Raw genomic sequence first — 72,089 nt, 5'->3', positions numbered from 1 at the left:
GGTCTCCCATACTGTCAAAGGTCTAGCTGGGGTAGAGTTTGTCAATTGTGTCCTCAATCAGCATGTAGAGTTCCCAATGTAGAAGTGTGCAATAAGCTGTTAGGAAATGATCCAGGGCTGGTGATGGAAATTAGTGTATGGAAACACTTTGTATCTAGTGATCATAATGCCATGAGATTTAAAGTAAATATGGAAAAAGAGAAGTCAGGACCACGGGTTGAGATTGTAAATTGGAGAAAGGTCAATTTTAATGGTATCAGAAAGGATCTGACAAGTGCGGTTTGTGACAGGCTGTTTTCTGGCAAAGGAGTACTTGGTAAGTGGGAATTCTTCAGAAGTGCAATCTTGAATGTGCAGAGTTTGTGTGTGCCTGCCAAATTAAAAGTTGAAAGGTCACTGGTGCAGGGGTCCCTGATTTTCAAGAGATATTGAGGCCCCGGATATTTTGTTCCTCTAAATGCCTCAGACTTTTGGGTGCAACCAAGAAACATTAATGGTTACAAATCATAATTCAATGTCCTGAGGATATCTCATTTTTTTTTAGTTGTCTTCTGTAAGTTTTAAAAATCTTTGCAATAGTTTTTGTTCTATTATTTGCCCTCTCTGGCTTTTATGTTGGCTTTGGCTTCTCATTTCAGCCATGGTTGTGTCCTCCTGCCTTTACAATGCTTCCATTTCTTTGGGATGTATCTATCACTCAGCTCCCAAATTGCTCCCAGAAACTCCAGCCATTGCTGCTCCATTGTCATTCCTGCCAGTTTCCCCTGACAATCAAATGTGCCCAGCTTCTCTGTCATAGGGACATGGAGAAGTTCCATGGAACAGGCCATTCGGCCCATTTAGACAATGCCAAAAATATTTAAACTCTAATGCAATGTCCTACACTGGGACCACAGCCCTCCATACCCCTACCATCCAGGTACCTATCCAAACTTCTCTTAAATGGTGAAATCGAGCTGGCATGAATCACTTGTGCTGGCATCTCATTCCACACTGTCACGAGCATTTCAGTGAAGAGTTTTTCCACATGTTCCCCTTGACTTTTCACCTTCCTCACTTACCCATGATCTCCGGTTGTTGTCCCACCCAACCTCAGTGGAAAAAGCCTGCTGCGTTTACCCTATCTCTACCTTCATAATTGTGTATACTTCCAACAAATCCTCAGAGCAATGTATAATTTCCTTGTTTATGTTTAGAGCGTTTTTTACGTGTAGAAGATGATGAGGGGTATTGATCATGTGGATAGCCAGAGGCTTTTTCCCAGTGCTGAAATGGCTAACGCGATGGGGCACAGTGTTAAGGTGCTTGAAAATATGTACCAATGGGATGTCAGGGGTAAGTTTTGCACACAGAGAGTAGTGGATGCATGGAATGCACGGCCAGCAGCGGTGGTAGAGGCAGATACAATAGCGTCTTTTAAGAGACTCGGATAGGTACATGGAGCTTAGAAAAATAGAGGGCTATGATTTAGGGAAATTTCAGGCAATTTCTAGAGTAGGTATGAGGATTGGCAGAACATTGTGGGCCGAAGGGCCTACAATATGTTGTAGATTTCTCATTCCTATGTTAAACAGCAAAACAACATTGGCGGTTCTCCAATCCTCTGGTACCTCCCCCTATCACCAAGGATGATTTAATTATCTCTGCTAGGGGCCCCGACAATTTCTGCACTTACCTCCTGTAGAGACCGAGGGAGCACCTTGTCATGCCCTGGAGATTTATCCACCCTAATCTGCCTCATGATAGCAAACATCTCCTCTTTTAATCTGTACAGGGTCCATGATGTTAATGCTGTTGCCCACACTTCCATAGACTCTGTGTCCATCTCCTGGGTAAATAGAGATGATCTTCCCCATCTGCATTGGTTCCAAACATGGATTACCATTCTGGCCTTCCAGAGGACCAACTTTGTCCCTTGCAATACTTATACTCTTAATCTATCTCTCGAATCACTTAGGATTATCCTTCATCTTTCCTGTGAGGGCAACCTCATGCCTTCTTTCAGCCATCCTGATTTACTTCTTCTTTGTTCTCTTGCATTTATTCTTCATAAGAACCTACCCGCTATCCCTATTATGTAACTCCATTTTGTGCTCAATACCAATGTCTCAATATCTCTTGGAAACCAAGGTTCCCTATAGTTTCTATCTTTACCTTTTATTCTGACAAGCACATACCCGCTTTGTACTTACAAAATATTGCTTTGAAGGCCTCAATTTACGAAGTACACCTTTGCCATAAAGCAGCCTGTCCCAGTCCACAGTTGCCAGATCCTAGTGTCATAATTCAGATCCATATCCTGAACACATCCACCTTTCCTACGATGCTCCTTGTATTGAAATATACAGGGCTCAGCATATTCACTGCACCATGCTCAACTTTTTCATTCCTGACTTTGTCTGAGGTCTGAACAACATCTGTTTCCACAACCCCTCCATTATCTGTTCTGTTATCCAGGCTCCTATTCCCCCTGCAATTTCAGTTTAAACACCACCCTACCCCCAACTCCCACCATACAACTCTTGTCACCCCTTTGGCTTTCATCTCCCAGATCAATAAAAAGGAGGTGCATTCCAGGTACAGGTAAATAGGAACAAATGGGGTACTTATGAAGTACAGGAAATTCACGTGAACACTTATGAAAGAAATAAAAGAAGGCATGAGGTTGCCCCCCAGCAGACAAGATTTAGGACACTCCTCAGGGATTCTGCAGACATGTTAAGAGCAAAAAGATTGCAAGGGGAAAATTAATCCTCTGGAAGATCAGAATGATAATCCATATGAGGAGACCAAGTAGATGGGGGAGATAGTTTTTTTGCATCCATATTTACACAGGAGTTGGACACAGTCTATAGAAGTGAGGCAAAGCAGCATCGACTTCATGGACCCTGTACAGATTAGAGAGGTGGAGGTGTTTGCTGTCTTAAGGCAAATTACCATGGATAAATCCCCAGGGTCTGATAAGTTGTTCCCTGGGACCCTGCGGAAGACAAGTGCAGAAATTGTCAGGGCCCAAGCACAAATATTTAAATCATCTTCAGTGTCAGGTGAGGTACCGGAGGACTGGGGGACAGCCAATGTTGTTCCACTGTTCAAGAAAGTCTCTAAAAATAAACTAAGAAATTATATGGTGGTGAGCTTGACATCAGTAGAAGGAAAGTTATTGGAACGTATGTGCAGGAACCGGATATATAAGTATTTGGATAGATGTGGACTGATTAAAGATAGACAGCATGGCTTTGTGCACGGTAGGTCATGTCTAACAAATCTTATAGAATCTCTCGAGGAAGTTATCAGGAAAGTGGATGAAGACAAGGCAGTGGATGTTGTCTGCATGGACTTTAGCAAGGCACTTGACAAAGTCTCATATGGGAGGTTGCTCAAGAAGGTTCAGTCACTCAGCATTCAAGATGAGATAGTAAATTGGATGAGACACTGTCTTTGGGAGAAGCCACACTGTGGTAGCAGTTGGTTGTCTCTCTGACTGGAAGCCTGTGACTAGTGGTGTGCAATAGGGATCAGTTGGATCTGTTGTTGTTTGTCATCTATATCAGTAATCTGGATGATAGTGTGGTTAACTGGATCAGCAAAGTTGTGGATGACACCAAGATTGGTGGTGTAGTGGACAACGAGGAAGACTATCATGGCTTGCACTGCTATCTGGACCAGCTGAGAAAATGGTTTGAGAAATGGAAAATGGAATTTAATGCAGACAAGTGTGAGTATTGCACTTTGGTATGATCTACTAAGGGAGGTCTTTCACAGTGACTGGCCGGGCACGGAGGAATGTTGTAGTAGAAAGGGACCTGTGAATACAAGTCCTTAATTCACTGAAAGTGGTATCACAGTTAGATAGGGATGGAAAGAAGGATTTCAGCCCATTGGCCTTCATGAACCAAAGTACTGACAACAATAGATGGATGTTATGTTGATTTATAGAAGACATCGGTGAGGCTGAATTTGGAGTATTGTGTGCGGTTTTGGTCACCTACCTGCAGGAAAGATGTAAAAGAGGTTGAAAGAGTTCAGAGGAAATTCACAAGGATGTTGCCAGGTCTGTAGGACTTGGGTTATAAAAAAAGATTGAACAGGTCAGGACTTTATTCCTTGGAATGTAGAAGATTGAGGGGAGATTTGATTGTGATGGAGGGGCATAGATAGGGTAAATGCAAGCTGGCTTTCTCCACTGAGATTGGGTGGGACTACAACCAGAGACCATGGGTTAAGGGTGAAAGGTGAAACATTAAGGGGAACATGAGGGGAAACTTCTTCACACAGATGGTTATCCAGGTGTGGAATGAGCAGCCAGCACAGGTGGTGCATGCGAGCATGATTTCAACATTTAAGAGGTTTGTATGGGTACCTGGATGGTAGAGGAATGGCAGTAGACAGTTTAAATTGTTCAACGCAAACTAGGTGGCCCAAAGGGTCTATGTTGTAACTTTCTATGACTGTGACAAGAACCTGAAATATTACAAAAAATCACCCTAAGTACTTTTAACAGCTGTGCAGACCAACCATTCATCTCGGCAGGAAGTTTTTATATGGCGTTAAAACTGTGGCGCTTTAAGTTAATAATACATAAAAGAAAATCCCAGCTGCACGTCTTGAAAGACTATTTGCGTGATAATGTTTCAGTTACTGTGGGGCCAGGCACTCATGCAGCTCAGTAGGAACAGGGAATAATACCAATGGAGAGAGTCAAACTGAGCCAAGGCATGAATTGGAGATGGCAGAAATGCCCCATTCTTATAGAGACAGGAAGAGCGTCAGGGAATTGATGGTCATTCCAGATACCAGCATTGTGCCCAGACAGAAGATGATTTCTCTGTCCAACTTGGGTTCAACCTCACTGTAACAGTGTGATACCAGATCAAACCGTGGCAACTCAAGTAATCTCATCTGAAATGTTGTCCTGCACCCATTGATGGAATTTGTAAATCTTTTTACAGGTTAAAAATGAGAAGGAATTTGCTCCAGGATTCTCAAACGCGGCATGCCAGTTTTGCTGCCTCTGTCTAGGTACTTAAGAAGTTGAGCAAGGGATTCAAACAACCATCCTTCTTGCTCAGACAGTGGGAATGGATTCACTCGGTCATCTCAATTGAAGGTACATCAGCAGGTTCACACTGGCCAAGGCCATTCATCTGTTCTGTGTGTGAGAAAGGATTCAGTCGGTCTTCCCACCTGTGGACACACCAGTCAGTTCACACTGGGCAAAGGCTTGTCATATGCTGAATTTCTGGGAAAGAAATTCACTCAGTCATCTGACCTAGTGGCTCACCAGTGAGTTCACACCGGGGAGTGGATGTTCAGCTGCTCAGACTCTGGGAAGGGATTCACTTGGTCATCTAACATAATGGCTCACCAGTGAGTTCACACCAGGGAGCAGCCGTTCACCTGCTCGGACTGTGGGAAGGGATTCACTTTGTCATTTAAGCTACTGACACACCAGTCAGTTCACACAGGAGAGAAGCCGTTCACCTGCTCAGTCTGTGGGAAGGGATTCACTCGGTCATACAACCTGCAGAGTCATCAGCGAGTTCACACAGGGGACAAGCCGTACACCTGCTCAGAATGTGGGAAGAGATTCACTCAGTCATTCTACCTACAGAGACACCTGCAAATTCACACTGGGGAGAAGCTGTTCACCTGCTCAGTCTGTGAGAAGAGATTCACTCACCCTTTCACCCTACAAAGACACCAGCGAGTTCACACTGGGGAGAAGCCATTTACCTGCTCAGTCTGTGAGAAGAGATTTACTCACTGTTTCACCCTACAAAGACACCAGCGAGTTCACATTGGGGAGAAGCCGTTCACCTGCTCAGTCTGTGGGAAGAGATTCACTGATTCATCCACCCTACAGAGTCACCATCGAGTTCACACTGGGGAGAAGCCGTTCACCTGCTCAGAATGTGGGAAGGGATTCACTCAGTCATCCAACCTACAGAGTCATCAGCGAGTTCACACTGGGGAGAAGCCATTTACCTGCTCAGAATGTGGGAAGGGATTCACTCAGTTACACAACCTACAGAGTCATCAGCGAGTTCACACTGGGGAGAAGCCGTTCACATGCCCAGACTGTGGGAAGGGATTCACTCGGTCATCCCAACTATTGTCACACCGGTCAGTTCACACTGGAGAGAAGCCATTCTCCTGCTCAGAATGTGGGAAGGGATTCACTCAGTCATCCCAACTACTGGCACACCAGTCAGTTCACATTGGAGAAAGGCCATTCTCCTGCTCAGTCTGTGGGAAGGGATTCACTCAGTCATCCCACCTACAGAGTCATCACCGAATTCACACAGGGGAGAGGCCATTCACCTGCTCAGTCTGTGGGAAGAGATTCACTGCGTCATCCCAACTGAAGGTACATCAGCGGGTTCACACTGGGGAGAAGCCGTTCACCTGCTCAGTCTGTGGGAAGGGATTCTCTCAGTCATCCCAACTACAGACTCATCAGCGAGTTCATACTGGGGAGAGGCCATTCACCTGCTCAGTCTGTGGGAAGAGGTTCACTCAGTCATCCCAACTACAGAATCATCAGCGAGTTCACACTGGGGAGAAGCCGTTCACCTGCTCAGAATGTGGGAAACGATTCACTCAGTCATCCCAACTACTGGCACATCAGTCAGTTCACAGTGGGGAGTGGTCTTTCACCTGCTCAGAATGTGGGAAGGGATTCACTCAGTCATCCCAACTACTAGCACACCAGTCAGTTCACACTGGAGAGTGGCCACTCACCTGCTCAGACTGTGGGAAGGGATTCACTCGGTCATCCAACCTACTGGCACACCAGTCAGTTCACACAGGGGAGAGGCCATTCAGCTGCTCAGAATGTGGGAAAGGATTCACTCATTTATCCAAGCTACTGGCACACCAGTCAGTTCACACCGGGGACAGGCCATTCACGTGCTCGGTCTGTGAGAAGAGATTCACTCAGTCATCCTACCTACAGAGACATCTGCGAGTTCACACTGGGGAGAAGCCATTCAACTGCTCAGAATGTGGGAAGAGATTCACTCACTCTTCCACCCTACAGAGACATCAGCAGGTTCACACCGGGAAGAAGCCATTCACCTGCTCAGAATGTGGGAAAGGATTCACTCAGTCATCCCAACTACTGGCACACCAGTCAGTTCACAATGGGGAGTGGCCGTTGTTATGAATCCCTGGGTTTCCTTTGCTGTGGACTGTCATCTTAAGAGAGAGAGAGAGAGAGAGATATTAAGGCGAATCAGTCTGACTTATGGCTTGTTTACATCGCTCGCAGCTTGTTTAGTTTTAACCAAGGACACAGACACTCAGAGTCAGACAGAGATGAAGGAGAAAAAAATGGAAGGATCGACATAAGGGAACTGGTGGCCAAGGGTCACTGTTTAGAACTTTCCAATGCCCACAAGGGTGGGTTAATTATCGATTCAGCGAATGTTGAATGTGTGGTTGTCACCTCGTTTGATCCATAGGAGTGGATCGGATTTGGGGTATCCTGTGAAGACCACACCCTTGCCTAGGTGTGGTGTGGTAATTCACTTGAAGACGATACGCCTTGTGACAAGTCACTTTTGGAGATAATTCGTATGTCGATTTGGAACGATGACGGATAAAATCTACAGCGGCTGTTCTCCACTTTTACCACCATGAACCTGTGGAATTCGACATAATTGCCTTCTCTCGATATTTACCCTGGATTACAAATATCTCTCTCTCATCATCCATTCTGTGGATGAACAGAACTTTCATACTTTACCATCTCAAGACTCTTAAGCCTTGTTTCCCCAGAGCTCAATAGTTTGGGAGTTATATTTACACACATATATACACGTAACACTGTTAACTATTGTTATCTTGCTTAAGTTACTATATTATAAGTCAATACTAATAAAGATAGTGGTTTTCACCTTAAAACCAGACTCCAGGTGTAGTCTATTGTTGCTGGTTCATTTCTAAAGCGTTACAATTCGTAACAAAATTGGGGCCTGCATCCAGGATATGAACAAATTTGGTGGTGTATTGATTGATTAATTATCAGTTTCATTGGGGAAATCTGTTTAGATTTATTTGTGTGTGGAAAATCAGCAGCAATGGATGTTGATAGATTTCTGGAACCGCCAACATCTGAGGCATTAGAGGACGTCAGTAGCATTGAGTTGTTGAGTACTGCTAAAAGGTTCAAACTTGTTCCGGTGAAATCAACAATGAGGAGGGCACAGATGCAGAGGACAATAGCTGAGCATTATGTATCTGAGTGTGTGTTTAAACCGGAGGAGTTGGAGGTGTTTCATGAAAGTAAACCTAGTGAGCTTGAGCTCCCGTACAAGTTAGAAAAGTTAAAGATGGAGGCTGCGGAAAGGCAGAGGCAGTTTGAGGCTAGAGAAGCAGGAAAACAGAGGGAGGAAGCAGAAAGACAGAGGCTGTTTGAGCTGGAAAAGATAGAGAGATTGCTGCAAAGGGGTCTAGTGTTAGACTCTAGTGATAAGTTTGAGGCCAGTCAGGAAGTTAAATTGGTACAGTACCTCCATTTGACGAGGCAGAGGTTGATAAATACTTTCAGCATTTTGAGAGGGTTGCTCAGAGTTTAAAGTGGCTAAAAGAGGGTTGGCCTATTCTCTCACAAAGTGTAATTAAGGAGAAGGCTCAGCAACCCTATTCTGCTTTGACAGTTGATGAAGCAGCTGATTGTGACATTGTGAATGAGGCTGTGCTCAGAGCTTACGAGTTGGTCCCAGAAGCATACAGGCAAAATTTAGACATTTGAGGAAATCTGTAAACCACACTTATATATAGAATTTGCTTATGAGAAGTTTGTGTGTTTTGACCGCTGGTGCACATCTAAAAATGTAAATGATGATTTTAACAGCTTGAAAGAGTTGGTTTTAATTGAAGAATTCAAAAGGTGCATCCCTGATGACATAAAGACATACTTAGATGAAAAGGATGCTGCCACTTTGCAGGAGTCTGCTAGATTAGCAGATGAGTTTTCTTTAACTCATAAGGTTAAATTTACCCTGAGTAAAAGCTTCCAAAACAGTATCAGGGATAACCAGGGTAAACTGGAAATTAAAGCTGGGACTAGTGACAAGAGTAAGGATGAAGGGAAGCAGTTGAAGGAGAAATATTGTGGTCTTACTATTTACTTGCTACTATTGTAAGAAGGCTGGTCATATGATGCTAATTGTTCCATCCTGAAGAAGAAAAAGGAAAAGGAGGCAGCCCCAAATGCCTGTGATCAGCAAGTTGAAGCACTGATAAATCCGCAGGGTTCTGAACATTCTCTTGAGGCTCAGTTAAGGACTGAGAGGTCTGACCGAGTTGAGAGGGATTCGATCGTTTTATGTCAGATGGGTTTGTATTAGTGAAGGAAGGGTCAGCCCTGGTACCAGTGAAAATTCTTTGAGATACTGGGGCTTCTCAGTCACTTATATTAGACAGCGTTCTAAAGTTTGGTGATGAGACTGACATTGGTGAGGTAAATCTTATTAAGGGTATTGGGGGCAGCATGGTTTCTGTGCCATTGCACAGGGTAACTTTACAGTCAGGGTTGGTTTCGGGACCTGTTAAGATCGGATTATGCTCCAGTTTACCAGTGGAAGATGTTACAAACGTTTGTACTTTGCTGTTAGGGAATGACCGGGCAGATGGTAAAGTTGTTCCTGCAGTGGAGTTGACAACTAAGCCAACCAGTGATGACCCACAGTTGGATTTTAACATTTATCCTTCCTGCGCAGTAACTCGAAGTATGGCTAAAAAGTCTGCTAATGGAGACGGTTCTGTGCAGCATGATTCTGGTACCTATGACAGCCAAAATCGGGATCAGGTTATGATGACTTGTAAGGGTCTTTTCTGTCTTCATTCTTTCAACAGGATTCAGGTACTAAGTCTGATGAGAAATATTTATCCCTGTCTAGGAAGGAGTTTATAGCAGAACAGAATTGAGACCCTGAGACTGAACCTTTAAAAAAAACAGCTGTCTCAGATGATGCGAATAAGAAAGTGCCAGTAGGGTATTATCTCAAGGATGGAGTGTTAATGAGGAAGTGGAGGCCACCTGCTATACCTGCGAGTGACGAATGGGCAATTGTTCACCAAGTTGTAGTCCCTAAAGTTTATAGGACTGAAATTTTAACTTTCCCCCACAGTATGCCCTTAGGTGGCCATTGAGAACCTAGAACAGTTCAGGCCCTATGGCCCACAATGTTGTGCCGACCCTTAAACCCTGCCTCCCATATAACCCCCCACCTTAAATTCCTCCATATACCTGTCTAGTAGTCTCTTAAACATCACTAGTGTACCTGCCTCCACCACTGACTCAGGCAGAGCATTCCACGCACCAACCACTCTCTGAGTAAAAAACCTTCCTCTAATATCCCCCTTGAACTTCCCACCCCTAACCTTAAAGCCATGTCCTCTTGTATTGAGCAGTGGTGCCCTGGGGAAGAGGCGCTGGCTGTCCACTCTATCGATTCCTCTTAATATCTTGTATATTTTGGAGTGAATAAAACTGTAAACAGGATTATGAAAGATTTTGACTGGCCTAATTTGAGGAAAGATGTTGTGACCTTTTGCAGAACCTGTCACACTTATCAATTTGTGGGTAAACCTAATCAGGTCACCCCAGTGGCCCCACTCCGGCCTATACCTGCATTTGGTGAACCCTTTTCCAAAGTTATAGTGGATTGTGTTGGCCCATTGCCAAAGACTAAAGCTGCCCATCAGTGTTTGCTAACTATTATGTGCACTGCATCCAGATTCCCAGAGGCAATAACTCTCAGAAATATTAAAGCTAAAACTGTGGCGAAGACTCTGAACAGGTTTTTTACTTTATTTGGTTTACCTAAAGAAATCCAGTCTGATCAAGGAAGTGATATTACATCTGGATTGTTTCAGCAGGTCGTTTATGAACTCGGAGCTAAAGAAATTACATCGTCTGCATACCACCCAGAATCACAAGGGGCTTTAGAAAGATTTTATTCTACCCTCTAAACAATGATTAAGACATACCGTATTGAAAATGGAAAAGAATGGGATGAAGGAATACATTTGCTTTTGTTTGCAGTAAGAGCGTCAGTACAGGAGTCACTGGGTTTTAGTCCATTTGAAATTGCATTTGGTCATAGAATGAGGGGTCCTTTGAATTTGATAAAGGAACAGTGGATTGATGGGTATGTACATGTTAACTTGTTGGACTTGTTTTGAGTTTCAAAAATAAACTACAGCAAGCCTGTAGTCTAGCAAGACAAAACTTAAAGATTTCTCAAAACAAAATGAAGTGTTGGTTTAATAAGTGGACTTGTGAAAGAAAATGTTAGGGTGGGGGATAAGGTGCTTCCCTATTTCCAATGTTGACAAATCCACTTCAGGCAAAATTCAATGGACCATATGAAATAGTCTCTCAAATTAATGAGGTAAATTATGTTATTAAAACACCCAACCAATGTAAACCAACATAGGTGGTACACATAAATATGATAAAGCCTTATTTTGACAAGCAGGCACCATCTGTGAGTGTTGTTGTCAAAACATATGAATCTGGCAACCCTGAGAATGAAACAATTGACTCGTCTGAGACTTTTCACAAGCCAAACATGGTCCCAGTTAGGGTAATGAACTTGGTTGTTCTGGAAAACATTGATAACAAGTTGGCTCATCTGCAGCCAAAGCAGCAGCAACAGCTGAAGGAATTAATTCTGAAGTCCTGATGTTCCCAAGGAAACCATGGTGGCAGTACATGACCTAGATATTGGTCAAGCCAAACTGATTAAACAATGCCCATATCACATGAACGTAGAAAAGTGTAAATTGGCTGAGCAAGAAATTGAATATATGCTGAAAAATTATATTATTAGGCCTTCAACATCAAATTGGAGCTCACCCTGCGTTATTGTGCCCAAACCTGATGGTAGTGTTAAATTTTTCACTGATTATAGGAAGGTAAATGCAGTAACAAAAACAGATGCCAATCCTATCCTTCGGGTGATGATTACATCGATAAGATTGGAAAAGCTAAATTTCTTACAAAGGTTGATCTGTTGAAAGGATATTGGCATGTTCCATTGACGGACAGAGGTAGAGAAATTTCTGCATTTGTGACATCTTCTGGGTGGTATGAATACAATGTTTTGCCGTTTGGAATGAAAAATGCTCCAGGAACATTCCAGAGAATGATTGATTCTGTAATTTGAGGGTTAGAACACACAGGTGCCTATATTAATGACTTAGTCATAGGGAGTGACACTTGGGAAGAGCATATCTCTGCAGTAGAAAAGCTGTTTGACAGGCTTTCCCAGGCCAACCTTACAGTTAACTTTAGCTGAGAGTGAATTTGGCCATGCCACTGTGACCTACCTTGGCTATGTAGTAGGTCAAGTCAAGTTGGCACCTGTTTAGGCAATTTCTGAAGTTCCTATTCCAACTGATAAGAAGGCTCTTAGGAGGTTTCTGGGAATGGTTGGATAATATCGTAAGTTTTGTAAGAACTTTGCTGATATTGCTCTTACTCTGACTAATCTCCTGAAGAAGGGCGAAAAGTTTGTTTGGACTGAGCCTTGTCAGGATGCATTTGATCGATTGAAAGTTATTATTTGAGATGAGGCCAATCAATGTAGTGTCTTCAGCAAATGTATTTAGCAGATTGGAGCTGTGGGTGGTGACACAAGTCATGGGTGCACAGAGAGTAAAGGAGGGGGCCAAGGAGACAACCCTGTGGGGTATGTGTACTGAGGGTCAGAGAGACAGAGGTGAGGGAGCCCACTCTTACCACCTGCCGGCGATCTGACAGGAAGTCCAGGATCCAGCTACACAAGGCAGGGTGAAGGCCGAGGTCTCTGAGCTTCTTGTCGATACTTCACACCTTCTTATGGCTACTGCTCTGCCCATGACTGCAAGGAACTGCAGAGAACTTTGGAGAGCAGAGAACATCAGAGAAACAAGCCTCCCCTCCATGGACTCTTCCTACACTTCCCCTGCGTCGGAAAAGCCGGCCATGTACTCAAAGATCCTCACAACCCGGACATTCTTGCTGCAAACCCGCTCCCCCATCAGGGAAGAGATACAAAAGCCTTAGAGCGCGTACCACCAGGCTCAAGGACGGCTTCCTGTCTGCGGTTATAAGCCAAATGAGTGATAAAATGGACTCAACCCTACAATGTAAATCAATGCATGACCCTGCACCATGTCTATCTGCACTGCACTTTCTCTGCAGCCATAATGCTTTCTTACAGTTATTGTTTTGTCGTATATCAGCTCAATGTACTGTCGTAATGTATCGATCTGTGTGGATGGTACGTCAGGCAAGATTTTCACTGTAGCTCAGTTTGTGATGATAATAAACAAATTCCCCATTTTAATTGTGTGGAAATATTAGATAGACTGAGCTTCTGCTTTGGAGCCAGAAAAGGAAACTTAACTGTTGTCATTTCTGAGGAATGCAAATAAATAGAAAAGGCTTCAATCTCTCATTGCGATCTGCAGTAACTGGGATCAGGTGACCGGTGGTGGGTCTCCCAGAACAATTATCAGAATCAGGTTTAATAGCACCGGCATTTGTCATGAAATTCATTGTCTCTGCAGCAGCAATAGAACCTCATTCTTAACAATAGATTTTAACAATTGTGATTTAAAATAAGAATATACATATTAAATAGTTCAATTATATAAGTAGTACAAAATAAAACTTTTAAAAAATGTAATAAACTAGTTTAATTGTGTGAAACTATTTGACGGACTGGGTTGTTGCTTTGGAAATTCTGGAGTGAAGCTGAAGTTAACTGTACTAAACTATAACTAAACTTATGAGAAGCTCAGATAAATACAAAAGGCTAAATTCTCCTATTAATGGGTCACACACCCATAAAAATTGGCTGCACTTCAGCAGGTAAAAACAGTGGAATGAAACATGATGAAAATATTGCAGAAAAAATCATTGTCCACCCACAACGAGAGGACGTAACAGATCTGGATCTCACTGCCTTGTCTGAACAGGCGAAAGATGAAGCTACACGGACACATAGAGCAGTGACCGGAAGATACTGCAGATCTGCGGGAAAAAGTGAACAGGAAATGGGATCAGGTGACGGGTGGAGGGTCTCCCACCTGAGCAGGTGACTTTGCTCCTCGCCCCTCACATGCGCCCGACCCATCCGCTGCATTTTCCATATTTACACCAGATACATTGTCCCTTCATATCTTTCCTGCCCCTTTCCCTCCACCTTTAGGTCACAGAGTTACAGGCTCAATTCCCATTCTGATCCAACACACAATTCAGATCCAAACAAAAATTGTGCAGGTTTCATTTAAATCAGTCCATGTTTATAAACACTAATTTCTATTCACATTCCTCCGGCCTCACTGGACAGCAACACTGAAACAGCAGGAGGTGGCCATTCAGCCCCTCTAACCATCAACAAGATGACGGCTGCTCTCCCATCTCAGCCACATGTTTCTGCCTGATCCTCATTTCCTCGATCCCTCCGGTCTCCACACATCTGCCGGCCTCTGTTTTATGTGAGGACGATCACTGAGTCTTCACTGCCCTCTGTGGTGGGGATTTACAGACATTCACCACCCTCGGAGTGGAGACATTTCCCCTCATCTCAGTCCCGGACAGTCCACCTGCTTTTTCAGAGACTGGGATCCCTGGTTCAACCGGTAATGATGTTGTGCATTTCAATGTGTTCACCTCTCAGTCCTCGATTCTCTAAATGAAAGGGTTATCGCATTTGATCTTTCTTCATATGATGACCCCACCACTCCAGGGATCAGTCTGGTGAATCTTCATTGCACTCTCTATAACAAATACTCTCTAACCTCTTTGTTAATCCTCTATGGAATTAATTTCCATCTCCTGCAGCCCTGTGTTGCCCCAACCACTCACCTCCCACCCCTGTCACTATTTCCACCTTCCCACCTCCCCCTCACCTGGATCCACCTCTCTCTCCCCAGCTCTTGCCCCATCCCCACCCCTACCTCTTTTCTCTGACTATTTCCCGTCCACTCTCAGTCCAGAGGGAGGGTCTCGGCCCGAAATGTTGACGGTCCATTTCCCTCCACAGATGCTGCCCGACCCACTGAGTTCCTCCGGCAGTTTGTTCTTTGGTCTGTATAACCCGTGTTAGTGTGGGGAGCGGGATTTTACACCATATTCCAGGTACAGTCTCAACAAAACACAAATAATTGTCACTTTTCCCGGACCATTGGCCCCGCTTGCAGGGCAACAGTCTGCCGCTGTTTGCCCCCCAATGTGGTGAATCGCCACCACCGTGGGCTCAGACATTTCCACAGATGAGCCCCTCCTGTCCCCACCGGGACAAACATCCCGTCCGCCCCCTCTCTCACCGTCTTCATCCTTTCAATAAAATCCCCCTCTCCCTCCCCGGGGAACCGGCGTCAAGCCGACGGGCCGAGCGGTCTCCTCCTACCTCTCAGCGACACATCAGACTCCGGCCGCAGGAGACGCTTCACAAACGCCTCAACTTCCCTCGGAGGGAAATGGAAATATTTCAGAAAGCGGATATTTTCTTTGGGATTTTGTTCCGCTTTAACGGACAGTTCGCGCTGTACCAGGGGACGGGGTAACGCCCTCTCGGCTGGTCCGCCTCCACTATTGGGTGTAACCAGTGATTGACATCGCTTCGTACCAAAGGGAATAGCGCAGCTCTGCAATCAGTTCAATTCCTCTGCTGACTGCCCGGGGGCGGGGGGGCGTGGCTCGTTCTCAGTAGCTCAGCCGTTAAACCGAAAAAGCACGAGCACAGCAGCGCGTGTGTGACGTCAAGCACCGTGCTCGTGACAGCAGAAGCAGATACGGGGAGACCATGGGTGACGTCAGGCGCGTGGGGGAGGGGCTGCTGTGTGACGTCACGTGAGGGGGAGCGCTTCAGTTTTAAACACCTTTTGTTGGGTCCGATCTGGAACAACAAAATAAAATTCGGGTTTCATCGGGACCGGATCCGGTGTTGTGAGATGTGTCCGGCTGTGTCGTGTTGTTGGTGGAGTGGGCAGCGGGGTGTTTGTCTCCGGGCTCTCCTCAGCCCCGGTTTTCACTTTGCGACCGAGCCCGGGCCGTGGATCAATTCCTTGTGGTTCTGCAGGGGGTTTGGGGCGAAGGGACAGTCTGTCTGTCTGTCTGTCTGTGTGGGTCGGGGTTATGAGTGGGTCCCGGGACAAATTAACTTGTAAACACCGGACCATCTGGTGAATTGGATCAGACAGCTTCGCTCGCCTGTCCTTTCAGGAAACAACAATTCTCTCTTCATATTAATGACTGTCTAAACTTGCTGTGAACAAGATTATGTGTTACAAGATTGTGAGTTACAGAGTCTAGGACAGCTGTCACCGTCATGGGCTGCGAGTGCAGACAGGGATTGGGGTCACTGAGCTGTGCATCAGAGAAGGACACGGGTTTGTACAGCCTCCTGTGGGGTAGAAATGTCCACACGGTGAATTCGGATCTGCTGGCACATCGGGAGTCTGAAAGGGAAAGGGAATAGGGAGGGGGCTGAGCAGAGAGTTTTAACAGGGGAACCTGTTCAGGGGTGGAGGGGTACAGGAGCTGTCTGATAGATCGTTTTAATTGTTTTTTTTATAATCGGACAAATGGTGACTGAGGAAGAAGCTTGTTGACGGAGGATATCCGGAGGCGAGCAGCTCAGACACGGAATCAGGAATTGAATTGAATTGACTTTATTTCTTACATCCATCATGAGTAAAAATCTTCGCATTACGTCTCCATCTAAATGTGTAACGTGCAATCATAGTAATTTATAATAGTTTATAATGAATAAAACAGACAATGTAATATAGAGCACGCTCAAATCAGCGTGAGTTCATCAGTCTGACGGCCTGGTGGAAGAAGCTGTCCCGGAGCCTGTTGGTCCTGGCTTTTATGTTGCGGTACCGCTTCCCGGATGGTATCAGGAGAGTGACAGTGATGTGATTTCCTGTGTCACGGGTACAGACAGTCGTCTCAAGTGAGGAGTTTGTGTGGAGATGCAGCTTCCCTGGAGGTGGAGGAAAGAGGACACACCAACAGATGGAACCAACTGTGGGAAGACATGGTTTGTCAGGTCTGACGATGAGCTGAATGTACCATAACCTTGAGACTGAATCAGAAAACCATTCTGAGGGTATCTGAAATGTCAGAATCAGGGGAGATGTGATTGCATGTGCAGAGGGCAGAGGTTGTGCCTCCATCAGACCCTCAGTGAGATGGTTCAAGTTACAATGTGCAGGGATGAAAGCACAGTGTTTGGGGCCGGATTTAATCACTGATTCTGACACAGTGAGAGGGTTAATTTTGCTGTAAGGAAGCAACATTAATGGAAGAAGACACAGGAACTTCATCAATTGCAGAAGTGACCAAATTGTATGTTACCTCGACAGAAACAGATATTCACAATGGTGACAAAGGGGTTCAGTTTGGTTTATTTCAGGTTGGAGAGGGGTGTGGAGTTTTGAAATCAATGCCTTGCGGTGTCACCATCGTTAATTTGTCATGTCCGGTGTGGTGGATCACACAGCATGGAAACAGGCCTTTGGCCGGCCATACCTGTTCTGACCATCCACTCACTGTCTACACTGGTCCCATTTATCAGCACTCGGTTCATAGCCGACTGTATCTCGACAGTTTCAATGCTCATCCACTTCGCAATGTTGTGAAGGGGCCTGCCTCCATCACCACCTCGGGCAGTGTGTTCCAGATTTCAGCTACCCTCTGAGTGAAAAATCTCCTCAGAGCCCTCTAAACCTCTTCGTCCTCTGTTTAAATCTACACCTTCCGGTATTTGCACCTCTGTCCCAGGATTGTGTGCGATATGGACTACAGTGAGGCCTTTGATAATGTCCAACATGGGAAGTTTCTGTGGAAAGTTTGATCACATGGGATCCAGGGGGAGCTGGCTAACTGGGTGCCCAGTTGGCTTGATGGTAGGAAGCAAAGCATGATTGTGGGAGGCTGCTTTTTGGACTCCAGGCCCGTGCCTAGTAATGTTCCCCAGGGTTACGTCCATTGCTACTTGTCATCTGTTTCAATAATTTGATTAATATCAATAATATTATTAATTTGAGAGTGTACAGGTAAGTTACATGATAGCAGCAAGTAAGTTCAAACAATTACATTTTTTTGTAAGATAGTAAGTATAAACACTCCTCACTGTTTCCCCCTCCCCTACAACCGTCTCCATGCTCCCGCACCTTCTGCTTCCCACCTGTCTCCATCCCATCTCCTTCCTCATGCGCCAGAGGTCATAGGTTAAAGGTGAGAGGTGATTCTTTTAAGGGGAACTTGAAGAGGGTGCTTCTTCACTCAGAGTTCGTTGAGAATATGGAACTGCGGAACTGGTGGATGGGAGTTCAGTTTCGCCTTTTAAGAGACATTCAAATAGTCCATGGAGGGACGTGTGTGTGGGCCATGGCGCAGATAGGAGGGACTATGCAGAAAAAACGGGTCAACATGGGCTAGATGGCTGAAGGGCCTTGTGCTCTATGACTCTAATAATAGCCTGATTTGTAATTTCCACAGTCAGTGCTTTGCTTCTGATAACTGGACACCAGAAATTTACTGAATGGGTGAAGAGTTTGCTCTGTGACTGTTCCTATGCTCAAAGTCACTGGGATGTCCCATCACTGAGCAGATATTGCCTTCTCCAGGTTAATATGGCATTACCAAACGTGGGACAGCTGGTTGATAGTTCAAAAAGCAATAAATTCAACTAAAAACCATTACTAATAACACCTCTCTGAAGTAAATTGTGTTAAATTTTCACTGCAAGCAATGACGAGGTGAGCAAAGAAGGTGCGAATTACAGGATGAACTGAGCTGGTACGTTGCTCAATCGACACAGCCATTTGGAGAGGAGAAATCGAGCCGGAGGACTGCGTTGGTCAAGTTGGACAAAATACTGAAAAATGCTCTGGGGCTCAGTGTGGTGAAACAACGCACTGAATTGAAAATCACATTGAAACCTCGTAGACTTAATGTTATAGAACGTAGGCATAGAACAGTCCATTTTGGGATCAGACGCTTCAGCCCAAAATATTGTGCTGAATCAAATAAATTGCTCACCAAAAGACCAACCTAACTAATCCCTGATGCCTGCACAATGTCCCTGTTCCTCCATTTTCTTCAGATTCATGGGCCTGTTTAAGTGTCACTTAAAAGTCTCCAATATATCTGCATCTACCACCATGGCCGGCGTGGATTTTAGCCTCCCACCAATCTCTGTGTGAAACAACTTGCCTCGCACTTCTCCTTCCAGCTTGGTCCCTCTCATATTAAATGCATGGCCTCTGGTATCAGACATTACAACACTGCAAAAAAGAAACTGCGTGTTTTCTCTAAATATTCCGCTCTTAAGCTGATAAACCTCTACAAGATCTACCATCAGCCTCTGCTGCTCTCGAGAGAACAATGCAAGTTTGGCCATCCACTTATCATAGCATCTGCCCTGGATTCCTTGTCATAACACCCTCACGAAAATGCATGTAAACAACATCCACAGCTCTACCTTCATCGATCATCCTTGTCACCTCATCAAAATTTACAAACAAGTTTATAAGACAGGTCTTGCTCCACACAAAGCCAAGATCGCTCTCCGTAATTAGGTCTTGGCTTTTCAAATGCTCGTTACTCCTCTCTCTCAGAATTCCCCTCGGTAACTTCCCTGGCATCAATGTGAGACCCACCGCTCTATGGTTTCCAGGTTTATCCCTGGTTCCCTTCTAAACTGATGAATCAACATTACCTTCTCACCAGTCCTTCAAGACCTTGCATAAGGCTGGGGGTGGCACAAAGATATCTGGAAAGTCCCCAGCAATCTCTCCACTTGCCTCTCTCGATAACCCAGGCTTTATCCCATGGGACTCTGTGACATATTCATCTTGATGCTTATTTAAGAGACGTAGCACTACTGGTATTTCCAAATGCCCAGTATGTATATATAGCTTCCAAATCTTTAGTTATTTTTCCCTTTCCTTCTTGACGACATTCCTACCTTCCCTCGACATCCACAGTTCTCTTACCTTGCCATCCTTGTCCTTCCTTGTGACTGGAACATACCTGTCCTGTACTTTGTTCAGATGGTCTTCAAACCTTCCACGTGTCGGACGTGGATCTGCCCACTTTCGCAATCCTGGGAACAAACCTATATTCTGCCTTCAAATTCGTCCTTCCCAAGTGAATCACTTCGTACCTTTCGAGGTTAAACTGTATCGGCCACTACTTAGGTCAGTTCTGCATCCTGTCGATATCCTGTTGCAACCTACAACAACTTCAGCACTGTCCAAATCTCCTCCACCTTCCATATCATTGCAAGCACACTAAACCAACCTTCCACTTCCTCATCCAAATCACTTATAAAAATCACCAAAAACAGAGATCGCAGAACAGATCTCTGTGGAACACAACTGATTGGCCACCCTGCAGGGAGAGCACACTCCAAACGTAACTATCCTCTGCCTTCCATCCTAAATCCACCAGCCAACTCTTTCTGGATACCATGCCTTCTGAAAGAGCCTACATGGTGAACCGTATCAAATTCCTCACTAAAGTCCAATTACCCCACAACGACTTCTCTATCTTTATCAATCTGCTTTGTTACATCGTCACACAATTCAACCGGACTCGTGGGGCTTGACCTGCTCCTCACAAAGCCAAACCGACCATCCCCAATCAGGTTTTACTTCTCCAAATTCCCGTAAGTCCTGACTCTAAGAATCTTCTCCAATAGTTCAACCACCACTGAAGTAAGACTCACTGGATTATACTTTTCAGAGTTATCCCTGCTCCCTTTCTTGAACAAAGCAGTAATGTTTTCCACGCTCGACTCCTCAGCCACTACTTCTCTGGCGAGTGATAATGCAGAGATCAGCAAGTGTGCAGCAACCTCTTCCCTCACTTCCCCCGGTTACCTGAGCATAAAGGAGGATTTATCTATCGTGTATTTCAAAAGGTCCAACACCTCCTCTCTCTTGACCACGACGTGTTCCAGCACATCAGCCCATTTAACGCTGTCTTCACAAATTGAAGATCCCTCTCACTGGTGAATACTGAAGTAAAGTCTTCAGTAAGGACCTGCCCTACCTCCACTGACTCCAGCGCGTGTTTCAACTTCTATCCCTGAGTGGACTTACCCTCACTCTGGTCATCCTGTTCTCCACGGACATCGAGAAAGCCTTGGGGTTTCCTCAATTCTAGTTAAGACACCTTGAGGCCCTTTCTACTCTCCTAACTCACTCTTCATTTTGTCCCCGGCTGCGTTGTGACTCTACAACCCTGTCTGACCTTGCTTCCAAAACCTTAAATCAGCTGATTTCTTCCTCTGACAAGATGTCTCACATCGCTTGTCAACCACGGTTCCTTCACACTATCATCCTTTCCATGCCTCAATGTGCCAAATCTATCCAGAATCCCCTGCAAGCGCTCTCTAAAATCCCTCCACATTCCGTCTGTGCAGTTCCCGGAGCACATGCTTTCCTGATTTATGTTCCGAGGTTCCAGACTGAGAGCATCATAATTGCACTTCCCACAATTAATTACTTTGGGGACGGACACCGACCTGCAGCGAGAGAGCGGGGCAGTGTGGTCAGTTTGTGGTCTGACACCGGGCTGTGAGGAGAGGGCGGGACAATGGGATTAATTTGGGGCGGACACAGGGCTCAGGGACATCGTGGGGCAACGGGATTACTTTGCGACTGACACGGGGCTGTGGAATTTTAGAGTGTGTTTCCCGTTTATGAAGGGAGGCTGCTGGAACAGAGTGAATCAAATTAACTGTTATTTTTATTATGTTTTACAAAAGTCTTCGGTTTGTGTTATTCCGTAAGCAGTTAAAATGATCTATCGAGCTAAATTTAGGACAGACAGCGATATCTCCTTCACCATCGAGCAGCTCCCCCTCAAGGCCCTAACCCGCATTCTCGCGCTCTCACCCGACACTTCCTTTGACTTCAGGACCACGGAATCCCCGAGCTCAGCAGCAGCCCCAACCCCAGCAGTGCCGGTACTCCGGGGCTCCCACCCTCTCTGCCGCCGGAGATCCCCCGGAGCAGCTCCACCGAGGTGAGGAAGATCTCCACCCTTCCGTCCCCTCCCCACGGCCCCTTTGACCTCAGGATCTTATCGACCTGGAACGCTTCGCAAGGGGGTATCAGCACTTCCCTCTCACCGGGGAAGGGGGAGAGAGAGCCCACCGGGACCCCTCTGGCCGTTCGGATGTGGAACAGGGTCCCATCCCCTCCGGTAAAAGCCTCCGCCACTTCCCGGGAAGCCGAGGCCGAGGTGAACGCTCCAAACTCGATCGTCTGCCCCTGTTTGGCCCGGAACGGGAGTGAGGCCCCTCTGTACACTGTCCCAGGATGGTCCACCCCCTCCCTCTCCCTCAGCTCCTTTAGTGCCCGGGACAGAAGGCTGCGGTAAGTCCGGAAGGCCACACAGGAGGTTGGAGTAGTTTGGGTCTGGAGACTGGAGGCCAGGCACAGGCGGGTCTCTCTATTGAAGATGAGGTAAAAGGGAGTGGAGGGTGGAGGAGGGTGCTCCAGGGTATAGGTCATGACGGTCCGGGCCAGCTCCTCGCTAATGGAGGGGCCGCTCCCTCCTGAACTCTCACCGAGCTCGAGTCCCGCTCGGCTCCAGGCTGCACTGAGCTCTGGCTGTGACTCCAACTCAGACTGCAGACGGGACAGGAGGATGGCTATATCCCCGTCTGCGTCCAACCCGGGACCCCCCGCTTCCCGCCGGCAGCCAGGAACCCGTCCCAGGGGGACCGCCTTGTCTGAGAATCGCAGGGGACGGCCGCAGAGCGCGGGAAGGGCGATCCCTGTGGAGAGAGAGAGGGAATGAGGGTCATGTCGGAGGAAGGGTGGGGAGCGGGAGAGCAAGGGAGGGAAATGTACCATCAGAACGATTGCGACAATGTGGCAGGTGCGCATGCGCTGTTTGATGGTGCGAGATAACACACACAAAATACTGGAGGAACTCAGCAGGCCAGGCAGCATCTGTGGAAAAAAGGTACTGTTGACGTTTCGCGCTGAGTTGCTCCAGCATTTTGTGCGTGTTTCTGCCCAGTCTCTCTCCTCAGCTCACTACCGTCCTGGTATCTGTTTTCACCCCGTCTCTCTCCTTCCCCTGGTCTCTCCAAACCCCCTATCTCTCCCTTCTCTTATCTGTCAGCTCATTCCAAATCACTTTTCCCATACCAGATCCCTCTCCTCACCCGAGCCTATCTCCCCATCAAAGGACCCCTCCCCGCTCTCCCTGGTCTCTCCGTCCACCCAGTCACCCCAATCTCACTCTATATCATCAGTCTCTCTCCCCGTCTCTCTCTGTCTCTCTGACCTCCACCCCACCTCTCCATTCACTACTCCACTCTGTCTTTCCCAGATTATCTCTCTCTCCAGTCTCTTCCTTCCCCCAGTCTCCCTCTCTCCGCACTCTCCATCACCCCGTCTCTCTCTTTCTCTCTGCCCCAGACTGTTTCTCCCTTTCTGCACAGTGTCTCCCACCAGCCACATCCCCATATCTTCCTCTTTCACTATTTCCCTCTCCACAGTCTCGCTCCATAGCGTCTCCTCCCCGTCTCTCTTCTCCCTGATCCTCTCTACCCCCATCTTTCTCGACTGCCTCTCGCTCCTCCATTTCTCTCAGTGTGTCCTCCCAGTCATTCTCTCGCCTTCGACACCCCTCATTTTCTCCCACAACCTGTCTATCTTGACTTATCTCTCCTTCTCCCTTCCCAGTCTCTATCCTCACTTACTCTTCATCAGTGTCTTTCTCCCATCCTACAGTCTGGTCTGTTTATACAGTTTCTCTCTTACGACCCCTCAATCCCTCTCTTAACCCCAATGCCCTTTTCTCTCTCTATCTCTCGTCCCCCATTCTTTCTACCTCAGTCACACCCCAGGTCCCTCTCTCTCCCATCCTTCCCAACCTCGTTCTTCTTCCCCATTCATTCACCCAATTTCTCTTTCCCACCAGCCTCTCCCCTACAATCTCGCTGGCGTCCCCCAGTCCCACTCTCATTCTCCAATCTCTCGTTGTTCCCAGTCACTTCTCCCAATATTTCTCCTGATCCCCATTCTTCCTGTCTCGTGCTCTCTCTTAACGCAATTCCCTCTCCCCCACTCTCTCACCTCTCTCTCTCTCTCTCTCTCTCTCTCTCTCTCTCTCTCTCTCTCTCTCTCTCTCTCTCTCTCTCTCTCTCCATCATTTTTGCTCTCCATGCCCTGTCTCTGTCCTCCTGGTCTCTCTGTCCTCTCAAATTCACAGCCCGTCTCTCTCTCCAACGTCTCTTTCTCTCCCCGTCTCTTTCCCCTCCCATATCGCCCAGTCTCTCACCTTCAAGCTCATTGTTTCCCCCAGATTCTCTCTCCCTTCCAGTTTCTCTCCATTATTCCCTCTCTCACGGAGCGCACCCAGTCTGTCTGTCTGTCTCCCTCTCTCCCTGATCCCGCTGTGTCCCCCTCTCTCGCTACAGCCCATTCTCTCTTTCTCTCTGATGCCGCTGTGTCCCCCTCTCTCGCTACAGCCCATTCTCTCTCTCTCTCTCTCTTTCTGATCCCGCTGTGTCCCTCTCTCTCTCTCTACAGCCCATTCTCTCTCTCTCCCTGATCGCGCTGTGTCCCTCTCTATCTCTACAGCCCATTCTCTCTCTCTGATCCCACTGTGTCGCTCTCTCTCTCTACAGCCCATTTTCTCTCTCTCTCTCCCTGATCCCACGGTGTCCCTCTCTCTCTCTACAGCCCATTCTCTCTCTCTCTGATGCTGCTGTCCCCCTCTCTCGCTACAGCCCATTCTCTCTCTCTCTCTCTCTCTCTCTGATCCCGCTGTCCCTCTCTCTCTCTACAGCCCATTCTCTCTCTCTCCGATCCCGCTGTGTCCCTCTCTCTCTCTACAGCCCATTCTCTCTCTCTCTCTCTGATCCCGCTGTGTCCCCCTCTCTCTCTACAGCCCATTCTCTCTCTCTCTCTGATCCCGCTGTGTCCCTCTCTCTCTCTACAGCCCATTCTCTCTCTCTCTCTCTGATGCCGCTGTCCCCCTCTCTCGCTACAGCTCATTCTCTCTCTCTCTGACCCCGCTGTGTCCCTCTCTCTCTCTACAGCCCATTCTCTCTCTCTCTCTCTCTCTGATCCCACTGTGTTCCTCTCTCTCTACAGCCCATTCTCTCTCTCTCTCTGACCCCGCTGTGTCCCTCTCTCTCTACAGCCCATTCTCTCTCTCTCTCTCTCTGACCCCACTGTGTCCCTCTCTCTCTCTACAGCCCATTCTCTCTCTCTCTCTCTCTCTGATGCCGCTGTGTTCCTCTCTCTCTCTACAGCCCTCTCGCTCTCTCTCTCTCCCTCTCTCTCTTTGATCCCACTGTGTCCCTCTCTCTCTCTCTACAACCAATTCTCTCTCTCTCTCTCTCTGACCCCGCTGTGTCCCTCTCTTTCTCTACAGCCCATTCTCTCCCTCTCTCTCTCTGATCCCGCTGTGTCCCTCTCTTTCTCTACAGCCCATTCTCTCTCTCTTTCTCTCTCTGATGCCGCTGTGTCACCCCTCTCCCTACAGGCCAGTTTCTCTCTTTTTCTCCATCTGCTTCACGCAGCTCTGAATGCCTGTAGGTTCCAGTCTCCGGAACGAACACTAACTCTATTTTTCTGGCAGACAAAAGCGCTTCTGTAACCATTACCCATTGAAATAGCGGGGGTGGTATACTGGACTGAACACAGAGAGAGATTCAGCGTCGGACAGTAGTCAGGATGGGGTGGGGGGGGGGGTGAGTCCAAATAGTGGATAATGAGAGTGGGAGGAACTGCTGCTGGGGAGTGAGGGGAGGTGTTGGAGAGTGAGAGTGTGAGGGTGAGGGGGAGCTGATGGAGAGAGGGAGTATGAGGGTGAGGGGGGAAAGACGGAGGGAAGTCAGAATGGGATCAGAGAGTACGGAGGAGCGAGGCTGGAGGGAGGAGGGTGCGCTGAGGTGTGAGAGGATGATGATGTACGAGGAGAAAGAGAGAGACGAGAGTCGGTGACCGGAGTGTGGACTGAGGAGGGAAGTCGAAGATGAGGGAGCAGAACTACAATCAGAGGGGAGGGGTAGGTGTGGTGGGAAGTTTCATTCCCTCAGTCTCACTCACAGTAACAGAGGAAGCAGAAGGCGAGGGGTCTGAGGTTCCTCATTCTCGCTCAGTTCGCAAATTCCTCTTGTTCACGGCCTTCGGAACAAGTCCCCGTTGTTCTGAAAAGATCCGTTCACTGGCCGCTTCTCTGTCTGCCTGTTCCTTCTGTTCCTGAGCGTCGGAGCGAGTCTCTTTCCGCTGCTCTGAAAGGATCCGTTCGCTAGTCGGTGCTTCTTCCGCCTGTCGTCTCCGACTGACGCCAACTCTGAAATACTGACCTCTCAAACTCTCTCTCTCTCTCTCTCTCTCTCTCTCTCTCTCTCTCCCTCTCTCTCTCTCTCTCTCTCTCTCTGCCCCCAACTCTCTCTCTACACACTATTCCTGTGTATTGTATCAACTTTCTGGTTAATTCATTTCTTTAGCGGTGTTTGCTCACAGACACAATTGGGAAAAAGCAGCATGCCTGAGACCATCTGTGAAAACAGAACCCGACAAACTGTTTGATCGGACAAGTTCACGATTTTATTTTGCTTTACATGCTCCCGGAAGTGTCGAACTTCAGCTGTAATATCTGCCTGTGTATCACATATCCAGCATCTGTAGGTAGGAACATAAGAAACAACGTAAGAGATAGAGGCAGGAGTCGGCTATCTGGCCTGTCGAACCTGCTCCGCCATTCAATATGATCACGGTTGATCTGACCATGGAGTCATCTGCACCTACTGCCTTTTCCCTAAAACCCTTAATTCCCCTACTATGCAAGAATCTATCCCACCGTGTCTTAAATACATTCACGTGTCTATCCAAGTGTCTCTGAAAAGTCCAGAATCTATCTGCCTCAGCCAGCAACTAAGCACACATTCCAGGCTCCCAACAACTTTTGTTTAAAGGGAATCTGCCTCTCACAACTTCCGACAGGGCTGCAGAGAGGGAGAGTTTAAACTGGGGAAGCATGGTCAGGGGTGAAGGGGTACAGAGGCTGTCTACTAGCCCAGTGACGGAGGAGGAGGCTGAGCCTGGAAGTGAGCAAGTCAGACACGGTTTCAGGAGAGAGAGACAACGATGTGATTTCCTGTGTCACGGTGATGAGCAGTCTTCTCCAGCGAGGAGCTTGTGTGGAGATGCAGCTTCCCTGGAGGTGGAGGAAAGAGGACACACCAACAGGTGGAACCAGCTGTGGGAAGACATGGTTTGTCAGGACAGAATACGGGCTGGATGTACCATAACCTTCAGACTGAATCAGAATATTAGAAATTCGGATAGATGTGATCACATGTGCAGAGGGCAGGGGTTGTGTCTTCATCAGACCCTCAGTGAGATGGTTCAAGTTACAATGTGTAGGGATGAAAGCACAGTGTTTGGGGCCGGATTTAATCACTGATTCTGACAGTGAGAGGGTTGGTTTTCCTGTAGGGAAACAACATTAATGGAAGAAGATACAGAAACGTCATTAATTTCCAGCTGTTTCGAGGAAAGTGACCAATTTGCATGTTACCTTGACAGAAACATATATTCACAATGGTGACAAAGGGGAGCAGCCTAGTTTATTTCAGGTTGGAGAGGGGTGTGGAGTTTTGAAATCAATGCCTTGCGGTGCCACCATCGTTAATTTGTCATGTCCGGAGTGGTGGATCACACAGCAGGGAAACAGGCCTTTGGCCGGCCATACTTGTTCTGAACATCCACTCACTGTCTACACTGGCCCCATTTATCAGCACTCGGTTCATAGCCGACTGTATCTCGGCAGTTTCAATGCTCATCCACTTCGTAAATGTTGTGAAGGGACCTGTCTCCACCACCACTCGGGCAGTGTGTTCCGGATTTCAGCTACCCTCTGAGTGAAAAATCACTTCTTCAGAGCCCTCTAAACCTCTGCTTAAAGCGGTATCCTCTGATCTTTGATATCTCTGTCCCAGCATCGTGGCTGATACGGACACCGGTGAGGCCTTTGACAAGGGTCAGCATGGAAATTTGCTGCGGAAAATTAGAACACTTGCGATCCAGGGAGAGCTGGCTAATCGGATGCACAGTTGGCTTTGTGTGTAGGAAACGGAGAGTGATGGTAGGAGGCTGTTTCTTGGACTCGAGGTTTCTGCCTAGTGGTATTCCCAGTGTTACGCCCATTGCCACTTATCGTCTGTGTCAATAATTTGGTTGAGAGTGTACATGGTATGGTTAGTAACTTTGCAGCAAGTTCAAGTCATTACTTTATTTGAAATATAGTAAGTATAATCACTCCTCTCTCGTTCCCTGTCCGCACTCGCTCTGATCCTTTCCGACCATCGTCCTCCCCCTCCCCACCCACTTCCGTTCTCCACGCCGTCTTCTCCTTCACGTCACAGAGGTCATAGGTTAAGGGGGAATATTGTTGGTGACACTTAGAGGAAACTTCTTCACTCAGATGTTGGTGAGGGTGTGGAATGAGCTGCCTCCCGAAGGGGCGGATGCGAGTTAAATTTCAATATGCAAGGGAAATTTAGTTAAGTGCAAGGATGGGAGGGATATTTCGGGTGATGTTGCGGGTAGATGGGAGTAGACAGAAACAAAATGTGTCGGCATGGTCTAGACGGGCTGAAGGGCCTGTTTTTTGTGCCGTTGAGCTCTGTGGCTGATAACATTCTGATTTGTAATTTCCACAGTCAGTGTTTGCTGTTAATGACTGAACCAAGAAATTTGCAGAATGTATGAAGAAGTTACCTGCTGTCTGTTGCTGTCCTCAAAGTCACTGGGACGTCCCATCACTGAGCAGGTATTGTCTTCTCCATTCTCTTTCACTCAGTCTGTCTCTCAACACGTTGACAGGCAATCACATAACTCACAGAGAAGGGAATCTCGACAGACGGGTTCCTGCTCTTCCTCAGCCTGGTGATGGGGAAACTCTCCCAGTCCCAGGGAGTGATGTGGGAATCCTTGGTGGAAATAAGGAATGGGTTGGCAACATTGGAAAAAAGTGCTGAAAGAAGTTCTGGGGCTCGGTATGGTAAACTGAAAATAAATACACTGAACTGAAAATCCCATTGAAACATCACAGACTTAACAATGTTATGAGACATAGACATAGAACATCGAACAGCCCGGCACAGGGACAGGCCGTTCAGCCCACAATATTGTGCCGAACCAATTAAATTAGTAATCAAATGGCGAACTAAACCAATCACTTCTATCTGCACAATGCTCATATTCCTCCCTTTTCCTCACATTCACGTGCCTATCTATTTTTTTCATAAAAAATCATCATGTATCAGCCTCTACCACCAGGCCAGACACACACTCCAGCCACCCACCAGTCTCTGTGTAAAATCACTTGCTTCTCACACCTCCTTTGAACTTATCTCCTCTCACATTAAATCTGCGGCCTCTGGTGGTAGTAGACATCGGCTTCTCTATGTTTCTCATAATGTTATAAACCTTCATCAGATCTAGCGTCTGCTGCGCCACTTCCGAGAAAGCAACACAAGTTTCTTCAACTTATAGGAGACATCTCGGTGAATTTCCTCTACATCCTCTCCAAATCCTTGACATGCTTATATAATTGGATTATCAGAACAGCATGAAATACTGCAGACATGATGAAACCAGAGTTTTATAAAGCTGCAACATAACTTCCTGACTTTTAACCTCAAATCCTCAACTGACAAAGGCAACCATGCCATTTGCCTTTTTAACCACCCAGTAATCCTGCATAGGCACTTATTAGGAGCAATGAACTTGTACCCCAAGATCTTTCTGCTCATTAACGCTTAAGAGTCTTACATTTAACAATGTGCTGGCTCTGTACATTTGACTTCATAAATTACAACGCTTCACATTTGGCTAGGTTAAACTCCATCTGCCGTTTCTCTGCCCAAAGCTGCAAATGCTTGATCGGATATCCCGCTGTATTCTTTGCAGTCATCTATGCTGTTCACACCACCGATATTTTTGTCATCTGCAAACTTATTAACCCAAATATATGCATTTTTCTTCACCTCATTTATTCATATCACAAACTGCCGAGGTCTCAGTAGAAATTCCTGTGGAAGACCAGTAATCACCGACCTCCATCTAGAATTCATTTCCACTTCCACCCTCCGTCGTCTATGGGCAAGCCAGTTCTGAATTCAAACTGTCAATTCAACATTGATCACAGGGATTTTAATCTTCTAGACCAGACTCATGAGGGAACGAGTCAAACACCTTCCAAAAAACCATGTAAACGACATCCACAGACCTACCTTCGTCAATCACCTTCGTCAGCTCGTCAAAAAGTCTATCAGGTTAATAAGACACAATTTTCCCCACACAAAACCACGTTGTCTCTCCCTAATTAGGCCATCATTCTCCAGATGCTCATAAATCTTATCCTATGAGCATCCCAATCACTGGTGCAAACTCACCGGTCTTTAGTTTCCAGGATTATGTCTCGTGATTATTGGATCAACATTAGTTACTCTGCAGCCCTCAAGGACCTGGCCTGTGGCCAGGCAGGACACAAAGATATTGGTCATGTAATCTCTTAATTTGCCTCTCCCAATTACCTGGGGCATATCCCATCAGGCCCTGCGGACATCCACCTTATTTAAGAGAAACAACAATACCTCCTCCTTTACTGCAAAATGTCCTGGCATGTTAACCGTCTCGGTACTGATCTCCCCATCCAATACATCCTTCTCCTTGGTAATGTAAACGTAAAGTTCTCATTAAGTACCTCAACGACATCCTTCATATCCTGGTAAATATCCCCCACCCCCCTTTATCGTTGAGTTGTCCAACCTTCTCCCTAGTTACCCTCTTGCTCCTGATCTATGTGTAGAATGTCTGAGGGCTCTCATTAATCCAACCTGCTAGGGACATTTCATAGCCCCCCTGCCTTTCCTAATTCCCTTCTTGAGTTCTTTTCTGCCTTCCTTGTGGCCCTCCAGTGCTCTTTGATTCTGGCTTCCTAATCTGTGTATAATTCACCATTTTTTTTTCTTCTTGACTGAATTCACGACGTCCCTCGACACCCACGGTTCTCTTACCTTGCCATCCTTGTCTTTGCCGCTTATTGGGACGTGCCTGCCCTGTACTTGGTGCAGTGAATCTTTAAACAGCCTCCACATGCTGGATGTGGAATTTCCCAAAATCAGCCATTCCTAAATCACTCTCCCTAGTTCCTGTGTAATGCTCATGTAATTTGTGTAGCTCCGGTTTTAAACTCTCCCACAAGATGAATGCCCATCTTTATAACTATCTTAAAATTTAAGTTGTGCTCACTGCTCACCCACTGAAAGACCCCTTGCCTGGCCAGACTCATTACCCAACACCAGATCCAGTACATCTCCTACTCTGGATTTAGGATCCTTCCTTGGAGGCACCTCACAAGTTCCATCCCATCTAATCACCATGGACTAGGAAGTGCCAATGAGAGGACTCGGCCCGAAACACCGACTGACGAACGCTTCAAATTCGACCACCTTCTGCTGATGGGCCCGATAGGAGAGCAAAGACCCTCTGTACACAGTACCGGGACGTTCCCTCTCCTCCCGCTACCACAGCTCCCGCAGCGCCTGAGACAAAAGCATGTGGTAAATCCGTAAGGTCATTAAGGAGTTTGGTTTGTTTTGTGTCCCGAGAGTGGAGACTAGGCACCAGCTGGTCTCCATATTGTAGAAGATAAACCACAAAAAACAGAAAATCTTCAGATTCTGGAAATCCAGTTTATACACATAAAATTCTGGAATAACTCAACAAGACAGCCAGCATCTTGGCAAGCAGTAACCAGTCGAGATTTCGCCGAAATCTTTCAAATCTCTGTCTCTCTCTCTCCATCACTCTCTCTCTCCCTCTCACCCAATTGCATTTTCTCCCAGTCTATCTCATATCCCGGGCTCTGTCTGCTAGTCCCTCTGCCATCGCAGTCTCCCTTTCCCCTCCGACTCTCGGTTTTTCTCTACGAATCTTTCTCTCACAGTCACTCTTTCCAAGTCTCTCTTTCCCGTGTCTCTCTTCCCATTCTATCTTTCTCCCCATTCTCCCTCCATAGTCTGTCTCTCTATACCTTCTCAGTCTCTCTCTCTCTCTCTCTCTCTCTCTCTCTCTCTCTCTCTCTCTCTCTCTCTCTCTCTCTTTCTCTCTCTCTCTCTTCCCAGTCTATCTCTCCCCCTGTCATGGTCCAGTCCGTGAAGTCCGTATTCCAGTTCACGGTCCGGTCGAACGACCCTTGCTCCGGGTTTTCCTGTCTACCCTGCTTCTGTTCTTGTTGAGCTCTAATTGAGTCAGCTGACTCTCGTTGGGGCTGGCTGCATAAATACCTTCAGAGAGCAGCGCATGGCTGCCGGTTTGTTCTTGTCCTTACTCCTTGTATCCCTTCTGTTTCCTCGCCTGAAGCCTTGCCTTGTCTTGCTGGTAACTCTCGCCTCGCCCGAAGTTCTAGTCTTGCCTTGTATTGCCTGAGCCTTGCCTGGTCTTGCTGGTAACTCTCACCTCGTCTCGCCTTCAGTCTTGTCCTGGAGCCATCCCGTACCAGCTCCATTCCTGTCCCTTTCCTCCGTCGGGTGAGTCAGGCTGTCTTGCCATTACCCTGCTGCTGGTTCTGTCCCTTCCTGTCCCTTGCCTCCGTCAGGTAAGCCAGGCCGTCTTGCCGTTACCTGCGGTTGGTTCTGTCCCTTGCCTCAGTTGGGTGGCGATCCGCGTCCTGCCCAGGAGTACCGCACCCTGCCCAGAAGACCCCAGCCTCCTACCTCCTGCCAAGCCTCGTCCCTAGCCTTTAGCCTCAAGCCTGAAGACTCCAGCCTCCTGCCTCCTGCCAAGCCTCGCCTCAAGTCTCTATCCTCAAGCTTTAAGACTCCAGCCTTGTCCTGCCTGCCAGCCAAACCTCGTCCGTGCCTAGTTCTGGGGTCCGAGCCAGAGGCAAGACCCAGGTACTGGGTTCTTGTCCAGTCTCTGGCTCGGAGTCCAAGCCCGGGCTCCTAGCTCTGTTGTCCAGTCCTGTTCCGGGTTCCCGGTTTTCCTGTCCATGTCTTTGCCCTCGCCCTGTATCCTAGTCCTGTCCCTAGTACTTCAGTGTCTGTGTCTTGCACTTGGGTCCGTTCCTAGCCACCTCCTTATGGCACCCCTGGTTTCTCTCTCCGCCACTCTCTACACCGCCTCTCTCTCTCCACCGTCTTTCTCCTCCAGTCTCTCCAGTCCATTCGCCATCTCTCCTCTCACTCTCTAACCCGCAGACTTTCTCTCAACCCAGTCTCTGTCCCTCTGTCTTTTCTTCCCTCGCAGTCTCTCGTCCCTGATCCTGTCTCCCACGCGTATTCTCCCCGTCCTTTGATATCCCTCTTTCCTTCCCCTAGTCTCTCCTCTGTTCCGCCTTCTCTCTCTTTCTTCCCCCACGGTGTCTCTCCCTATCGCTGTCTTTATCTCTCCTCCTATCGTGTTACTTTGCCTTCGTTTTTATCTTTCCCCCATCTGTCTCTCCCCGACTTCTTCTTCCTGTGGTGTTCGAGATGTAACAGCATATATACCACCTAGGTAACGTCCGATATTAAGCATGACCATGGATATCTCTATCTTCCGGTATTTTCCCTCTCTCCTTTCCCTCTCATTTTACTATGGACCGATACTCTTCTTTCTACTTTCCTGTCACCTCCCTTTGCTGCCCCTCCTCCTCCCCTTTCTCCCATGATCCTCTCTCCTATTGATCTCTTTCCTATTGGCATTTTCCACTTACTATCCCCGGCCATTTACTTCGTCCCTCTATTTCATCAACCTGGCGCCACCTAACACCTTCTAGCTTGTCCTCCTCTCCTTCTGCAGACTTCGTAGTTGGGCATCTTCCCCTTTCCTTTCCAGCCCTGTTGAAGCCGCGACCCGAAGTGTCGACTGTTTATTCATTTCTATTGCTGCCTGACCTGCGGAGGTCCTCCAGAATTTTGTACGCGCTGCGTATTGATGCAGTCCCTCGTATAGTAAACCAGCTGCCATCAAAGTTCATACCACTATGAAGCAAAGTAATTCAGTCACTGTACACATGTCTCTCGAGTTGGTGCAAATACTTAAACCGACAGAACATCTGCATTTATTGCATGTGTACCAACAATGACAATTGCTTTGCAGATGCTCGAAATTGGCAGCGTTGTTAACAGAGAGGTAGATATTCGTATTTACTTATCTGACAATCTCAAACGTCCTTTCACTGTAAATACAACACAACAATCTATATTGTTTATTTTTCCTGACGTGTTAACTCGATGTGCTCAATGGTCCGAACGGAACGGCACAGAAGGAGAGCCTTTCACTGTGTCTCGATGCTGATTGCAGTCATAAGCCAAAGGCTCGTCACATATGCGATGAAATTGATCATTTTATCTGATGGTCCGAGAAGGGCAGGCAAGGATAATGACAAGGGCTGGGAGATTCACATAGAGTGACGGCATTCTCGTGATGCAGAGAAGGACAAGAAAACGGATGTTCAAACATCAATAACCTTTTCAAATGTGGTGTTGCACACATTCCGAATATCTGCCTTCACTGACCAGAAGGGTCAAGACATAATAATATATAATACTTCACAAACAAGAGAAAATCTGCAGATGATGGAAATCCAAGAAACACACACTGAAATGCCTATATAATATGTGTCTGATTAGAGTTCTTAACTTTCCTGCGTGAATGCAATGGAACCGATGCAGCGGGGTTTCACCAGGAACATGGAACATTTCAGATATCAGCGGAGAATACTCCATTCTCTCCTTGAAGCAGGGGAAGAAGAGATGCTTCATACAGATGATTAAAAAGTATTGGAGAGGTACTTGTGTTCACTATGGTCACCATTTCTCCATATCAGCTGCATCTAACACGATGGACACAGGTTCAGTGGAAGTGTAGGTTTCAGAGGATGTCGCGTAATGTGTTGACGTTCTTTGTTCCATTCTGACGTAATGCAATGACGCGACGATTTAATTGGACATTTGCCGGCCGAGGTTACTGTACTTTCATTGTTCACAACGAGAAACATTATAACAATAAACACACTGAGTTTGGCTGCTCAATCTACGGAATACTTGTTCACGCGGTTGATCCCGAGTTCCCGATTAATGCTGAATCCACTGATATCAGGAATTTAATCTCCGTCTGCAGTGGGGGATATGTGCGTTGATCATCCTGCCGCCTTTTGTTTCCTTCTTGGTTTCATTTCCACCTGAATTAGAAGAAGATTTGTATAATTTGATAATAAATATACCTTTTAACCTGAAGTTATACCCGCTTGAGCTGAAAGCGAAGATCGATAAGGAGGTTCATCGATCAACCTTGCTTTTATAAGATGAAACTTGCTCTTATTAGTCGAAGCCTTAAGTTCAAAAGTGAAGGGGTTATGTTGCAAATTTATAAAACTCTGATTAGGCTATTTCTGGAGTACTGCATACAATTCTCGTCACCCTACTGTAGGAAGGAAGTTCAGGCTTTGAAGAGGTTGAAGAGGAGGTTTACCTGGACGTTGCCGGATTAAAGGAAATGTGCGTTTATGAAAGGTTGGATTAACATGGTTTGTTTTTTGTGGAGCACCGGGGATTGAGGGGAGATCTAGTAGACGTTTAGAAGATTATGAGGGGAAGAGTTAGAGTAGACAAGGTGTGTCGCTTTCCCAGAGTTGAAGTAATTAATACCAGATGGCATGCATTGAAGGTGAGAGAAGGTAGATTCTGGGGAGATGTCAAGGTCAAGCTTTTATGATATGTTTACGAAGACACGTCGTTCTCTTTTATTGTCATTTAGTAATGCATGCATTAAGAAATGATACATCATTTCCTCCGGTGTGATATCACAAAACACAGGACAAACCAAGACTGAAAAAAACTGACAAAACCACATAATTATAACTTATAGTTACAAACAGTGTAACAATACCATAACTTGATGAAGAAGACAGTGAGGACAGAGCACCTGCATTCATTGCATGTGTACCAACAATGACAATTGCTTTGCAGATGCTCGAAATTGGCAGCGTTGTTAATAGAGAGGTATATATTCGTATTTACTTATTTGACAATATTAACCGTCCTTTCACTGTAAATACAACACAATAATATATATTCGGTTTATTTTTCCTGACGTTTTAACTCGATGTGCTGAATGGTCCGAACTGAACATAAAAAGAGCCTTTCACTGTGTTTTGATGCTGGTTGCAGCCAAAAGTCAACGGCTCGACAGATATGCGATGATATTGATCAGTTTGTCTGCTAGTCCGAGAAGTACAAACGAGGATAAATACCGTCCATGGATAACAAGGGCTGGGAGATTCACAAAGAGTGATGGCGTTCTCGTGATGTAGAGAAGGACAAGAAAACAGATGTTCAAACATCAATAACGTTTTCAGAAGCCGTTTGATAACGTGGTCTTGAACACGTTCCGAATACCTGCCTTCACTGACCGGAAAGGCCAAGATTTAGAAAACTCCACAAACAAGAGAAAATCTGCATATGATGGAAATCCAAGAAACACACACTGAATTGCGTATATAATATTTGTCTGATTAGAGATCTTAACTTTTCTGCTGTGAATGCAATGGAACCGATGCAGAGGGGTTTCACCAGGAAGGTGCCGAATATGGAACATTTCAGCTATCAGCGGACATAGAACATAGAATAGTACAGAACAGTACAGGCCCTTCGGCCCACAATGTTGTGCCGACCCTCAAACCCTGCCTCCCATCTAAGCCCCCACCTTAGATTCCTCTATATACCTGTCTAGTAGTCTTTTAAACTTCACTAGTGTATCTGCCTCCACCACTGACTCAGGCAGTGCATTCCACGCACTAACCACTCTCTGAGTAAAAAACCTTCCTCTAATATCCCCCTTGAAATTCCCACCCCTTACCTTAAAGCCATGTCCTCTTGTATTGAGCAGTGGTGCCCTGGGGAAGAGGCACTGGCTATCCACTCTATCTATTCCTCTTATTATCTTGTACACCTCTATCATGTCTCCTCTCATCCTTCTTCTCTCCAAAGAGTAAAGCCCTAGCTCCCTTAATCTCTGATCATAATGCATACTTTCTAAACCAGGCAGCATCCTGGTAAATCTCCTCTGTACCCTTTCCAAAGCTTCCATATCCTTCCTATAGTGAGGTGACCAGAACTGGACACAATACTCCAAGTGTGGCCTAACCACAGTTTTATAGAGCTGCATCATTACATCCCGACTTATGAAAGCTAACACCCCATAATCTTTCTTAACTACCCTATCCACCTGTGAGGCAACTTTCAGGGATCTGTGGACATGTACCCCTAGATCCCTCTGCTCCTCCACACTACAAAGTATCCTGCTATTTACTTTGTACTCTGCCTTGGAGTTTGTCCTTCCAAAGTGTACCACCTCACACTTCTCCGGGTTGAACTCCATCTGCCACTTCTCAGCCCACTTCTGCATCCTATCAATGTCTCTCTGCAATCTTTGACAATCCTCCACACTATCTACAACATCACCAACTTCTGTGTCGTCTGAAAACTTGCCAAGCCACCCTTCTACCCCCAGAGAATCCGTCATTCTCTCCTTGAAGCCGGGGAAGAAGAGATGCTTCATACAGAAGATTAAAAAGTATTGGAGAGGTACTTAGACATAAAACCATAAGACAAAGGAGCAGAAGTAGGCCATTCGGCCCATCGAGTCTGCTCTGCCATTTTATCATGAGCTATCAATTCTCCTATCTAGTCACACTCCCCCGCCTTCTCACCATAACCTTTGATGCCCTGGCTACTCAGATACCTATCAATCTCTGCCTTAAATACACCCAATGACTTGGCCTCCACTGCTGCCCGTGGCAATAAATTTCATAGATTCACCACCCTCTGACTACAAAAATTTCTTCGCATTTCTGTTCTGAATGAGCGCCGTTCAATCCTTAAGTCATGCCCTCTCGTACTAGACTCCCCCATCATCGGAAATAACTTTGCCACATCCACTCTGTCCATGCCTTTCAACATTCGAAATGTTTCTATGAGGTCTCCCCTCATTCTTCTAAACTCCAAGGAATACAGTCCAAGTGCGGACAAACGTTCCTCATATGTTAACCCTCTCGTTCCCGGAATCATTCCAGTGAATATTCTCTGAACCCTCTCCAACATCAGCGCATCCTTTCTTAAATAAGGAGCCCAAAACTGCACATGGTATTCCAAGTGAGGTCTTACCCGTGTCTTATAGAGCCTCAGCATCACATCCCTGCTCCTTTATTCTATTCCTCTAGAAATGCATGCCAACATTGCATTCGCCTTCTTTACTACTGACTCAACCTGGAGGTTAACCTTAAGGATATCCTGTACGAGGACTCCCAAGTCCCGCTGCATCTCAGAACTTCGAATTCTTTCCCCATTTAAATAATAGTCTGTCCGTTTATTTTTTCTGCCAAAGTGCATAACCATACAGTTTCCAACATTGTACTTCATTTGCCACGTCTCTGCCCATTCTTCCAATCTATCCAAGCCTCTCTACTGACTCTCCGTTTCCTCAGCACTACCGGCCCCTCCACCTATCTTCGTATCGTCAGCAAACTTAGCCACAAAGCCATCTATTCCATAATCCAAATCGTTGATGTACAATGTGAAAAGAAGCGGCCCCAACACTGATCCCTGTGGAACACCACTGGTAACCGGCAACCAACCAGAATAGGATCCCTTTATTCCCACTCTCTGTTTCCTGCCAATCAGCCAACGCTCTATCCACGTATGTAACTTTCCCGTAATTCCATGGGCTCTTATCTTGTAAAGTAGCCTCATGTGTGGCACCTTGTCAAAGACCTTCTGAAAATCCAAATATACAACATCCATTGCATCTTCCTTGTCTAGCCTACTGGTAATTTCCTCAAAAAATTGTAATAGGTTTGTCAGGCAGGATTTTCCTTTAAGGAATCCATGCTGAGTTCTGCCTATCTTGTCATATGCCTCCAGGTACTCTGTAACCTCATCCTTGACAATCGACTCCAACAACTTCCCAACCACCGATGTCAAGCTAACAGGTGTATAATTTCCTTTTTGCTTCCTTGCCCACTTCTTAAATAGCGGAGTGACATTTGCAATCTTCCAGTCTTCCGCAACCATGCCAGAATCTATCGACTTTTGAAAGATCATCGCTAATGTTTCCGCAATCACCACAGCTACTTCCTTCAGAACACAAGGGTGCATTCCATCTGGTCCAGGAGATTTATCTACCTTTAGACTATTCAGCTTCCTGAGTACTTTCTCTGTTGTAATTATGTCTGCGCACACTTCTCTTCCCTGCCACCCTTGAGTGTCCGGTATACTACTGATGTCTTCCTCAGTGAAGACTGATGCAAAATACTCGTTCAGTTCCTCTGCCATCTCCTTATTTCCCATTACAATTTCTCCAGCATCATTTTCGATCTGTCCTATATCTACTCTCACCTGTCTTTTACTCTTTATATACTTGAAAAAGCTTTTAGTATCCTCTTTGATATTATTTGTTAGCTTCCTTTCATAGTTAATCTTTTCTTTCTTTATGACCTTCTTGGTTTCCTTTGGTAAGGTTTTAAAAACTTCCCAATCCTCTGTCTTCCCACTAATTTTTGCTTCCTTGTATGCCCTCTCCTTTGCTTTAACTTGGGCTTTGACTTCTCTTGTCAACCACGGTTGCATCCTTTTTCCACTCGAAAATTTCTTCTTTTTTGGAATATACCTGTCTTGCACATTCCTCATTTGTTGCATAAACTCCAGACACTGCTGCTCTGCTGTCCTTCCCACCAGTGTCCCTTTCCAGTCAACTTTGACCCGTTCCTCTCTCATGCCACTGTAATTTCCTTTATTCCACTGAAATACCGACACATCAGATTTCGGCTTCTCCTTTTCTAATTTCACAGTGAACTCAATCATGTTATGATCACTGTCTCCTAAGGGTTCCTTCACCTCAATCTCTCTAATCACCTCCGGTTCATTACACAATACCCAATCCAGTACAGCCGATCCCCTAGTAGGCTCAACAACAAGCTGTTCTAAAAAGCCATCTTGCAGACATTTTACAAATTCTCTCTCTTGAGATCCAATGCTGACCTGATTTTCCCAATCTACTCGCATTTTAAAATCCCCCATAATTATCATAACACTGCCCTTCTGACAAGCCTTTTCAATTTCCAGTTGTAATTTGTAGTCCACATCCCTGCAGCTATTTGGAGGTCTATAAATAACTGCCATCAGGGTCCTTTTACCCCTGCTATTTCTTAGCTCAACCCATAAAGATTCTGCACCTTCCGATCCTATATCGCCTCCTTCTAATGATTTAATATCATTTCTTACCAATAAAGCCACGTCTCCCCCTCTGCCTACCTTCCTATCCTTCCGATACACCGTGTATCCTTGGACGTTCAGCTCCCAGAGACATGCATCCTTCAGCCAGGTCTTAGTGATGGTCACAATATCATACCTGCCAATCTGTAGCTGTACGACAAGATCATCCACCTTATTCCTTATGCTGCGTGCATTTAAGTACAACACCTTAAGACCAGTATTTGGTAATTTTTGCTTTGATTTCACTGCAACTTTATTGCACTGCAACTCATCCCAATGGCTACAAATTTGTCCCATCACCTGCCTGTCTTTCCTGACATCTTTACTGCTCACTATCTTAGATTTATTTCTGTTTTCCCCTTCCTCCGCTCTATCATTCCGGTACCCATCCCCCTGCAAAATTAGATTAAACCCTCCCTAACAGCTCTACTAAACTTTCCCGCCAGGATATTGGTCCCTTTCGGGTTCAGGTGTAACCTGTCCTTTTTGAACAGGTCATACTTCCCCCAGAAGAGATCCGAATTATCCAAGAACCTGAAGCCCTGCCCCCTGCACCAGCCTCTCAGCCACGCATTCATCTTCCTGATCCGACTATTTTTGCCCTCGCTAGCACGTGGCACAGGTAGCAATCCCGAAATTACTACCCTGGAGGTCCTGCTTCCCAGCTTCCTTCCTAACTCCTGGAAATCTCTCTTCAGGACCTCCTCCTTTGTCCTATCTATGTCATTGGCACCAACATGTACCAAGACAACTGGCTGCTCACCCTCTCCCTTTAGAATATTCAGGACCCGATCCGAGACATCCCGTACCCTGGCACCTGGGAGGCAACACACCATGTGGGTATCTCTGTCAGGCTCACAGAATCTCCTGTCCGTTCCCCTGACTATGGAAACCCCTACGACTACCGCATTTCTCTTCTGCCTCCTTCTCTCCTGCACAACAGCGCCAGGCTCAGTGACAGAGACTATGTTCAGTATGGTAACCATTTCTCCCACATCAGCTCCATCTAACACGATGTACATAAGTTTAGTGGAAGTATAGGTTTCAGAGTATGTCCCGTAATGTGTTGACCTTCTTTGTTCCATTCTGACGTAATGCAATGACGCGACAATTTAATTGGACATTTGCCGGCCGAGGCTACTGCACTTTCATTGTTCACAACGAGAAACATTGCAACAATAAAATCACTGAGCTGGGCACCTCAATGGACGGAATACTTGTCCACGCGGTTGATCCCGAGTTCCCGATTAATGCTGAATCCACTGATATCAGGACTTTAATCTCCGTCTGCAGTGGGGGATATGTGCGTTGATCATCCTGCTGCCTTTTGTTTCCCTCTTGCTTTCATTTCCATCTGAATTAGAAAAAGATTTGTATAATTTGATAATAAATGTACCTTTTAATCTCAAGTTATACCCGCTTGAGCTGAAAGCGAAGATCGATAAGGAGTTTCATCGATCAACCTTGCTTTTATAAGATCAAACTTGCTGTTATTAGTCGAAGCCTTAAGTTCAAAAGCGAAGGGGTTATGTTGCAGATTTATAAAACTCTGATTAGGCTATTTCTGGAGTATTGCATACAATTCTCGTCACCCTACTGTAGGAAGGAAGTTCAGGCTTTGAAGAGGTTGAAGAGGAGGTTTACCTGGATGCGGCCGGGTTTAAAGGGTATGTGTGTGTATGGAAGGTTGGATTAACATGGATTGTTTTCTCTGGAGCACCGGGAGCTGAGAGGAGATCTAATAGAGGTTTAGAAGATTATGAGGTGAAGAGTTAGAGTAGACAGGGTGTGTCGGTTTCCCAGGGTTGAAGTAACTAATACCAGATGCCATGCATTGAGGATGGGAGGAGGTAGATTCTGGGGAGATGTCAAGGTCAAGCTTTTTTGATCAGAGTGGTGGATACCTGGAGTGCACTTCCCGGTACGGTGGTAGAAACAAAAACATTAGAGGCTTTAAAGAGAGCAGAATCAGAATTCAAATAAAGAATCGGGTTTATTATCGCCGGCATGTGTCATGAAATTTTGTAATGTAGCAGCAGCATTTCAAAGTAATACATAATATCGAAGAAGAAAATAAATAATAATAAATAAGTAAATCAATGATAGTATACGTATTTCGAATAGATTGAAAATCGTGTAAAAATCGGAAATAATATATATTTGAAAATTGATGTAGTGTTTATGATTTCAATGTCCATTTAGAAATCGGATGGCGGAGCGGAAGAACCTGTTACTGAATCGCTGAGTGTGTGCGTTCAGGCTTCTGTGCCTCCTGTCTGATGGTAACAGCGGGAAGAGGGCATGTCCTGGGTACTGGAGGTCCTTAAGCTTTCTGAGGTACTTCTCCTGGAAGATGTCCTAGGTACTTCGTAGGCTAGTATCCACGATGGAGAGGAACAAATTTTACAAACCTCTGCAGATTCTTTCGGTTGTGTGCAGTAGCCCCACTCCCCGTACCAGACAGCGATGCAGCCTGTCAGAATGCTTCCCAATGTACATCTATGGAAGCTTTTCAGTGCATTGGTTGACATACCGAATCTCTTCAAACTCCCGATGAAGTACAGACGTTTTCTTGCCTTCTTTAGAACTGCATCGATATGTGGTGACCAGGATAAGTCCTCAGAGATCTTGACACCCAGGAACCTGAAACTGCTCACTGTCTCCACTTCTGATCCCTCTATGAGGATTTGAATGTGTTCCTTCGTCTTACCCTTCCTGAAGTCCACACTCAGCTCTTTCGTCTTGTTGGTGTTCAGTGCCAGGTTGTTGCTGCGACACCACTCCACTAGTTGGCATATCTCAGTCCTGTAGGCCCTCTCTTCTCCATCTGAGATTCTACCTACAATGTTTGCATCATCAGCAAATTTATAGGTGGCATTTGATGCGCACTTTTGATTACTCGATATCCTCATGGATGTCAGGAAGATCGAGGGATATGGACAAGGTAGGAAGGAGGGATTAGAGTTTGAGTATCTTTGATTTGCTGTTTAGATGTCACGGCAATACATTGTGGGCCGAACGGCCTTTTCACGTATATTTATGTGCTGTTTGCTCCATGATATTGGAATTTCTTCCAGTTTTCCTTTCCAGATATTTACAACCAAGTGTTTGCAGCGCTGGGCTCTAGTGGCGCAATCGGTTAGCGCGCGGTACTTATATGGCAGTACACGGCGGAGAAATGCCGAGGCTGTGAGTTCGAGCCTCACCTAGAGCACTTGTGATTTTAATGCTTGCAACGCCCAGGTCACTGCGCGTTTTTCAAGCTGAGCACCCTGTTTATTACTTGCATTTAACTTCGAAGCGATGCACCTTTGACCTTATTCACTAAAAGGCATGTGCCCGCGGGGCTGCAAACATTCTCCGTGTTTGCTTCTCTCGCTCAACACGCGTAGCCTCACTTCCCTTTGTTGAACGTGCCTGAACAGGCGGTTTCTTTGTTGAATCAAGGCATCACAAGCCCAACACATTCCTGTCTTCTCAATTCAATTAACCAAACAGTGAAACAACGAACCCGACCTTTCCTGACGCCATGCCTCAGAAACGCTGTAATTGCACCTCGCCTTGGTTCGCTGTGCTGTCGATTAAGCTCAATGTTTACTTACTACGGCGAGTTGTTTCAGGCCCACGCAAACAAAAGAGATATTAATCGTGGCCTCAATGGCCAGAAATGGTATCGAGATGCTGATATCTCTATCCCTCTCTCCCAACATGAAGCTCCAGTATTTCAGGACAGAATTATAAAATAATTCTCACATGTCCTGTGTTCACCAAGCCTCTGTGAAAGAGAGAACACTTCCCCCGATTCTACTGACGTGCTGAGATTCCGATTCCAATGGTCAGATCCCTCTAGCTGCAATGCGATCCCTCCACTGCGACCTTGATTTGATCTACTTGCCTGAAGGTTGTTGTTCCCAATATAATATTCCTTCACAATCGGTCGTATAACTGGCCTTTCATGTCTTTGTCTGGTTGCGATCCGACGGGTCAGATTGGAACATGATCATCAGTGAGATATCAGTGTGATGGTGTGTCTGGTGTTAGTGTGGATTCGGTGTGACGACTGGCCGTGATTCATTACTCTACAACTGGTATCATCTCACAAGTAACTCCGGCTTGTAACGCGTCCTGTTGTCTATAAGTGTATCGGCACGTTGTTCAGTTACTTTCAATTAACTTGTAATCTGAGGTGATGAAAACGGACGAGAGAGACAGGGTGAGAAATCTTAAAGGCGCCGTTGAATTTAGTCCGTGAGCTGGAGCGCAACCTCGTGGTAGGGGAAGGGGGAGATCCAAAATGATAGGAGAAGACAGGAGAGCGAGGGAGAAAAAGGAGAGAGAGAAAAACACACACACACACACACACACACATACACACACACGTGTGTGTGTGTGTGTGTGTGTGTGTGTGTGTGTGTGTGTGTATTCTTTTTCTCCCTCTCCTTTTTCTCCCTCTGTCCCTCTCACTATACCCTTCGCCCATGGGCTTCACCCTCCCCCTTTCCTTTCTCCCTGGGCCTCCTGTCCCATGACCCTCTCATATCCCTTTACCAATCCCCTGTCCAGCTCTTGGCTCCATCCCTCCCCCTCGTGTCTTCTCCTATCTTTTTGGATCTCCCCCTCTCCCGCCCATTTTCAAATTTCTTACTAGACTTTATTACATGATATCATGGAGAGCCTCTGTACCTAAAAGCGATGCTTAGGGGCTCTGCTTAGCTCTCAGACAAGCTTCATTATATAGACACAGATACGTAACTAAAAGCACTTAAAAAACTACGTGACTTTGAACTTAGAACTAGATTTCAAAAAAACAACAGTATTATGTAAATGCAGAGCCATAACATCTTTCCTGCAAGGACATTAGCTAAATTATAAGACTTGCAAGGACCTTAGCTAAATTTTAAGAGCATTCACAAGCGATTAGGTTAACCTCTACATATCCAAAGAGACTTAAATTCTTTCACAGAGTGGAAAAAGTTGTCTGATGTGAATGGTCTAATGATTCATTCAGCGGTTGATATAAATTCTGAGCTCAGTTTGGCTATTACATCACTGGCTGATAAATACAGAGGTATATCTGCGGAGACAAAAAGTTATTGTAGGCTGGGAGTGTTCTTGTAGGATACGGTACTATCAAGGGAAGTATTAAACTACAAAACATTATTCCTGAAGGGATTGTGGGATCATGCTCTGATGTATCTCTACGGAATAAAGGTATTTCTGCTAGAGCCATACCTGACACAGATTCTTAAATTATTTTACTTAATACACCCTTTTACAACCAATATCCGACGCACTTACCGTCGACGCCAGTCAGTCCCCTTCTGATTCCGGGGCTTATTATGGATGAGTACCCATATGATAGTTACTTGTCGTTGAATCTGGAGTTTACGAAAGCAGATTTTGGAGTATCTGAGACTATTGACACGCAATTGTTGCTCTACACGGATCGGATTGAAAAGGATGGAACATCGATTCTCGTGGGAAAAATACTGCCGTTGTGAGAAGGCTCCAGGAAGCATGCAAACAGAGGAACAGAGAGAGCTTTAGAAACACCTTGTCCATTCACCCTGTGTTCAGAGCTGCTTTTGAGAAGGTGAAAGTTCCTGCTAAATAGACGATGAGCGGAAAGAGGGAACTCTGAGGTACACTCATTCTAAACCTGTCAGGATACGTTCTGGCAGTAGCTGGAGTGTCAGGAAACTCTACATTTGCTGAAATGTTAGAGGAATGGACACAGGGATTAACTGAGAAAATATTGGAACGCGAAGATATCCTTTCTAGTGGCTGGTGATTTTGATTTCTCAAAGAGATCTCACTACACTATTAGAGCAACCGAGGGCACCCCTTTTGGAGAGCGGTCTCTCCGGATGTTTTCAACGGAATTTCAAGATGCTTATCCGCACCTGCTGAAACTGAAGGGAGCTCAGTTCAGTTCAGTCTCTAGAGGGAGACACCGTCTAGTAATCAGAAAGGGTCAGAGGGGATGGTTGATTCGGTAATAATTCAATCGTCCGAATTCCCGTGAGTAGAGGCCCACAACCGTCACATGCTCCTCTAATGACAAACCTTTCAATCCTGGAATCACTTTGTAAACCACCTTTGAATCCTTTCCAATATTAGGGCATGCTTTCTGAGACAAGGGGCTTCAATACTCAGAGCAAGGCCTCATCAGTGCATCTTAAAGCATCAACAATGCATTCCTATATCTATATTCCATTCCTCTCGAAATGTTTTCCAATATTTCAATCGCACTTTTCACCAACTTCGAAACCTGCAAATTAATCTTCAGGGACTGTTGTACGAAATGTTTTCAGTCCCTTTGCACGTCAAATATTCTAATTGTCTCTATGTTTAGAAAATAATCTACGATGTTACTTCTTTTACCAAACTGCAGGACCATACATTTCCTGACAGTGTGTTCTATCTGTAAACATTCTTTACTAGCCTTTCTAATTCCTCCACCTATCTTTGTCTAGTCCACAAAGGTCCATAAAATCATTATTTCCAACATGCAAGACATTAACATGTAGAACATAGAACATAGAAAACCTACATCACAATATTGGCCCTTCGACCTACAATGCTGTTCCGAATATGGACTTATTTAGAAATTACCTAGCGTTGCCCATAGCCCTCTATTTTGCTAAACTCCATTACTTATCCAAGAGTCACTTAAAATACTCTGTTGCATCCGCCTCCACCACCGAAGCAGGCAGCCCATTCCATGCACTCACCACTTTCTGCGTAAAAAAAAAACTTCCCCCTGAAATCCCTTCTGTACCTAGTTCTAAGCAGCTTAAAACTATGCCCTCTCGTGTTAGCCATTTCGGCCATGGGAAAAAGCTCTGACTATCCACACTATCAATGCCTCCCATCGTCTTATACACCTCTACGAGGTCACCTCTCATCCTTAGTAGGAGAAAAGGCCCAGTTCACTCAACCTATTCTCATAGGGAATGCTCCCTTCTCCAGGCAACCTGCTTGTAAAGCTCCTCTACACCCTTTCTATAGTTTCTACATCCTTCGTGTAATGAGTTTTTTTTAGCGTGTCGCACCAGAAAATCAGCCATCCTTGTCTGGCGCGTGGTGTCAGGAGCTCGACGCTCAACCCGGCACGGATGGAAAGCGGCCTCGGCGGTGGACCGACTACAATTCGAACTCGGGAGCCTTCGCTGCAGAGACCGGCGCTGATCCCATTGCGCCACCAGCTGGCCTGTAATGAGGTGATCAGAACTCCAAGTGGGTTCTGACCAGGTTCCTATATAGCTGTAACATTACCTCTCGGCACCTAAACTCAATCCTATGGTTCATGACGTCCAATGCAAGATATGCCATCTTAACCACAGAGTCAACCTGCGCAGCAGGTTTCAGTGTCCTATGGACTCGGACCTCAAGATCCCTCTGATCTTCCACACTGCCAAGAATCCTTCCATTAACGCTTTATTCTGCCAGCATGTTTGACCTGCTATCTTATATTGCTCTAACTCAATTGCAACTTTCTTTACTTTAATGTAATATGCTTAACTTTCAAATTTTATTTTTATAACTTTAGAAAATAGCTTTACTACCTACATTATTTTTTTCAGCTCTACTGATAAAGACGTGAATACTTTCCAAGCGTCCATGTTCGATCCTCTGTCAAGATAAATATTGTGATTTTGTCACGGCAGAGAGCAGTACAACTAGTCACATCGTACAGGAATCAGGGTGCAGTGTTCGATGAGAAAGAGGCCTCGATGAAGACTGTCGGTGTCAATTTCTCAGACGTGACTATTATTTGGAAAGAACGACATGAGTGCTATTCAGACAAGCTGTCGGTCGCTATATTGCAAGGGAATTTTAGATCGTCGTTCTGAAATATTCATCGGCCGCAGAGCTCAGTAACGAGCGTTTAAAATCTTTCTGGACTTTTTGTAATTCGCTTGGTAGTCTCTGAGACAGGGTTTAAATGTAAACAAACTGTCGGATTCGTTAGCAGCCCTAGTTTACTGCATGAAGTTACAATTAATATTGATGTTATCATTATTATTATTTTGTTTGACTCAGCAGTTTCTTGCCTTATACACATTGAAGTTTTGACTGATCTGATGGCACGTTCCTTAATTGCTTTTATTGATTTCCGAGAGGAATTTAATCTCATTCTTGTACCTGATGATATATGTATGTGTGCCGTGATGACAAGTTTACTTTCTGCTTTGAACTTTGAACTTTGGCCGAGGCTACTTTCCATGTTGGACGACTCTATGACAACGTCTTAAAACATCTGCATTGTAAAAAGAGGGATACTGGCCGTATTAAACCACACAAAGTGAATATAATGCAGTCCTGAATGAGCAACGCGGAATTCCCATGTCCAAAAATTTGTCAAACGCACAGTATTGAGCTCCGCTGCCAATGTATATTTCAGAACGACGATATAAAATTCCCTTGCAATGTAGCGACCGGCAATTTGTCTGAACGGCACCGATATCATTCAGTCCAACCTGTGGTTGCATCGGAGAAATTGATAGCGACGCTTCAGCGAGGCATCTTTCTCATCAAACTGTGCACCCCGAATCTCAAGTAATCTCACCCGTTGTACCGCTCTCTGCTGTGTAAAAAAAACACAATATATTTATCATTCTTCTGTCTTTCCCATCCACCCAAACAGAGCATGTTTTGATCGCTGCAATAAAATTACCGTGATTGAATTTTCAAAACAGCACGTGTAAAGCACAGTAGTTGTCAGGAGTGGGATTCGAACTCACGGCTCCATGTGGAGACCAGAACACTCGGGTTTGCTGTGAAGCGACTGTCTCGCCTCAAGTCTGGCACCTTGGGCCACTCGGCCACACTAACAGCACTGAAGTACTCTCTTCACATCGGACATAAACAGCTGTGTTTCAGAATGGAATGTATACGCTCCTGTGAGAGAGTATACATACAAAACACAGACATTATCCTGTGATTTGAAATTAAATGGATATGTTGTATTTGCTCAGTTTACCAAACGTGTGCGAAATTAAAACATACAGCAGCTCAGCACTGAAACAGGTAATGGATACAGTTCCGGTCATCCGTCATAGAAAGGATGACGTGTGCAGATATGGTTTACCAAGCTGTTACCCGAATTAGACGGTTTGTGAGATAACGAGAGGTTGAACAAACTGAGGTTGCATTCCCTGGAGAATCGGTGGTGAGGGAGAATCTGATGGATGTTTATTGGTTTATGAAAAGCATAGATAAATGTAGAGCACGCAGAAGTTATCTCAATCCGAGGGTCTTATACCATAAGGCATGCATTTCAACGAAGAGGGGATGACAACACCCTATCACTCAAAGTCGGCAAGACCAAGGAACAGATTGTGGACTTCAGCAGAGAGAAAACCAGAGGTCCATGAGCCAGTTCTTGTTAGAGGTGGGTATTGCTATTTCTTCTACTTTCTTAACCTGGTCCCAACGTACAGTATCGATGCAGCTATAAAGAAGGCAAGACAGTGGCTATACCTTATTAGGAGTTCGAAGAGATTTGGCATGTCAACAAATACACTCAAACACGTCTGTAGTTGTACCGTGGAGAGCGTTCTGACAGGCTGCATCACTGTCTGGTATGGAGGCACTACTGTACGAGACCGAAAGTAGCTGCTGAGGATTATAAATCTTGTCAGCTCCATCTTGGGCACCAGCCTACATATGCCCCAGGACATCATTAGGGAGCGGTGTCTCAGAAAGGCAGCGTCCATCATAAAGGACCTCTAGCACCCAGGGCATGTCCTTTTCTCACTGTTGTCATCAGGTAGGAGATACAGAAGCCTGAAGGCACACACTCAGCGATTCAGGAACAGCTTCTTCCCCTCTGTCATTCGATTCCTAAATGGACATTGAAACTTTGAACACCACTTCATTTTTTTGACATACAGTGTTTCTGTTTTTGCAATTAAAAAAAAATCTATTCAATATACGTAAATCATTTATTTGTTTATTTATTATTATGTTTTATTTTATGTATTATTATTTTTCTCTCTCTGCTAGATTATGTGTTACATTGAACTGCTGTTAGTAAGTTAACAAATTTCGCGGCACATGCCAATGACAATAAACTTGATTCTGAATGCGAATATTCGGCATGACATCAACAACTTTGACGAACTTCTATAAGTGTGAAGTGGAGAGTATATTGTCTGTCTGCATCACGACCTGGTACAGAAACAGCAAGGGTTTTGAAGAAACATCTTCAAGAAACGTTAATGGATTCGGCTCTGTCCATCACGGGTAAAGCCCTGTCAAACATTTAGCTAATCTACGTAAACCGCTGTCATCGGAAAGCAGCATCCATCATCAGAGATCCTCACCCACCGGCCCTGCTCTATTGTCGCTGCTGCCGTCAGGTAGAAGGTAGAAGGCACACGAGCCTCAGGACTCACTAACCCGACCACGTTCAAGGACAGTCACTACTCATCAACTACCAGGCTTTTGATCAAAAGGTGATAATTTACAAACACGTGCCTATCCATTGAATGATCCGACAACCAATGATTTCACTTTAAATACTTGTGTATACATTATTAGCCGAGTCTGTCTGGGGGAACTCAAAAGGCCAGGCAGCATCTGCGGAGAAGAGTAAACAGTCGACATTTCGGTCTGAGATCCTCCACCAGGGAATTGTTTCTGAGGAAATCCGGCACCCAGGATTGGATGTACGATGATCGGTTGTGCTGTGATGTGCCGTGATGAAATCACAATCTCGTCTTTCTACCGTTTTTCTAATCCACACAAACAACCCACGTTCTCTTCGCAGTAATAACATCCCTCGATTGAATGTTTAAGGACAAAAGATGTCAGGAGTGGGATTCGAACCCACGCCCCCAGATGGAGACCAGAACACTCGTGCTTGTAAGAAGGACTTTCATTCCCTGAGTCTGGCGCCTTAGACCGCTCGGCCACCCTGACAACTTTGCGTCACCCACTTCACATCCAAAACAAATGGTTGTGTTTGAGAACAGATTGAGTGCCTGAGTTGAGAACAGAGTTATTTACACACAAACACATCTTGGGAATCAGAAATGAAAACGAGCTTGTTACAGTTTTCTCAGGTTAGGCAGCATATGTGGAAAGAGAAGCAGTGTTAAAATTACAGATCAGAACTCGTTAGACGCGTATCAGCAGAAATTTGGGAGGGAGGTTGTAATGGTGAATGACAACGCTGGGAAGAATCGCTGTGTTCACATGTAGGGAAGTGAGGATTTGGACGTTTATAGATGGACTGAATGTGACATCCCTGGCTGGAACACAGGAGGTTCTGTTGTAACGGGGAACGCAGCTTTACTGTTGTTGTTTAAGGTGGCGGAGAGAAAGGGATTCCACGGGTAAAGAAAGAAAAATAAGATGGAAAAAGGGGGCTATGACGGGCACAGGAGCGTCTGATACAGGGGGTAGTGTGCAACATGACGTGATTGCTGTAGGTATTCGAATGATATGAATATTGCGGAATCCTACATATTTGTACCGAATTCTTCCGAGAAGTTAGCGAGGAGGAAAACATGATGGAGGAACGGGAGGCCTTCGTGATCAGGGCAAAGTCCTCGGTAGTAGCCACTGTTGCTAAAGCGCCCCAAATCTCACACAACCGCGGGTGTTGCAGGATATCGTGAAAAATCTGTGGGCCGCGGTAATTCGGATGATATCGTTTGCTGCTACACAAAGGGCCGATAGGAAGCCCGACACACGGGTGCGATGTTACTGAGCAGGACCCCTATACCAGGGAAGTGACCGACATTTTCTGTGCAAATGTGGAGAAGCGGGGGTGTGAAGGACAGGAAAACCTTCAGAAAACAATTCAGCGGTTAATCAAACAGCGACGAAAAGAGATCAAGCTGCGGAGGGACCCAGTAAAGGAACAGGCTGACGTCATGGAGAGGATTAGAGTATCAAAGGAAACAGTACTAAAGTACAAAACACTCTTCCTGAAGGGCTAGTGAGACTATACTCTGGTGTATCTCTACGGACTGAAGGTGTTTATGCTGGAGCCACAGTGGATGCAGGTTCTCAAATTACTTTGCTTTGTAGATCCTGTTCCGACCGGTATCGGGCGCACTTACCATTGACGTCACTGAGTGCCCTGAGATTCCGGGGCTTAGTACTGATGAGTATCCATACAATGGTTACGTCTTGTTGAAGCTGGAGTTTACGGAGCAGATGTTGGAGTAACTGAGATTATTGACACACTAGTCTTGCTCTACCCTGATCCGATTGAGAAGGATGGAGCTTCTATTCTTGTAGGAACAAATACTGCCGATGTGATAATGCTCCTGAGAGCACGCGAGGAGAGAAATTGAAAGAAGTTTTTGGACCCCTTGTCCATTCACACTGTGTACAGAGCTGCTTTTGAGAAGGTGCCAGCTCCTGCTAAGTAGGATGATGAACGGATAGGAGGAACTGTGAGGTACACCCAGTCTGAACCTATTATCTTTTGTACTGGATGCAGGTAGAGTAACAGGAATCCCTGCATTTGCCGGAATGCTCGAGGAATAGAAAAGGGGATTAACTGAGGAAACGTTGGAAGGCGAAGAAACATTTTCTACTGAGGGATCTGATTTTGATTTCTCCAATAGTAGCTGCCACACTATTAGAGCAACGGAGAACACGCCTTTCTGAGAAAAGTCTCGCTGGTTGCTTAGAGCGGAGTTTGAAGATGGGTTTCAGCATCTGCTGAAATTGCAAGAAGCTAGGTTTATTCCTGGACCAGGTGGACCCAAGCCGCCGGAAGACACGAGTGATAGACATAGGGAGACAACCTCCAGTAGTCAGGAAGGGTCAAATAGGGACATCAGTAGGGTAAACACTCAATCTTCCCGATCACCGTGAGTAGAGAAACACTCAATCTTCTGAATTGTCGTGCGTAGAGGACCAGAGCCATCAAATACTCCAGCTATCAGTCTTTCCATCCTGAATTATTCTCTAAACTACCTTTGCTATGTCTCCAATGCTAGCCCATCCTTTCAGTGTGTTCTATGTGCCACTTTTTTGCCCATTCTCCTAATCTGTCCAAGTTCTTCTGTAGCTTCTCTACGTCCTGCAGATATCCTGCATCTCCACCTGTCTTCATCTAGTCCGCAAACCTGCCCGTAAGATCATCAATTCCAACATCCAAATCATAAAGATATAAAGTAAAAGTATCCATCCATCAATTGCATTGCATCCTGCTGTACTAGTTTATATTGTGCTACCTCAATTGCAATTTCCTTTTTGTTTAATCTGATATGCTTATCTTGTCCAGATTTTATGTTTATAACTTTTGAAATCATTTTTGCTATCTGTATTAAACGTTGCAGCTTTATGTGAATAATTTCAAATCGTTCATATTCGATCCTTCGTCAATGTGTTATTCATCTGGTTGTTTTGAGAAGGAGTTTATATCTAAAGAAATTCTAGTGGGCTTCGTAGTCGCCCTGGATTATTGCGTAAAACAACAATCAATGTTGCTACTATCATTATTATTTCGCTTGAGTTTGCACAGTTTGTTGTGTTATACACATTGTGTGTTTTGACCGTCCTGTTACCACGGTCCGTCAATGATTTCATTGTGTTTGTTGGATGCCCGCGGGAAAGTGAATTTCATTTTTGTATATGGTGATATATGTATATAGATCTGCTGTGTTGCAAAATGTACTTTCTCCTTTTAACTTTGAACCAGTTGGGCCGAAGGCTATTTTCCGCGCTGTATGTCTTAAAACATATGCTTTGCAAAAAAAAGGAAGAGTGGCCTATTAAACCACTGAAAGAGAATATAATCCAGTCCAGAATGATGAATCCGATACTCCCAAGTCCAGAGTGGTGTTAAACGCACGATGCTGAGCTCGGCGGCAGATGTACAGGTAAGAACGACGATGTAAAATGCCTTTTCAGTATAGCGACCGACAACGTGTCTGAATGGCACTGATGTAGTTCTGCCTACCCGACAGCCATGGTTGAGAAGGTGACACAGACACTCTTCACAGATTGCTCTTTCTCTTCAAACTCGGCAGCCTAAATCCGATGTGATGTGACCCGTTGTACTGCTCTCTGCTGTGACTAAAACAAAACCTTTATCTTTCTTGCGTTTTTCTCATCCTCCCAACCCATGCTTTGATCGTTGCAATAAAATTAGTGATTACATTATCAAAACACCAAGTGTAAAAGACAACAGTTGTCAGGAGTGGGATTCGAACCCACGTCTCCAGGTGGAGACCAGAACACTCGCGTCTATTATTAAACGACTTTCTCGGCTTAAGTCTGGCGCCTTAGACCACTCGGCCACCCTGACAACTCTCTTCAAACCCACATGAACAGCTGTGTTTTACATAATAGAGTGAATGACTACTTTGGTAAGAGAGTATACACACACAACACACACTATATCGTGGAATTTGAAATGAAAATGGACGTGATGCCTTTTCTCAGGTTTTCCAGCATGTGAGAATTTAAAGCTCATAGCAGCACAGCACTGAAACTGGTAATGCACACAGTTTAGGCCATCTGTCACCAAAAGGATGACGAGGCTTTGGAGAGTGTACAGAAGAGATTTAACAAGATGATACCTGATTTAGACGTTTTTTTGCGATGACGAGAGTTTCTACAAACTTTGGTTGTTTTTTTCTCTGGAGCAGCAAGGCTGAGTGTGAATCTGATAGACGTCTCTCAGATTTTGGGAGGCATAGATGAAGGTAGAGCACACAGAAGCTCTCTCCATCCCAGAGGTGACATGTCTTATATCATAGGGCATACATTTCAAATAAGAGGGGATTGTTTTGAAGAAGATGTGACAACACCCTATCACTCAATGTCGGCAAGACCAAGGACAGATTGTTGTCTTGAGGAGAGGGAAAACCACAGGTCCTTGAGCCAGTTTTCGTTGGAGGAAGTAATTTTAAATTGGTAGGTATTACTATGTCCTCTATGTTCTTAGGGAACTGCGGGGATTCACCATGGCCTCAAAAACCTTGATGAACTTCTGCAGATGTGTAGTAGAGAGTAGATTGCCTGCCTGCATCACGACTTCGTACGGAAATAGCAATACATTTGAAGGAAAATCTTCAAAAGTTTAGCGGATTGACCCAGTCCGTCACGGGTAAAGCACTACAAAACATTCAGCACATCTGCATAACGCTGTCATCGGAAAACTGCATCCACCGCCAGAGGTTCTCACCAACCAGGAATTTTTCTTTTTACGCTGCTGCCATTAGGTAGAAGGTAAAAGAGCCTCCGGACTCGCACCGAGAGGTGCAAGAACAGTTTACACTCACGTCCCCATCCATTGAATATTCCGACAGCCAATGATTTCACTTTAAACACTATTCTATATTGATTAGATGAGTAGAAAAGAGTACACAGTCGACGTTACGGGCCGAGATCCTTCTCCATGGAATTGTTTCTGAATAAATCGCTCACCCAGAAATCGGTGTGCGATGATCTGTTGTACTGTGATGAGCAGGGTCAAAAGCCACAATCTATTCTACCGTTTTCCTAATCCACACTAAGAACCTACGTTTTGTTGCAGAAAGAACATCACCTGGATTGAATGTTTAACAACAAAAGATGTCAGGAGTGGGATTCGAACCCACGACCCCAGCTGGAGACCAGAACACTCGCGTTTGTCGGAAGGATTTTCATACCTTGAGTCTGGCGCCTTAGACCACTCGGCCACCCTGACTACTGTTGTGTTTGGGAACGGAATGAATCCCTGATTTGAAGGCAAAGTTATTTACGCACAAACACACATATCATCCTGCTAATCGGAAATGAACGCGAGCTTGTTACAGTTTCGCAGGTTAGGCAGCTTCTTTGGGAAGTGAAGCAAAATAATTACAGATCGAAGACTCGTGAGACGCGTCTCAGCAAGAATTTGGGAAGGAGGTTTGCTGGGATGAATGAGAACGCTTGGAAGACTCATTATTTTTACATGTAGTGAAGCGGGGAGGAAACGTTAATAGACCGTATTGAATCTGAAAACATTGAGTGCGAGTTGATCATGACAACGTCAACAGAAACTGAACACAGTTCAATTATATCTCGCAACGCTGCTTTACAGATGGATGTTAGTGAGTGAACTATAAAGCTCAATAGTCTGATGACTGTGGAAGAAAGTGAAGCTGTCAATGCAGTCGGAGCAGAGTGGTGGTAGAGGGGAACTGATTAGGTCTGAAATCCAAAAAGAAGCGTAGAGCTTTGAGACCTTCCTGACCATGGATGTCCAGTCCTTATATACTTCCATCCCCCATCAGGAAGTTCTCAATGCTCTACGCTTCTTTTTGGATTCCGTCTAGCGGAATTAGTCCTTACTCTTAATAATTTCTCCTTTGGCTCCCCCCACTTTCTCCAAACTAAAGGTGTAGCTATGGGCACCCGTATGGGTCCTAGCTATGCCTGCCTTTTTGTTGGGTTTGTGGAACAATCTATGTTCCGTGCCTATTCTGGTATCTGTCCCCCACTTTTCCTTCGCTACATCGACGACTGCATTGGCGCTGCTTCCTGCACGCATGCTGAGCTCGTTAACTTTATTTACTTTGCCTCCAACTTTCACCCTGCCCTCAAGTTTAACTGGTCCATTTCCGACACCTCCCTCCCCTTTCTAGATCTTTCTGTCTCTGTCTCTGGAGACAGCTTATCCACTGATGTCTACTGTAAGCCTACTGACTCTCACAGCTATCTGGACTATTCCTCTTCTCACCCTGTCTCTTGCAAAAACGCCATCCCCTTCTCGCAATTCCTCCGTCTCCGCCGCATCTGCTCTCAGGATGAGGCTTTTCATTCTAGGACGAGGGAGATGTCTTCCTTTTTTAAAGAAAGGGGCTTCCCTTCCTCCACTATCAACTATGCTCTTAAATGCATCTTCACCATTTCACGTACATCTGCTCTCACTCCATCCTCCCGCCACCCTACTAGGAATAGGGTTCCCCTGGTCCTCACCTACCACCCCACCAGTCTCCGGGTCCAACATATTATTCTCTGTAACTTCCGCCACCTCCAACGGGATCCTACCACTAAGCACATCTTTCCCTCCCCCCCTCTCTCTGCATTCCGCAGGGATCGCTCCCTACGCAACTCCCTTGTCCATTCGTCCCTCCCATCCCTCCCCACTGATCTCCCTCCTGGCACTTATCCGTGTAAGCGGAATAAGTGCTACACATGCCCTTACACTTCCTCCCTTACCACCATTCAGGGCCCCAGACAGTCCTTCCATGTGAGGCAACACTTCACCTGTGAGTCGACTGGGGTGATATACTGCGTCCGGTGCTCCCAATGTGGCCTTTTGTATATTGGCGAGACCCGACGCAGACTGGGAGACCGCTTTGCTGAACATCAACGCTCTGTCCACCAGGGAAAGCAGGATCTCCCAGTGGCCACACATTTTAATTCCACATCCCATTCCCATTCTGACATGTCTATCCACGGCCTCCTCTACTGTAAAGATGAAGCCACACTCAGGTTGGAGGAACAATACCTTATATTCCGTCTGGGTAGCCTCCAACCTGATGGCATGAACATCGATTTCTCTAACTTCCGCTAAGGCCCCAACTCCCCCTCGTACCCCATCTGTTACTTATTTTTATGCACACATTCTTTCTCTCACTCTCCTTTTTCTCCCTCTGTCCCTCTGAATATACCTCTTGCCCATCCTCTGGGTTCCCCCCCCCCTTGTTTTTCTTCCCGGACCTCCTGTCCCATGGTCCTCTCGTATCCCCTTTTGCCTATCACCTGTCCAGCTCTTGGCTCTATCCCTCCCCCTCCTGTCTTCTCCTATCATTTTGGACCTCCTTCTCCCCCTCCAACTTTCAAATCCCTTACTCACTCTTCCTTCAGTTAGTCCTGACGAAGGGTCTCGGCCGGAAACGTCGACTGCACCTCTTCCTAGAGATGCTGCCTGGCCTACTGCGTTCACCAGCAACTTTGATGTGTGTTGCTTGAATTTCCAGAATCTGCAGAATTCCTGCTGTTAGAGCTTTAAGTTCCTCGTCTTAAACATCACCGCGGATCTCACGTGGTCTGTACATACCGGCTGTGTGGCACAACAGCACCTCTATCACCTGAGACCTCTGAAGAAGTTTAGGATGGGCTCCCAAATTCTAAGAACTTTCTACAGGGACACAATGGAGAACATCCTGACTGGCTGCGTCACTGCCTGCTATGCGAACTGTACTTCGCCCAATCGCAGGACTCTGACATCCCGATGCGTCTGTAGATATGATCTTCCGACTCTTCAGGACATTTACTAAGACAGGTGTGTAAAAAGCGTCCGATGGATCTTTGGAGACCCGAGTCACCATGACCACAAACTGTTCCATCTGCTATCATCCTCGAAACAGCATCACAGCATAAATGCCACCTCCTTATGACAAAAAAAAAAAAAAATAAAAAGCCATCACGTAGGCATTCTAGACATTCTCACTGTTGGAATCCAGCAACAACATAATTTTCCCAGTCTTGCAAAATATTTAAATCCCTCATGACGATTGTTATATTAATTACCCTTTAGGCATGGAGTTAGTCCTCAAGACTGAGGACTCCAGCCTCCTGCCTCCTGCCAAGCCTCGCCTCTAGTCTCTAGCCTCAAGCCTGAGGACTCCAGCCTCCTGCCTCCTGCCAATCCTCGGCTCAAGCCTCTAGCCTCTAGCCTCAAGCCTGAAGACTCCCGCCTCCTGCCTCCTGCCAAGCCTCCCGTCTAGCCTCTAGCTTCAAGCCTGAAGACTCCCGCCTCCTGCCTCCTGTGAAGCCTCGCCTCTAGTCTCTAGCCTCAAGCCTGAAGACTCCAGCCTCGTCCTTGCCTAGTTCTGGGGTCCGAGCCACAGGCAAGACCCAGGTACTGGGTCGTCGTCCACTCTCTGGCTCGGAGTCCAAGCCCGGGCTACTAGCTCTCTTGTCTAGTCCTTTTCCCGGTTCCCGGTTTTCGTGTCCATGACCTTGCCCTCACCCTGTATCCTAGTCCTGTCCCTAGTACTTCAAGTGTCTTGCACTTGGGTCCGTTCCTAGCTACCTCCTTATGACAAAAAAAAAACATCACGTAGGCATTCTAGACATTCTCACTGTTGGAATCCAGCACCAACATGAATTTCCCAGTCTTGCTGAATATTTAAATCCCTCATGATGATTGTTATATTACCCTTAAGGCATGGAGTTCTATCTCCCGTTGGAATTCGTATTCCACATCCCTACTCTTGTCTGTGTGGTCTCTCTGAAAATCACATCAAGGTGTTTTACCCTTACAGTTCGTTAGCTCTGTCCACAATGATGCAACGGCTTACGACCTCTTTCCAATGATATGGTTTCATTTTTAACCAACACAGCAACACCGCCCCGTCCACATTCTTTCCTGGACGTTTGCTACAACGTGTATCACTCACATTAGTTGTTCTTTCCACAGCGTACACACGTATGCCCGTATGTGGCTCTGCTAGAACTTCTTCTACAATATCCAGTAAACGACGCGCATTCAAATATAACACATTCAGTCCATTTCAATTTCGCCCGCCTTTTTAAGTTGCAGCTCATCTTCTTGACAGCAATTTTGCTGCATCGTCAGCCTTTCCGTTCTTGCGGTCTCGTTACACATTGCCTCTGTTTCTCAAACAACTGCCGCATCTTCAGGACTACCACGCCGGTTCCCTGCCCCATGCCAAATTAAGATAAACTGATCAGAAAAACTCGAGCCAACTTGCCCGCTAGGACAGTAGACCCCAGGGGTAACTTGTCGTACCCTCCCCAGAATCTCTTCCACAATCTCAAATACAATCTCATTTTGATCGTTATTGTGAATGAGAAAAACGGCAAAAAAAAAAAAAAAAAAATCGTCCCCGTGGTCGAGGACTCCACGGATAATCAGCACTCTTCAAAGATTGCCTGTCTGACCTAAATGGTCGCGTAACCAGGACCTGTGATATACCGCATCTGCTCATAGGACCATCCTCCACTTACTCCCACATCTACACTGATCCTGATCGGTGGGATGGAGGGAGAGTAGTTGGCTAAGTAGGTGGACTAGCCATAATCATGAGTGACCTGCAGGCCAGCAGAGGAAAGGGGAGACTTACATCTCTTTTATTTGGTTTATCTGGACAAAAATAATTTGGACATTGTTCAGTGGAGAAGTGGATAAAGAACCGAAAGTATAAAAGGAACTGCAGCTTGTATTCAGTGGTGCAGATAATGGAACTCACGGGGGAATCTAATGATATCGAGTTTGCATCAATTACAGGTTTATACAGCAGCATCTTGTTCTGATCTCGCATATTGGTAATGACAAAGGTAATATAACTGTTGAAATATCATGTATGCATATCAGCACACATTTCACATATATAAACACTTAAACGTATTGTGAAGAATGTTACGAATAAATGTTCAGGTTTGTTTTGATTCAACCTGGCTGTGAACAACAACAAAGAGAATTAATGCACATCACAAATCAGATTAATTGCAGTCAGAAATAGCTGTTGTTAACCCGTTGCAGTTCGGCACATCCAGAATTATGGAATACGCCATATGTTTGTATAAAAAAAACACGCTATTCTTAAAGATCTTGCAATGATTTATAAACATTACTCTAAAAGAAGAAAAGGAAGAGCTCTCTGTAAACGGGGACGGATGAGAAGCACAGCCTTGATGCATCTGTCCAAAGTCTCAGCCGCTGACACTCAAACGCATCTCTGCGACCAACCGGCTGACGGAGTCGACCCACGCCTCCGATGTGTTCTCCTCCTCCCGCACCTCTCTGATCAGCTCAACATATGAGGGAGGGGGCGCGTTTAACGGGACTGTAGGAGACCCCAAGCAATCATGTCCTGGGGCTCGGCGCCCTTGGCTATCTGGTCCATCCTTTACTTATCCACCCCAGCCGCCTGAATGACCCTCCCCCACCCCCCGGTGCCGCGAACAATTCAACTGCCTCTCGAGCTTCTCCCCATTCTCCTGAAGCATGTTTTAACCCCCCCCCCCCCCAAACTTCACTGGGCTCCCTGTCGGACCAAAAGCGCTCTCTAATGCGTCTGGATACTCAGCAAGGAGAGCAGAGGGTTGGTTAATTTTCACGGCTCTCACTACATCAGCCGGCAACACCTTCAATCTTTCGACCAATCTTTTCGTCATCAGAGCACTGGCACTCATCTAACAACTGAGAGGTCTGCTCCACCCACGTCTCACACTCCTCTTCCCTCTCGGAGATAGGGATTATTCCAGAGAACATTCTTAGCTTCCGGCAGGGCTCTGTGCCTGTGCACTGGGCCAGTTATTCGCCAGGGAGGTGAGCGCTGATGCCAACTCAGAGCCCCCACACTTCACTGGAAGACGGGGACTAATTAAACTTTCCAAATCCGACCACTCTTTCCCCTCACTCATCAGAAATGATTGAACCCAGTCTCTGAAATATCCGCCCCCGACTACGGGCAACTCAGCTTGTGGCTGAGTCCGCACGGTTACCTTCTCCTCCTCCCTGGTAGTATGGACAGGTCATGGCCCCGCTACACCTGGGGCACCGATAGACGCTCGTGTTCGTCTAGGGGAATCAGACATGGGCCCCGCAATACTGGGTAATCACGTTTGTGTGGATGCTGTTTAATGTACCGCCAAGTTACAAACCCACAACACAAAATATCAGACAGTACACCATATGCAAGTAAATGTTTGAAGTTCGTGAATCTTAATCTGAATATAGGGTTAGGAAGAAAAATAATTTTAGAAAGCCCGATTCTGGGAAAAGTCAAAACTGCACGTTGGAGCACACTTAGTAGTCATTCTTCCACCATCAATCTCCTCCGAGCGTCGTCGACCTTCCGACCCTCTGAACCCAGTCCATTCCGTTCCGTGGTCTACCAGCGCACTCCACACGCGTCTTCTCTCTTCATCTCTCCTCGACAAAATACCGCGAAAAACATCCTCCCAGATTCACAAGACAGAGCAACAATCTCTGATTGCCGAACATGCATACCACAGTCTTGTTATCTTCAACCATAATCCAAACATTGCGGCTACAGGGAAACCGTGACCTCAGCAGTGAACATTACAGAGAAGCCATTGCATTAGGCTTAGAAGCGAAATATTACAGAAAAGCCATTGAATTAGCAGTGAATCTTACAGCGTGGTGGATATATAACTGCTGTAATCTTTAACACGTGTACAACACCTCCTTCGTTTGTAGACACCTCGGCGTCGAATCAGAAAACAATAATAAACGAATTTGAACATAGCGGAGAAAAAAAATAACCTTTTGGAATACTGACAAGTATTGCCTTCACATGTTTGAGGGTGGAGTTGCAAAGGTCCCGGGTGTAGTATCTACACTGTTAAACATGGTAGTAACTGAGTAATATCATGGGGCATGTTCATGGAAGCAGAGCAAAGAGTGACCACGTGCTCTGAGAAAGTGATAAACCCTGGATAGAAGCCGGTGTTGGGATTACTGCCTATAATGTTCTTTCTTCTGACTCTTCTATTGTTGCTGCATCCTTCCCAGACTAAGCTGGGGCGGGGAGGGGATGAATGGTTGTAGACTGTGGAGGAATTTGTTCAGAGTTCCTCACGGGTGACTTCACAAATACGCACAAGTGTAACAAAACTTGTTCCCTGTTGCTAATCCCCTTGCAGTGAACGCGATTCAGTGCCAATGTGATCCCAATACCGTCTGGATTTACTGGCTCAGATCGCTGGTCTCCTATCCTCATGTCCCCCATTCTGTCCCCATTCTCTTGTGGTCTCATCACCTGTCATCTGCAACATTGCTCAGCATATTTCAACACCTGACGCTTACAAAGTGGTGCATATATGTAGGTTCTGCCGGAACCCGAACACTATCACATTTAATTCTAGGGACAGGTAAAAAGCGTAGGGAAACAGAATACGTCAGAGTTATATATATGAAAAAAACAACTGCGTCAACGTGCCCTAAAGAGATAAAGCACTTCCGGAACTCAAAATCAGTCAAAAATCTGGTATCATAAAGGACATTAAAATAATTTGTGTTTTCCCGATTGCAAAGCAGCTGAATCGATGAAGTACATTCAAGAAATAAAATATGAATTAGGGTAGAGTTCAGAGCTGCACGAAGTGTCGAATACGCCGGAGTAACTTCATCATGTCTAAAACTCTGTAAATATCGCAGCTCAGGGACACTCAAGTTTATCGTTCATCACAGCTTACTAACCCTGCTCAACAAAATGCAAACCCACTGAGAAAGCCATACGGCCTACAGATAAATGTCGCACTGTAGACATAAAATTCAATCAAGCACTGGTCTAACAGCGCGTTAAAATTAGTCATTTCCAATACAACTGTTATACAGAACTAGAGATATTTGCATTGTCTTCTGCGCCAGTGTTCAACTGGTAGAGATACAGACACAGACCCAAAGTCCCCACTCACGGGGCTAGGACAACAGTAACGGTAGGGTTGCCAAAGTCAGTGTGGGTTCGGGAAACGGTAAACAGATTCAAAAACTGGGAACTGATGAATGTGGTGTTGGTGGAACTGATAGGACCTGGGATTGTGGGTAATGTAGTTGTGTGCACTGAGAGTTAGAAACAGTTTGACGGCAGAGAGAGAAGGATGAGGAGGCGGAGCTGAATAATTCTGGCGCCCAACAGCGACTCCTTTAGTTGCATCTTCGGAAACAGCTCTATTTCCATCTTTGATATCTCTATTTTTCCCTTCAGGGTTCTTTTGAAGACCCGGACATGGAGTTACAAGCTGACTTCGATTCTTTGCGGGAATGGGACCTGTTCTCCGGGTTCCACAACTGGCCGTTATTCGGCATGCCAAAGGCTTGGCCTAAGATTTCGGCTCCTATTCAGAAGCCTCAGATCTCGAGGAACTGGAGACGGGAGGATCAAGGGTCGGCGTATGTACAGGAGACCCGTGTGTCGTTGGTGGAGTCGGAACATCTGTTTTGTACCTGGTGACCCGGAATCTTTGTGATCTTCTGGCACAGAGCTTGAAAAAAGCGACGTAACGGACTTTTAACATCGAAAACTGCGAGTTGTTTGTTATCTTTCCCCACTCGCTGGAAAATGGAGTCATCTCTTTCTTCCTTATTAGGAGAGAGAGAGCCTGAAGATGTCGATTTATCGGGTGAACGATGTAGTCTTTAGGGTAACTGCTAGTCTCTGCCTTTGCTTTTGCTTTGCTCACGCTTGAGCGCTGATGGCGGGTGCGCTATATTTTGCCGGTGGTGGGAGGGGGATTGTTGCTCGCTGCTGCTTATGCGCGGGATGGAGGGGCGCTGGGGAGACCTTGGGGTTCTAACATTTAACTGTCGTTGATTCTTGGGTCACTCCTCTGTTTTTCATGATGGTTGCGAAGAAGAAGTATTTCAGGATATATATTGCATATATTTCTCCGATATTAAATTGTGCCTTTGAACCTTTGAATAAATGGATCGTTCAAATCTGGGAAGCTGTGACCAGCAGCGTGACAAGGGGCTTGCTCTGAGACCACAGCTGTTCACGGTGTACATCACTGAGTTTGGATGTGGGAGTATATTCATGACTCTGCTGTTACAGAGCTGGGTGGCAGGTCAGTAGTGAGAAGGATGTAGAGCGGGATGGGATGCAGACAGAAGTGAACGACTGAGTGTGTAGCACATGTAGAGAATGTGGGGAAATGTGAGACTATCCATTCTGAGAGGAACAGTCTCGGTGGCGTAGTGAAATTTACAGAGGGACCTGGGATCCTCGCAAAGAAACGTCTGCGAGTTGACATTCAGGTACGGCAGGTAATGAGGAAGGCACACAGCATTTTGTCCTATGTTGCAGGAGAATTAGAGAAGAGGGGTGCAGATGTCTTGCTTTGAGGTCTCTTATAGGTCTCTAGTGTGAATGCACCTTGAATGTTATTTCCAGTTCACGTCACATTTCCTCACGAAGCTTATCCCTGCAGCCGAGCGAGTGCTGTGACTGTTCCCCTCACGGACTGGACTGGTTCCCAGGATGGCAGGCTGGCTGAGTGAAAGGACAGTGAGTGATCTGGGTCTGTATTCTCTGGAATTGTGAGGAGAAATTTAGGTTCACACCGACTGCAGGGAGAATGTATACCCTGAATGAGAAGTCAATCACCCTGGGTCACAGACTCAGAATGATGGAACGGATATTCAGGACGGAGAGGAAACTTCATTTCCTTCATCGGAGAACTTCAGTGCATGACAGGAAGAGGGCCTTTGGTCTGTGAAGCTGGGCTGTACCAATTAAACTAATCCATCTGCCTGTATGTTGTCCATATCCCTCCTTCCTCAGTGTCTTTGTTTGCCTATCCTGGCCTCATAAATGTCACTGTTCTATTTGCCTCCTGCACCACCCCGGCAATAGATTCCAGACACCCTCGACTCTCTGTTTTGTTTTCATTTGAAAACTTTCCTCTAGTATTCAGTATTTCCATCCTATAAGAAAGATACCACCTTTATTGATGACTCTTATTAACCTCTCAGTTCCCTCTTTGAATTCTGCCGCTTCGGAAAGAACAATCCATCTTTGTGTAACTCCTTTCATAAATCTCCTCTTGAAACTTCTCCTGAAACTGATGAACTACTCCTTAAAAAAAACTTTGCTAAACTCTTTCCAAACCCTCAACAATCTGAGGCGACCGAAACGAAATGCAGCACACCAGACGCAGCACCAGATGCAACTTCTCCCTCCTGCCATCTGGCAAAAGGCACCGAGGCATTCGGGCTCTCACGACCAGACTGTGCAACAGTTTCTTCCCCCAAGTCATCAGTCTCCTCAATACTCAGAGTCTAGACTGACGTCTACATCATGTATTATTCTATTGAAATTTGTCCTCTACTGTGCCTATTGTCTTGCTTGTTAATTATTATACTGCCCTGCACTGCCTTTGTGCACTTTATGTAGTCCTGTGCAGGTCTGTAGACTCATGCAGTTGTTCTGTTGTTTTTACGTAGTCTAGTATAGGCTTGAGCTGTCTCACATAAACCAGTGTAGTTTTATGTTGTTTCGGGTAGCACCAAGGTCCTGGAGGAACGTTCTTTCGTTTTTACTGTGTACTGTGCCAGCAGCTTATGGTCGAAGTGACAATAAACTTGACTTAAGACCATAAGACAAAGGAGTAGAACTCGGCCATTCGGCCCATCGAGTCTGCACTGCCATTTTATCATGAGCTGATCCATTCTCCCATTTAGTTCTATTCCCCCGGCTTCTCACCATAACCTTTGATGCCCTGGCTACTCAGATACCTATCAATCTCTGCCTTAAATACACTCAATGACTTGGACTCCACTGCTGCCCGTGGCAATAAATTCCATAGATTCACAACTATCACGCTAAAGAAATTTCTTCGCACCTCTGTTCTGAATGGGCGCCGTTCAATCCTTAAGTTATGCCCTCACGTACTAGACTCCCCCATCATGCAAAACAACTGTTCCACATCCACTCTGTCCATGCCTTTTAACATTCGAAATGTTTCCATGAGGTCGCCCCTCATTCTCCTAAACTCCAAAGAATACAGTCCAAGAGCGGACCAACGTTCCTCATATGTTAAACCTCTCATTCCCAGAATCATTCCAGTGAATCTTCTCTGTACCTTCTCCAACGTTAGCATATCCTTTCTTAAATAAGGACACCAAAACTGCCCACAGTTCTCCAAGTGAGGTCTCACCAGCGCCTTATAGAGCCTCAACATCACATCCCTGCTCCTATACGCTACTCCCCGGAAATGAATGCCAACATTGCATTCGCCTTCTTCACCACCAACTCAACCTGGAGGTTAACCTTAAGGGTATCCTGTACAAGGACTCCCAAGTCCCTTTGCATCTCAGAACTTTGAATTCTTTCCCCATTTAAATAATAGTCTGCCTGTTTATTTCTTCTGCCAAAGTGCATAACCATACACTTTTCAAAATTGGATTTCATTTGCCACTTCTTTGCCCATTCTTCCAATCTATCCAAGTCTCTTTGCAGACTCTCCGTTTCCTCAGCACTACCGGCCCCTTCACCTATCTTCGTATCGTCGGCAAACTTAGCCACAAAGCCATCTATTCCATAATCCAAATCGTTGATGTACAATGTGAAAAAAGCGGCCCCAACACAGACCCCTGTGGGACACCACTGGTAGCCATCTCTAATATATAACAGTAAGCATTTTGAATTTTCCCCGTGGGCAATGGGTTCTGACAGTAGATGCCAACTATGCTTCACAGAACCTTATAATCATCTGTCAGGTCTCTCTTCAGCCACCTTTGCCTCAGGAAAACTATTCTAACCAGCCCTGTTTTTTCCACACAACTCAACGACTTCAGTCATGATAAAATTCCTCTGAATATTTCCTACGCCTTATGCAGCCTTATCACATCCTTCCTCGTCTGCATTGAGCAGCGATGCAGACTGTACACGTGAGGTCTAATTAATGATTTGTACAACTGCAACTGCTCGGGCGTTAAAGACAAACATTACATGCTCACCATTCACTGCCTTTGCTGCCCTTTTCATGGAGCTATGTACTTGTAGTTCTAGGTCTCACTGTTCAATGACAATACCCAGGACTCTACCATTCCTATGCATGTCCTGGCCACCACCATCTTCCTATTCTGAATCTGACGAATAAGTTGACAACAAAGCTCTATTTGTTTTTACCCCAACTTCGTGCTGTCCCTGCCTGTATTCTTGTTACAATTTGTGCAGGACAACACCTGGATCCCTCAGTGATTCATTCATTTACAGTTTCTCTCCAAATACAGAATATTGTACACTTGGATTTCTCCGACCACTGTATGTGATCTCTCGTTCCCCTCATTAAAATCCATTCAACAGGATTGCTCCACTCAGCGAAACTCTCTATGCCCTGTTCCACAGATCAAATGTCTCCTCACAGCATGTCCTCCCATCTCTTTCCCTTTCATTGACAAAACTGGATCCCTCAGACTCTGCCCCCTCCACCAAGTGATTAATATCAACATTTCAGAAACCAGAAACTATCTTTGGAGCACTGAAACATAACTGTTTATTCTGCCTCCGTAATTTATGTGATTATCATCATCATCATTCATGACATTACATCATCATTACATTTATCCCAGTACTGTACCCTCTGGTCTTGTGCATCAGCCTTTCAACTAACAGCATATCAAATGCCCCCTACAACGCTAAATACACCACAGCTACAGGTTCCCTCTGTCAACACTGCTGGTCACATCTTGGGAAAAGTCGATTAATCTGGTCAAGCATGAGTTATCTTCCACTAACCCATGATGATTTGATTATATATAATTATACCTTTCTAACTGACTTGTTACTTCGGCATCATCACGGATTCTACAACATCAGATACTCAGAACATAGCTCTTACATCAGATGCACGCCCTTTATGATTAGTAATTTCTATCCTGGAGAAAAGATATTTGCGTCGATCGATGGCCTTCAAAACTATAAACTTCTGTCCAGTGTCCCCTCAGCCACTGCTCCAGAGATATTCGCCCATGTTTCTCGCAACTCTAAACATAGAATATGCCTTAGGTTGCGGACAGCATCCTATATGCCACCCGTGCTAGACCTTCTAAACCTGCTAGATCGTTCCTACAATGGAGGGACCATACATGAAATCAGTACTTCAGATACAGCCTGAACAGAATTTCATACAACTGCATCATAACTGGCTGTTTCTTGAACTCAGTGTCTTAACTAATAAAGGTCAGTATCCAGGCGCCTTCATTACCACAAGACCAATGCGTGTAGCGCTTTCAGGGAGCTATGAAATTGGATTCCATGATCCCTCTGTGCAGAACGTTGTTAAGCGTCTTACCACTGACAGTTAACGGCTGACCTCCTACGTTTGATCTGCCAAATGTAACTATTCACTTCTGGCCTTGTGAATCCCATTTTCTATTTATTTAGTTATATCTGCCATTTCGCTGTTAGCTTGAGAATTGCATCTCTTGCTACCGGCTCCTGAAAAGTTTCCAGTCTTCTGGCTCCACCATCTCTAGTCACTTATTGTATAGTGTACACGTATACTATAATGTAATATTTAATATAATAATAATGCAATTATAATAATATAATATTATAATGTAATATAATGGAAGATAATATTTTCCATGAACTTATTTGAGTACAGCTGGTTCATCACCCTGTTGAATTGGGATCAATGTCTGCTGAGGGTTATGAACCAGCTGTTTAACATCTGCCACTACTCACCCACTGACCTGTTCCTGAGCCTATTTACACTTTCCATCCCAGAATCTCCACCTACACACCTGTCTAACTGCCCTTATCTAGGCTGAGGACATGGGTTCTGGACTAAGCTTTTTATTCTCAAACTGTGTCTGGAATTCTCCCATGTTGTGCTCGCTTCCTCCTTTGGGATCCTGTACCATAAGGTATCGTAGTAATTGCACAAACTCATGGCAAATCTCACATCTAAAATAGATGACCTTGGATAATTTCTGCAACACACCACCAGAAGAAACGGCCCATGACCTCTCCACAAATTCCTCTACTACTGTACATTGCCACTTTGATTAATTTAATCAATGTACAGATGAAATCACCCATGTCAAACATAGTCAGCCTCTCACTTCCCCTTGATATGTTCCCATTTATGCATTGGCCCATTGAGAGGAAACGCCCGGGGTCTGGAGCCCAGACACATCCATGCCTTCTTTTCCCCGCCTTTCATTATTTCCACTGAAGCCTACTCCCAAACACTGTCCCTGCATCTATATTCACCCTTCTCCACTACGCAGTGAACGAAGACACCCTCCTCCTTTCCCTTTTGCTGAACATTGGAGTACTGAATGACCAGTTCCGGTCACGCCACAAATTCCTCTCTGCAATAACAGTTAGATCAAACACAGCTGTTACTATTTGTGCTGTCACCTCCACTGTAAATCTTCCATGTGTTCAGGTAAGGAGACCTAAGCTTTGACATCTTCACACTTTTTTTTACTCCAGTTCTCTTTCTGACATCGTATTGGTTTATTTTCTGCCCCTCCCTAACTTTGATTTTCGTTAACCATGAGTAACTTCGGAGTCATATAATGAGGTGAGTTTCGGGATGTTGCTTCTTTCCAGTAAAAGAGACACAGTTGTTCATTGATAATTTGATTGGATAACTACTATCCAATGAAAGTAACTTGGAGAGTAGCGGAGAAGCCATTTTGCGAACAGTCTGTGTTAGAGTGGAGCTCTGAGGCTTTGGCGTAAGGGGGTAGACTCTGTGAAGTTCTGTTAAGTTCTCTCTCTTCCCTTATTGAACGGGTAGAAGAGGTGGAATTGATCCCAGAGCACTGCCGTGCTGGATGTGGGAAATCAAGGAGACCTCTGGCGAATGATTGCTGCACTGCGAGAGCTGCATATGGTTGCATTTCCTTACAGACCGCATTAGGGGAATGGAGTTAGACGATCTTTCGATCATTCTGAAGACTATTCGGTTGATGGATATTCGTGACCGCCTTCCTATAACCTCTAAGCTGCAGGAGGCAAGAGATAGGTGTCCGCTTGGAGAGGGAAGGGGAATATGATGTATGTAGAAAGCAGAATCGATTGGATTATTGGCCATTTGATAACCAATTTAATTAACTTGGAAGAACATTGTGGGTCAAAATGACTGTTTCTGCACTGTACAGTTCAAGATGCTATCTATTAGGGAGATTTGCTAACAGGAGCTGTAGGACTGGTGATTTGCCGTTCTGTGGTTCCAATGATTCAAACATGATAGAGAGAGCTGTATAAAGAGGGAGGGCTGCCGTTACTCAGAAAGGTAAATATCATGGCAGTGCTCAGTGAGGACGTACTGGAGAACTCGTCTACTGAGGCCACAATGAGAGAACTAAGGAATAAAACGGAGGAACATGTCAATAGTACTGTCTGGTATAGCGCTCCGCCGAGTTGTCTGGGATTAAAAATATCAAATTTGTAGAGATTCTAGACAGTTGAAGGAAATATAAAATTGTTGTAGTAGATGATTTTAACTTTCCACATATTAACTTGATTTCCCATTCTGTAAAAGGGCTGGATGGGATAATGTTTGTCAAATGTGTCCAGTAGAGTTTAATTAATCAATATGTGGAAGTCCAGACAAGAGAAAAGCAGATACTGGATTTCCTCTTTGGGAATCAGACAGGGCAAATGACAGGAGTGGGTGTACTGGAGCACTTTTGATAAAGGAGTTGTTCAGTTAAGATCCGAAAGTGGAGAAAGGCCAACTCGGATGGCATCAGTAGAGATACGGCAAATGTCGGCGGGATAGACTGTTTTCCAGCACGGTCTGAGAGTCCTTAAAACGTCGTCTGAAGAGTACAAAATCTGCTTCTTGCCCTTTGAATAAAATGCAAGGTCAATACCTTTACACAGTATATGTTTGCTAGCGATGTTGATGTTACATATCACTTAAAGGCTACGAGGGACAAAGGGGTGTTGATGTTCTTATCAGAAAATGCCTGCTGTTGGTGTATAAACACATAAAGTCCGTTAGTGTCAAAAGGGATGTTGATTTGCCTATCAGAAAACGATTGCTGTTGGTGTATAAACACATAAAGGTTGTTAGTGTCAAATGGGATGTAGATGTACCTATCAGAGAAAGGCTGTTAGGGTCAAAAGGGATGTCGATGTTCCCATCAGAAAACGCCGGCTGTTGATGTATAAACACAGAAATGCTGAGAGGTCAACGTGAAGTTGATGTCCATGTGCATATCGCATAAAGGCTGTTAGGTCAAAAAGGACTCTTGTAGAGTATTGGGAATGAGAAAAAAAAAACACTTGAAAAATAAATGAGGACGGCTAAAATAGGGCATTGGGTTGCTCTGACAGAGAAGATGAA

The 72,089-nt window shown here is 45.6% G+C and overlaps 1 protein-coding gene and 4 non-coding genes across 5 annotated transcripts; 1 reads left to right on the top strand and 4 right to left on the bottom strand.

The window, feature by feature from the left end:
• Positions 1-21,817: 21,817 nt before the first annotated feature.
• On the bottom strand, positions 21,818-26,317 carry LOC140207699 (uncharacterized). Its single transcript, XM_072276251.1, has 2 exons — positions 26,107-26,317; positions 21,818-22,811 (listed from the first exon to the last, which is right to left on the bottom strand). The coding sequence occupies exons 1-2, from the start codon at positions 26,147-26,149 to the stop codon at positions 21,943-21,945; spliced, it is 912 nt and encodes a 303-aa protein (XP_072132352.1). The 5' UTR covers positions 26,150-26,317; the 3' UTR covers positions 21,818-21,942.
• A 17,131-nt stretch (positions 26,318-43,448) lies between these two features.
• On the top strand, positions 43,449-43,542 carry trnai-uau (transfer RNA isoleucine (anticodon UAU)). Its single transcript has 2 exons — positions 43,449-43,486; positions 43,507-43,542. It is a non-coding gene; the product is annotated as a tRNA-Ile (tRNA).
• Positions 43,543-51,143: 7,601 nt separating this feature from the next.
• On the bottom strand, positions 51,144-51,257 carry trnal-cag (transfer RNA leucine (anticodon CAG)). The gene is made up of 2 exons: positions 51,220-51,257; positions 51,144-51,178 (listed from the first exon to the last, which is right to left on the bottom strand). It is a non-coding gene; the product is annotated as a tRNA-Leu (tRNA).
• A 3,236-nt stretch (positions 51,258-54,493) lies between these two features.
• On the bottom strand, positions 54,494-54,609 carry trnal-uaa (transfer RNA leucine (anticodon UAA)). Its single transcript has 2 exons — positions 54,572-54,609; positions 54,494-54,539 (listed from the first exon to the last, which is right to left on the bottom strand). It is a non-coding gene; the product is annotated as a tRNA-Leu (tRNA).
• A 1,272-nt stretch (positions 54,610-55,881) lies between these two features.
• Positions 55,882-55,995, bottom strand: trnal-caa (transfer RNA leucine (anticodon CAA)). Its single transcript has 2 exons — positions 55,958-55,995; positions 55,882-55,927 (listed from the first exon to the last, which is right to left on the bottom strand). It is a non-coding gene; the product is annotated as a tRNA-Leu (tRNA).
• Between the last annotated feature and the right edge of the window lie 16,094 nt (positions 55,996-72,089).

This window comes from Mobula birostris, chromosome 13 (assembly GCF_030028105.1).
Source record: "Mobula birostris isolate sMobBir1 chromosome 13, sMobBir1.hap1, whole genome shotgun sequence".
Classification (NCBI taxonomy): domain Eukaryota; kingdom Metazoa; phylum Chordata; class Chondrichthyes; order Myliobatiformes; family Myliobatidae; genus Mobula; species Mobula birostris.
This window is presented reverse-complemented; position numbering and strand designations above follow the sequence as displayed.

Excerpts from the sequence above, each read along its gene's own strand:
- LOC140207699 (XM_072276251.1), bottom strand. The coding sequence starts at position 26,149 with ATGAGGAACCTCAGACCCCTCGCCTTCTGCTTCCTCTGTTACT. Across the intron at positions 22,812-26,106 it reads CTTCTGCTTCCTCTGTTACT|GGATCGCCCTTCCCGCGCTC; the intron begins GTGAGTGAGACT and ends CTCTCTCCACAG.